This window comes from Haliotis rufescens, unplaced genomic scaffold, assembly GCF_023055435.1.
Source record: "Haliotis rufescens isolate VD_foot unplaced genomic scaffold, xgHalRufe1.0.p SCAF_6, whole genome shotgun sequence".
NCBI lineage: Eukaryota > Metazoa > Mollusca > Gastropoda > Lepetellida > Haliotidae > Haliotis > Haliotis rufescens.
Window position 1 is genome coordinate 24808181 of NW_025964334.1, and position 72089 is coordinate 24880269.

General features: G+C 41.3%; 5 protein-coding genes across 7 annotated transcripts in view; 1 reads left to right on the forward strand and 4 right to left on the reverse strand.

Moving 5' to 3' along the window:
• Positions 1–790: 790 nt before the first annotated feature.
• Positions 791–18129, reverse strand: LOC124113469 (adenosine deaminase AGSA-like). The gene is made up of 9 exons (XM_046473827.2): positions 17725–18129; positions 9921–10067; positions 8757–8823; positions 7170–7380; positions 5684–5811; positions 4610–4815; positions 3785–3942; positions 2340–2542; positions 791–1720 (listed from the first exon to the last, which is right to left on the reverse strand). Exons 1-9 carry the CDS (start codon positions 18047–18049, stop codon positions 1624–1626), a joined length of 1542 nt encoding a protein of 513 aa, XP_046329783.2. The 5' UTR covers positions 18050–18129; the 3' UTR covers positions 791–1623.
• Positions 18130–18449: 320 nt separating this feature from the next.
• LOC124111421 (transmembrane protein 263-like) lies at positions 18450–29591 on the forward strand. Its single transcript, XM_046471117.2, has 4 exons — positions 18450–18530; positions 18623–18806; positions 25018–25120; positions 26070–29591. Exons 2-4 carry the CDS (start codon positions 18765–18767, stop codon positions 26261–26263), a joined length of 339 nt encoding a protein of 112 aa, XP_046327073.1. The 5' UTR covers positions 18450–18530; positions 18623–18764; the 3' UTR covers positions 26264–29591.
• Positions 29592–41639: 12048 nt separating this feature from the next.
• On the reverse strand, positions 41640–49328 carry LOC124111422. Its single transcript, XM_046471119.2, has 3 exons — positions 49012–49328; positions 46409–46460; positions 41640–42825 (listed from the first exon to the last, which is right to left on the reverse strand). Exons 1-3 carry the CDS (start codon positions 49251–49253, stop codon positions 42439–42441), a joined length of 681 nt encoding a protein of 226 aa, XP_046327075.1. The 5' UTR covers positions 49254–49328; the 3' UTR covers positions 41640–42438.
• An 11757-nt stretch (positions 49329–61085) lies between these two features.
• Positions 61086–64959, reverse strand: LOC124111416 (uncharacterized protein DDB_G0282077-like). Its single transcript, XM_048386479.1, has 2 exons — positions 64890–64959; positions 61086–61906 (listed from the first exon to the last, which is right to left on the reverse strand). The coding sequence occupies exons 1-2, from the start codon at positions 64957–64959 to the stop codon at positions 61086–61088; spliced, it is 891 nt and encodes a 296-aa protein (XP_048242436.1).
• LOC124111423 overlaps positions 64103–72089 on the reverse strand; it is a 50359-nt gene continuing 42372 nt past the window's right edge. For all 3 annotated transcript variants that reach the window (XM_046471122.2, XM_046471121.2, XM_046471120.2), the window contains exons 9-14: positions 72036–72089; positions 71138–71364; positions 69891–70049; positions 69315–69444; positions 68822–68921; positions 64103–68575 (exon numbers count right to left, since the gene is read on the reverse strand). The exon at positions 72036–72089 is cut by the window's right edge and continues 161 nt beyond it. In XM_046471122.2, the coding sequence (XP_046327078.2) occupies positions 64989–68575; positions 68822–68921; positions 69315–69444; positions 69891–70049; positions 71138–71364; positions 72036–72089 (4257 nt within the window). In that variant the 3' untranslated portion in view covers positions 64103–64988. The remainder of the gene's footprint in view (positions 68576–68821; positions 68922–69314; positions 69445–69890; positions 70050–71137; positions 71365–72035) is intronic.

Consider the following 72089-nt stretch of genomic DNA (forward strand, 5'->3'; position numbering starts at 1 on the left):
TTTAAAATCAAAATTACGAGAATAATATTTATTATTTTTACACACACACAAAAATTGCAACAGTGTATTTTTATGTTGCAAACAACCAAATGGTCGGTCCCTAACACTGCGTTTGAACGGGTGCACTGAAGAGTAATGTTGACAGTATAAAATATACATGAACCTTACAAAGTTAATAACAATACTGTTGAAAGGCAGACACGCTCAATAATGTAATAAATTACAATCAGCACACAGGACGTTAAAAACAATAAGATTAAAAACAAATAACATTAATAACAACAAAAAAACATAAATATTTTATGAACAACGATGGTGATATCCCTAGGCATCACCACCGTGCGACATGATAAACCAATCAGAGACGCAGCACAACGGAACTGTTGTCCAATCAAAATGTGTCCGTTCATTGCACTATGCGTTTGTGACAGTAGTAGTAGTAGTAGTAGTAATATTACTTAGTAGTAACAGCAGTAGTAGCAGTAGTAGTAGTAGTAGTAGTAGTAGTAGTACTAGTCGTAGTAGTAGTAGTAGTAGTAGTAGCTCTAGTCGTTGTAGTAGTAGTAGTAGTAGTAGTAGTAGCTCTAGTAGTAGTAGTAGTAGTAGTAGTAGAAGTACAGTAAACTACGGTTATAACGGACACGCTTATAACGAACTGACGGATATAACGAACTATTTTTTTGGTCCTGTCTATTTGCTGTATATATTCCGTACATTTGCTTATAACGAACTACGGTTATAACGAATTAAAATTAGTGGTCCCTTTGAGTTCGTTATAACAGTAGTTTACTGTAGTAGAAGTTACAGTTTAGAATCAGTACACGTTTCCTCTAGCATAGTGTCTTGTAGTAGTAGTAGTAGTAGTAGTAGTAGTAGTAGTAGTAGTAGTAGTTACAGTTTAGAATCAGCACACGTTTCCTCTAGCATAGCTGTTGTATTCGTGTGGCCTGTTGTTGCCGTTGTTCATGTCGATGTCCAAGGCCTTCTTTTAAGTAGTAATACTTGGTTCATCTAAAAGGACGGTGCCATATGAGCTACATGCATCACTGGTCCCATATGAGCAATCTACAGCATCCATATCTACATAGCATGAGCGCATACATTTTTACGATCAAAAATATATTCTTATCGTAATAAGGGAAGAAATATTTGGTGACGGTTAAATGCAGTCAGTGAACATGTACTAAAATCTGTAAACCTGTGTATAAAACTATATAAATTGCAAACTGTAATATATGTATATATTGCTAAATATGAAATCAAACCCATTCTGGAGTCGCCTACCGTGGTGGTGTTGGAATATTGCTTACAGCGGCGTAAAACCATACTCACTCACAGAATAGTCTTAGGTAGCGACCAACGGTGGTGGGGTGATGGATGACTTGACAAGACTTGGAGGACTTGGGGTGTGGAGGAGTGGAGTGGGATTACATGTGGAGTGGGGAGAGAGCTGGTACAGGGGGTGGGTAGAGTGGGTGGGTAGAGTTATGACTAAAATAGTATTACAGTGTTCGGGTGGTGGAATTGATTATGACTGTTTTCACCCTCAACGCATATCCTTATAGAGAAAACCGCTAATATTGATTGGGAAGGCATGGGGTGGGATTTGGAAGAGTCCAGTCTTTATAAGATTTCAAGCATCTCCGCGATGAAATGGTTCCACTTGCTTTCCCATTTGGCAACTGCGGCCAGCTTCTCGTCTTTGGTCATTGCACTATACCTGAAATAAGATATTGCCTCATGTACTACCACCGTCCCAAGCTAAACATCAACATCATCATCATCATCATCATCATCATCATCATCATCGCGTTGACATCATCACCATCATCATCATGACGTTGACATCTTTACCGTGTCACGGTGTGAAACATTCGCCCTGTGTGGTTTTAGGAGATGACATAAGTTATTACACAGATTGCATAACCCCGAGAAATCAGTAAGGGGTCTCTGACTTCAAACTAAATAAAATAACTTCCCCCTTTTTATTTCGAATTTTTTTTTTATCTCCGTATAAATTACCACCAAAGACAATAAATAGATCTTAATTGTGCACACACACCCCCACCCCCCCCCCCCCCCCCACACCCCCACACACACACATTAGTTATAAATGGTGCCCACATGGAACCATCGTAGGTGTGGCTTGCATTGTGACGTAAAACGTATAACAGTGTGGGTTCATTTGCACAATATATATATACAGAAGGCACGAAAATCGTTAAAACCATTGTCGCCCATCCGTCACGAAAAGGGAGGTAACTCCAAATATCTTACTTGACGTTCCACTTACTGATCACTGACTATTGTATGCTACGGACCTACGGGTGGTGACTTACTGTATAGAGTTCATAGCGAGCTGTTTGAGAACCTCCAGTCCATCGTCTTCCCCAACCAACGCCATGTACGCCATGTAGAAGTCATGTGACAGAGGAAGAGCGCCCCAAGCGGCGGGATCGTCACTGCTCACTACGAGCGGGAAGTTGTCGGCGAACAGACTTACAGCTCCATGATTGCGCAAATCATCCACAAGTTTTAGTACCTGAAACATGAATTAGCCCTTGTGAGTGAGTGAGTGAGTGAGATTTTACGCCGCTTTTAGCAATATTCCCCCCGCCGGGGGCGGGGGACACCAGAAATGGGCTTCACACATTGTACCTATGTCGGGAATCGAACCCGGGTCTTCGGCGTGACGAGCGAACGCTTTAACCACTAGGCTACCCGACCGCCCCTAGCCCTTGTGACCATGGGTGAGTGAGCGGGTGAATGGGTGGGTGTGTGAGTGAGTGAGTGAGTGAGTGAGACAGGACCTAAGTGAGTGAGTGAGTGAGTGAGACACCGAGTGTGTGAGTCAGCGAGAAGTGAGTCAGTGAGTGAGTCAGTGAGCAGCTTTTAGCAATATTCCTGCAAAATCACAACTGGGAACACCAGAAACAAGCTTCACACAATATACCCACATGGGGATTCGAACCGGGTATTCTTTGTGACGAGCGTACTTCTGGGCTACCCCAACGCCCCTCTCAACCATAAGTTGCCAAAGTTGTAAAATGCCTCAATTTCGTCACAGGTAAACACTGATTTTCAATATATTACACTATTCTTTTGATAATGATAGGAGTTAGCTCAGTAGTTTCTGATGTCAGATTCCCGATGGTTAACTCTGACTCGATCGCCGAATGTTTGTCATGTTTGCTTGTAAACACTGAAAGTAGTCCCTTCTTGGCCTTTGATGTCTGCATCTCAATCCGCATATGACCCCAACGGATATTGTTTTTATCCGTTGTCTTTATCCTGCCGAGAAACCTACCCATTATATGATAAGCTGTTTTATCCGAATATCGTGATAATGGAGTTTAGTTAACGAGATTTTACTATATTTATTCACCCAGATGACTGTGGGGGTGGTAGTAACGTAACGTACTAGATTATTGCACTTTTTATAATGCTTGCTCACTTGAGATCCCATGTCACAGCTTAACATGGATACCGACTCACACACAGTATACTGACTCTGAGAAGACCCGTCCTTGTTTTAACCCCGTGATGCCGAGCACCAGCACCATGTTTTAACGTTATCTGGTATATCCCGGCCGGGGATCGAACCACCGACCTACTGTCCGGGCAGACGCTCTATCCACTAGACCACTCACTCCTGTTACAAATCCCTAATTTTCAAAGAAAACATCTTTGACATAACTTACAGACCGAACATATTTGTGCAATTGTTATACTATATGACATGTATTCATATATATGTGGTGGATTTTCTTCAGTTTGAACTCACCTGGTTCGATATCGGGTTGATCTCAATAGCTATATCTTTCTTTTTAATCATCTTCATCACTTCCGGGTGTTTGTAGATAGCAAAGCCGTGGCCGATGCGGGACGCGTTGAGCAGGACGGCGTCCACGAGATTCAGATCCACCTGGCTATCCTCCCAGTCTGGTGCATAAATGGTAGATATTTATTTAGATATGTTCTTTAAAATCAGATCCACACACACACACACACACACGCACACACGCACACACACACACGGCTTCATTTCTTTTCCACCTCGATTCAGATAGTTCGTTCTTAACGGAGGGAAACCATCACAGAACAAAAAAATTCCATCGATGGGACTCCATTTTGAGTTTTGATGACATGGCGCTCAGAAACGACAGGGTGTATAAAATATCGACCACACTGTTTTAACGCGGCCTCTATTATTTTGGAACCTTCGTATCTGTTTTGGGATACATTCATCATACATGCGGCTCTGAATCCTTCGCTCGCTCGTACTGGGAATTTAGAAGCCTCCACGCTGATAGACTGATTAGAAACGTGACCTGACGCAACCTGCCATGGATAGTTTGTCAGATCAGGCAGACAGGTATTGTATCAGAGGACCTGGTGAGACTGACACGTATTTTACCCACCCACCCCAAACCAAACACCAACTACCCCCACCCCCTACCTCCAACCCCCCGACACACACACACATACACACATACATAACACCCCCACCCCCAATCTTTAGTGCAAACTATTTAAATCACAGCACGCGCACGACTGGAGTTGAATGTTCTCATATACGAAGTATATTTGGGACAACCTCAGTTCTCACCCGTTTCTCCTGCGTGAAAGAAGTACGATATGTTGATAGGCGGCGACTGTTGGGAGGGGTAGAGGAGGTCCTCAAGGTAGTAATACAGGGTGTGACCCGGGCCCTCCTGGCCCACAAGGTCGAACCCCCGCAAAATGTCGGGGTACTTCCGGATGAAGCTGATTGCTTGATATAATGACGACATTACATCCTTCGGTGGTGAAAACCTGTGAATGAAGTCAGTCAGCTAGATTATATCATTGCGACCCGGATCTGGACAACACAATCTCTATGCTGTGGATACATATAAGAGCATAAGTGAGTGAATATGGTTTTACGCCGCTTTTAGCAATATTCCAGCAATATCACGGCGGGGGGCGCAAGAAATGGGCTTCACACATTGTACCCATGTCGGCAATCGAACCGGGTCCGACCGCCCCTATAAGAACATAAGAAGCCATGCTCGCATACTATCAACAAGTAAAATTGCAAACGAACCCTTGTTTGTCACTGTTTCGGTTTTAGGCGGCTGTGTAGAATAGGTCTATGATGGTGTGCCCAAAGTAATGTTGGTCGAAGAGTGAGTGAGTGAATGAGTGAGTATGGTTTAATGCCGCTTTTTGCAATATTCCAGCAATATAATGGCGGGGGACACCAGAAATGGGCTTTACACATTGTACCAATGTCGGCAATCGAACCCGGGTCTTCTATGAGACGAGCGAACGCTTTAACCACTAGGCTAAGACGTCAAAGACGTTTACCCCTTTGGTGAAACCCACGAGAATGGTTGTGAGTTTAACAGGCCAAGGTTCATAAACACGGCGAAACCACCATCACAGGATTCTGGACTGCTGAGGAACTGCACAGCGAATTCTAGCTACAGGGCTACCTGTGAGCTACCCCCCACCCCCACCCCTAAGTATTGTCTTGGACAACAACAAGAATTAAAAAAAACCAAACCACCACGCAGGCACGCACGCACGCACGCACGCACGCACACAGAAAATCAACGATCGTTCCCCAACCGCCGTTCCCTACAATCCAGGTCGCCAATGCAACCCTTACATATTTACATATGACTAAATGTTGAGATACCTGATGGCGCTTTGTATCAACTTGCACCCAATGAAATCTGGGTTTTCCTTTTCAAACCGCTTGATGACGTCACGGTAGACTTGGAGCGTGTGTTCCGGGTCACTTTTATTGCCGTTGAGGTCATACAGCTGCAACCAGAGGTACGCTAATATAATTAAGGGCTTGGACGGGTAACTCGGGTACTCGGGTCGGGTGGGTCCTGAGTAGGACCCGGGTACTAACATAAATACCCGGACCCGTGGTTAGTCACGTGACATACTGTTTAATGACATTAACAATAAAACTCAATGTTACGCTACAAGTATAGCTAATGTTTACATTTCTTTCTCACTATGCAGGCATTCGTTCTCATTTTTATATGTTCAAGTAAGGATAAAGCGTTTATCAACTGCAGATTATACATGATCAGATTGTTTTATACATGTATCTAAATAGTTTTTGCCAAGGCTGCGGTAAAACAATTCCAATTCCGACATTTTGTACCCAACTCTTGAGACCTATAGCGGGTATCCGGGTAGGGCCGGGTAATAGGGTGGCCGGTACCAAGCCCGGGTAGTCCCAGCCCTATATGCTATGTTATAACCCGGGGCATAGTTGGGTATAACGCCACTTCAAGCAGTAGATCAGTTACATTATTACAGGTCAGCTTTACGTATATTTTTGCCACTTTGTTTGCTTGTTTGTTGTTTTAACGCTCAGCAGTACTCCAGCCATATGACGGGGGTCTGTAAATAATCGAGTCTGAACCAGACAATCAAGTGATTGACAATTGAGCATCGATCCACTCAATTGGGATACAATGACATGCATCAACTAAGTCCCGGAGCCTGGCCACATGATCCCGTTAGTCGCCTCGACAAGCGTGGGTTGCTGAAGACCAAACCAAGGATCTTATTTGGGTTAAACTTGGCGACCATCCAGACATACTCTCCTTTGTAACAAATGTATTATTTGTGACATAACTTTCTAAGTAAAATAAAGATTGTCGATCATTCTCGTACTTTTTGGGGTTGAATCCCGTCCGGGATTCGAACCCACACTGCCAGTTGTCGGACTTTCATTTTTTGTGGAAGCCTCGGCTTGCTGAACGGGCTAGACCGCTGACTTTGTGTGCTGGCGATTAGGTGCCTCACTCTGGCAGTGTGGGTTCGAATCCGTGACGGGACTCAACCCCCAAAAATACGAGAATCTGTACTTATCTAAGAAAGTGTTATTCCAAATAGAACATTTGTTACAGTTGACCACTTTCTAAATGGCATTGTGTATTCATAGCGTTCGGCCATGGGAGCCGTGCCAATTTACACTTGTCAGAGGGGTACACAAAGTATGAGATCTAGACTAGCAGTTGTCGGACTTTCATTTTTTGTGGAAGTCTTACGTGTCTCCGGAGGAATAAACAATATGTCCTCATAATTTGTGAACTTTAAGGGCAAGAGGATCCGTAGACCAAGTTTTGCAAATCCAAAACTATCAAAAGTCTAAATACCTTTGGCAGCAATGCCCTGATTTCAAGGTACTGCACATTGTCCGCCTTGAACTGCGCGAGCGCCTCCACCAGGTAGTCCCTGAAGACAGGCTCGTACAGAAACAGACCATTCACCACAGTGAAGTAACTGCCAAACTTCTTCCACACGTCGTTCACGGTAACGTATACATCTTGTGGGTTGTCCACGATGATGCTGATATTCGATAGCAAACTGTTAATAAAGAGGGTTTCTTTTCAGTATGGTGATGATTTAACAGATGTACATACGTATATTGAAACATCAACTGATAAAAAAACATACACCACATTAATTCAGCTATTTAAGGAGTGAGTGACTGGGAGTGACACGAGTTTGACACGAGTGGGTAGAACTCTTGACCTCAGCAGTGATAACTCACGGGATGCCTATTGTGTAACTTCTAGTCTTTGACTGACATTGTTATATGGTATTACCGTTATCCAATGTGTGCAGTGAGTGCAGTGTGCAGTCTTCTTGTTGATTGTCATTTTGGAGTCTTAAATACGAAGATTAATTAATGCGAGCAAAGACCACATTTTTCACATTCAATTCACGCTCGCGTTAATTTCAAGATTTACAGTACACTGCCTCTGTTGTCAACTACAAAATTTTCGAGGTATTGTAGAAACCTTGGTAACATTTGTCCAACCAGCGGACAAATGCTCAAGACAAACTTTTGAATATTTCTCACCATGCTTCCTAAACAGTGAGTTGGGTTTAACGCTGCTTGTAACAGTATTCCAGTTATATCATGGCGTGTCAGGTAATTGTGGGAGAAAAGCCCAAATAAACCAAAGGCACGGGTGCGATGCTGACAAAGAAAGAAACATAATCGGGGCGAACCGGGATTCGAACACACAATCATAGGTTTCTGGAGCACCGAAGGGACACAACTATTTAAGTATGTATGATATAGCTGAAATATAACCAAGAATGCCGAATTACTAAAATAAGTTTAGTTTCAGTATTACACACGAGTGAGTGAGTGAGTGAGTATGGTTTTACGCCGCTTTTCCAGCAATATCACGGCGGAGGACACCAGAAATGGGCTTCACGCATTGTACCCATATCGGGATTCGAACCCGGACTTCAGCTTGACGAGCGAATGCTTTAACCACTAGGCTACCCCACGTGTGGCACGAAACACATTGCCGTTAGTACTATGTAATCTGAGCGCTCATTGGTCAGAGAACAACCGCTGGTTTCCCTCTCGACGGAACCAGGCCATGATTTGATTCGTTGGTTAAAAATAGAGATTACATAATACGTGCAAAGCGAGGGTATATATTCACGGGTGATGGAGTGACGTAGTTCCGTGTGCGAAATACGCATCAGTCGGAAAGCGCACGTTAAATCTCCAATATAAGTAAGTAAGTAAGTGACGTAGTGTAGTGACTATGTTCCGGAGCAGGTTTACTCAAGCAGCAAATACAATCTAACGATGGCAATACTGTCGTAAACAGTATAAGTCATATGCACAAACGACAACTGTACAGGTCTTTGTCCGTAACTTTGTCGTGTGCTTGAAGTCAAAACAATTGTGATCGGTGAATAAACAATATACTTACTAGGAATCAAAGAGACCGACATTCCCTGACTGAGCTCTCAGCGTCTTGACGGTTTGCCATTTGCAATCTGAAGACCATAACACGTCATCTTTACAACATGATATTTGACATTTTTCAAGACTGAAACAAAATCTACAACGAGACGACATGGACACCTCATTATAGAAGTGTTGTGATGAAGACCTCTGGAATACCCATGTCTGGGTTCCAACACCAGTATCCGGTCCCAAACATCCGACCTCCAGTATTCGGCCCCCGTCAACCGACCTCCAGCATCCGGTACCTATCATCCGGTCAACAACATCCGACCTCCAGTAATCGGCACCCGTCACCCGACCTCCAGCATCCGGTCCCTATCATTCGACCTCCGGTATTCGGCCCCCGTCACCCGACCTCCAGCATCCGGTCCCAATCATCCGGTCAACAACATCTGACCTCCAGTATTCGGCCCCCGTCACCCGACCTCCAGCATCCGGTCCCTATCATCCGGTCAACAACATCCGACCTCCAGTAATCGGCCCCCGTCACCCGACCTCCAGCATCCGGTCCCTATCATCCGGTCAACAACATCCGACTTCCAGTATTCGGCCCCCGTCACCCGACCTCCAGCATCCGGTCCCTATCTTCCGGTCAACAACATCCGACCTCCGGTATTCGGCACCCGTCACCCGACCTCCGGCATCCGGTCCCTATCATCCGGTCAACAACATCCGACCTCCAGTATTCGGCCCCAATCATCCGGTCAACAACATCTGACCTCCAGTATTCGGCCCCCGTCACCCGACCTCCAGCATCCGGTCCCTATCATCCGGTCAACAACATCCGACCTCCAGTAATCGGCCCCCGTCACCCGACCTCCAGCATCCGGTCCCTATCATCCGGTCAACAACATCCGACCTCCGGTATTCGGCACCCGTCACCCGACCTCCGGCATCCGGTCCCTATCATCCGGTCAACAACATCCGACCTCCAGTATTCGGCACCCGTCACCCGACCTCCGGCATCCGGTCCCTATCATCCGATTGATTGATATAATGAGCAATGGCCCAAGCAATAAGGGTACGACACACAATCAACCAAGTGCCTCACCACCCGAAAGGATAATAATAGTTATTTGGGGATCTATTCATAACCGGAATAACCCCAGGAATAATTCCCACGCACCTTTACTCTGTGGCGGTTTACTGTAGAAGTGCATCTGCAATTGTTTCTTCTTGTCAAAGCACATGTAACAATCAGGTCGGTAGGTGACATTCTTGATCAGCCAGTCTAGACTTGTGATGGACGAGTCGTGAGTGTGCAGAGCGCCACCTGGCGGAGGAAAAAACAAACATATGACGGGGATATTTTTCATGAATATGTTTCATTTTAATCACAGTTCATAATTCGTTCAGTGTACCAGTTGCAGTAGGCATACTTCCAGAACAGACACACTGTATATATAGGCTACAGTTCGTGTTTGTTTGTTTGTTTGTTGTTTAACGCCGCACTCAGAAATATTCCAGCTTTTTGACGGCGGTCTGTTAATAATCGAGTTTGGACCAAACAATCCAGTGATTGACATCATGAGCACTGAATGGGATACGATGACATGCATCAACCAAGTCAGCCTGACCACCCGATCCCGTTAGTCGCCTCAATCTCATTAAAATCAGATCTTAGTTCTAGCTATCGCTAAACAAATTTGCTAAGAGGTAGCGAGAACTAACACTGATTTTAATGAGATTGTTAGTCGCCTCTTACGACAAGCACAGTCGCCTTTTACGGCAAGAATGGGTTCCTGAAGACCTGTTCTACCCCGGATCTTCACGGGTCGCTACAGTTCGTGACTACAGGGGGGCACGGGTGGCCCAGTCGTCTAAGGCGTCGCAATTCGCTGTGCAGAGTTGCGTCCCTTGGGCACGCCAGAAACCTATGATTATGGGTTCGAATCCCGGTTCGCCCCGATTATGTTTCTAGGTTTGTCAGCACCATACCCGTGCTCGTGGGTTTCACCGAAGTGGTAAACGTCTGAGACCTGCATCACTTCGGGCTTTCCTCCCACATTAAGCTGACACGCCGTGATATAACTGGAATACCGTTACAAGCGGCGTTAAACCCAACTCACTCACTCGCTCGTGACTACAGAGACTAAGGGTTTCGTCACAGCATATTACATGGGGTCCGTTTATTTGTTGTTTAATGCCGCACTCATATTATTTTAGCTGTATGACGGCTTTCTGTAAAAAAAATAGCGTCTTGACCAGACAATCCAATGACCGACGTCATGAGCATCGATTTACGCAATTAGGACACGAGAACACGCATCAACCGGGTCATCGAGTCTGACCACCAGATCCCGTTAATCAATCTGTACAAATATCAACAATAAATTAGCCTTGCTATCCATACTGGGCCGTAAAACATACTTCACTCACTCATAGCAAAGCATTACTTACAAAATAGTATCCGTACCGTTTTAGCATAAACCAACAGAAACAAAAGCTTTTAAATTAGCACAAAAAATCAATCATGAAAAGAAAATAACATGTTTGAATTAACCCTAGTTGATTCATAACTTTGATTTTGGAGGAATTTCATCATAACACTACAAGTAGCCTCTGCGTGTCAAAACGAGTTCTTTTCACATTGTTTAGTATATATTTCCAGTTCTATATTAATATTAACATGTCACATTCTTGTGAAATAAACATAAGTACATAATAAATATCTTAAAAGCGATCTAAACGTAAGTATACGACTCAAAAGAGGTGAGGTGAAATGGGGAATAACGTCGCGTCCAAGATTATTTCACTTATATGGTGACGTGCATGCACGTGTGTGTGGCTGCTTGTACTAGGCCGGACTAATGCAGATTTTATAGTGCTAGCCCACTTAGATATGATACTGCAGTTTTAACATGAATCCCCCACGTAGACACAATATACTGACTCCTATCCTTAATACCGAGCGCCAGGCAGGGTAACAACAAGTACCATATATTTTGGTATGACGCGGACGGGGATCGAACCCCGGACCTTCCGCTTTCCGGGCAGACGCTTTACCACTAGACCACGGAGGCGGTCACAACTCAAAAGAAGTCAAAGATTTGGCAAGACAGATTTGCTATCGTAACATGAAAGAACCGGTATATATATAAATATTTTATGTTATGAACAACGCAATAACCAATACAGCATGACGTAATACTGTGTAGTTGAGTGTAGAAACTAATTATGGAGTTATCAATAGCCCTGAACAGCTGTTCATGCCAGCTGTAAATGTGAATCACCTTGCGGGCTCGTTATCGTCAGTGCTATACACGTAGGCATGGACATATGGTATAGTGTGACGTTGCCATGGAAACCCGAACAGGTGGAATGGGTTTGTCTTTTCTGTGACAAAAGAAATGTGTGATCTACATTAGTAATTATCTCATGACGTAACTGGTCTTATGGGTATACCATTGTTGAGTTCTTATAGAGAGAGAGAGAGAGAGAGAGAGAGAGAGAGAGAGAGAGAGAGAGAGAGAGAGAGATATCGCTGGCTTGCAGTCTGATTAAAAAACGAGATTTACAATGTGCATTTAATCTCTTGTCAATTATTATTCTTTCAGAGTAATTTGATGAATACTGGCTTGATTGTTGTTTTTTCTTTCTTTGTTTCCCCGTCTATTAACGCCGCAGCAATATCACAGCCTCAACCGGTCACTAACCTGATGCCGTTAGTCGCCTTAGGGTGGCATGGGTTGCTGAATACCCACCCGTGAAAATCCGGGTGAGAATAGATCTTCAGCAACCCACGCTTGCCGTAAGAGGCGACTAACGGGATCGGGTGGTCAGGCTCGCTGATTTGGTTGATGCATGTCACCGTATCCCAATAGCGCAGATCAATTATTTTTCAGACCCCTTGGCTGAGTGCAACAAACAAAAATTAAAAAAAAAAAAATCCTGAAGACCAAATCTAACCCGGATCTTAACGGGAGGAGGCAAAGATGGGTTTCTGAAGATCAAGTCTAACGGGTTGCTGATACTCAATAATACTTTCAGCTTTATTATTTTTCAAGGTTGATTATCACGCTTCTGTGTGACAATCATTGAGGAAATTATTAAAGTCTTTTCATATTCCCCGAGGAAACATATTCAAGGAAATAAATAACCGTTATCATTTCAACCGTCCTCCTTAATATTTATACTACACTAATATTAAACATCGAGCATATAATTCAAGGCTAAAAGAAATACAACATAGTCTTTTGTACTGTGGTGAGGTTAAATGAGTTTTTTAACGTTGCGTTCAAGATTACTGCACCTATAGCGACGTGTGTGTGTGTGTGTGTGTGTGTGTGTGTGCGTGCGTGCGTGCGTGCGTGCGTGCGTGCGTGCGCGCGCTAGTCCAGACTTATGCCGGTGTTATATTGCCAGCACACTGAAATACCATACAGCAGTTTAACACGGATATACACTCAGGCGCACTACACTGACTCCGAGCCGACCACTCCTTGAAATGCGGAGGGCCAGGCAGGGTAAAAACAAGTACCATGTTATAATAACGTATTTAGGCATGACGCGGCCAGGGGATCGAACCCCGACTTTCCGGTCTCCTGTACCGTGACCTTATCACCAGGCTGACCAAGATTATTGCACTTATATAGCGACGTGCATGTACGTGTGTGTGTTTGTGTGGCTGCTTGTACTAGTCCGGACTGATGCCGATTTATAGTGCCAGCTCACTGAGATACCATGCCGCAGTTAAACATGAATATACCACTCAGACACAGTATACTGACTCCGAGCCGACCAGTCCTTGATTTAGCCCCTAAAGCCGAACGCCAGACAGGGTAACAACAAGTACCATCTTTTAACGTCTTTTGGTATGACGCGGCCGGGGATCGAACCCCGGACCTTCTGCTCTCCGGGCGGACGCTCTACCACTAGACCACGGAGGCGGTCCCCACTATGTACATGTGGTACGTATATGTAGTAGTGATCACTCGCTAACCATCTTAGAGCGAAATGATATCCCCTGATATGCAAGGTATTTGTACAGATTAGTAAATACGTGGAACCCTGGTGCAATAAAGATGCTAAAATACTTCTTTTTTAAAATAAAAAATCAAGCAGAGAATAAGTCTGATTATACCATTGTGCGTTATGGGTTATCATTGTTCCAGCATATCACGACTTCACGTTGAGATTCGGATCGGGATTTCAGCGTGACACGAGAACGCTTTCATCATAAGGACAATAAACTGGAGTGAGTGAGTTGGGTTTAACGCCGCTTTTAACATTATTCCAGTCATATCGCGGCATGTCAGCTTAATGTTGGAGGAAAGCCCGAAGTGATGCAGGTCTCAGACATTTACCACTTCTGCGAAACCCACGAGCACGGGTATGGTGCTGACAAACCTAGAAACATAATTGGGTTGAACCGGGATTCGAACCCATAATCTTAGGTTTCTGGCGTGCCCAAGGGACGCAACTCTGCACAGCGAATCGCGGCGCCTTAGACGACTGGGCCATCCGTGTCCCCACAATAAACTGGAAGGAGGACAGATAAACAACAGCCATATTACTATTTGTTATTACCCTGTTTGTGACGTCACTGGTTACATGACGTCACAATCAAATGATATCACTATTGGCTCTGCTACTGAAGCTGTTAGCAGGGGCGCGTTGCAAAGCGCCAATCGCTTGTGAGCGATGTACAGCGATTCGCCTTACAACAGTGCGCTAACTTTCAGCCGCTTGCAAGCGAAACAATCGCTGACTGAGGTCGCTTCGTTCTCAAACCAAAATGGCGGCTTACTTTGACAGCGGAACAAGGAATTCTTGACTGGATCAACTAGAAAATGAGCAAAGGTAGCTAACACCCCATCATCCTCAGTCTGCTCCACATCTTCAAAGTAGTCATAAATTTCATCAGCTCGTCATCGAGCCTCTTCTATTACGTTCTTCATTACGCAGATGGTCAGGCTCGCTGACATGGTTGATGCATGTCATCGTATCCCAATTACGTGGATAGATGCTCATGATGTCAACCACTGGATTGTCTGGTCCATACTCGATTATTTACAAACCGCCGTCATATAGCTGGAAGATTGCTGAGTGCGGCGTTAAACAACAAACACACAAACGTCAAGGCAACCAAGCGGTATAGTTGTACCGCCATTTTGGAAGAGTGCGCATGCGCTTCGAACTGTTGCAGACCCCGGGTTGAGCGATGAATTTGCTTTCTCTAAGCGATTCGTGGCTTGCAACGCGCCCCAGTACTTTTTACACTGAAGACACTGCTAATTGCTGTCTACAATTTGAAAAAGTTGGAAGAATAATGTTGGATGATAAATAAAATCTCACCCTCGTGTCTTTTGATATCAAATATATCAACACTCGTGGATAAAAGTGGCAAAATTCCTCGGCAAGCCTCGGAATTTTTCCACTTTTATCAACTCGTGTTGATATATTTGATATCAAAAGACACTCGAGTGAGATTCTCTATATGTTTCTTGGGTACCTTTTTTGTGCAGAGGGAGGAAAGTCTTGTTTTAATGTAATTGAAAACAAAAGTGTGGTGGGGGGGCTCTTTTATACTCAGTCAGTTGTTATGACTGATTACAAGTATGCTCCTTATGACTTTGAAAACTAAGACACACGCAGGACTTCAAGTGTCGAGGGTCGACCGAGAAACATTTCCTTGTTTGTAAATCATATTCACAGAAGGCCTCGTGTCACCAGGAAGAAAGATTAACCACACAGGATATGAAATTGGGACAAAGACAATCAAACTAAGTACCCCAAAGCAGTGCCCTGTTTATAGTTACCATGGTAACAAGGAAGACATCCGCCAGACCCCGAAGAATGCTTTAAACGAGCGTAGTTCTACAACAATTGTCACACATAGACATTGCCCCGCGTCGCCGCTCGCTATCAGATATTTGTGATTCTTATTAATAATTACTCCACCGTTAGACAAACATTTAGTCTCTGAAATGAAAACATTTTAAATTTTGTTGCTTAAAATATGTCAGAAAGCTGACCAGAGGGTAACCTCTTTTCAGAAACTTGAGTAATCTAGACTTGCAAATGTATTGGAGACTTAAACGCTTGTTTGGGAGTCTTCGAATATTTTTGTTTCCGCGATCCGTATCAGAGACATCAGTTCCCCGAGTGATTATTCAGCCAGCCACTGTATCCTGTAGAAAGTGTTATAGACCTGGGTAAATATTTGAAATAGCATATGTGACTGCACAAGGTGATCTTAACGAAGTGAATGACCCCGTTGATTCGACTTCGACGCGTAATCTGAGTGAGGAGATGGCCTATTTCTTGCAGGTGACCTGATCATCTGACCTCACGGGATGGTGTTAGGAGATTTGAATCACGGCATGTCGTGCATGCGTACTGAATTCACTGTTCATGGGTATAAAACTGTATCGAATATATAGTAGGGCTGCACATCCGCACGTTGTTCATAAAAGCGTGGCGAGGTCTCTTTGGATGCAACGTTTAGCGATATTTGGGATGGGATTTCGTATGGATATTATATAAAGAAATACCTTGCAACAATCTCACTTTTGTGGCATGCAAATTCTTTTTATTCAGCAGTCTGAAGCGAATATTTTCCCAGAATTAACAAGGTTTTAAAATAATCGACCACCCTCCCTCACACACACACGCACGCACGCACACACACACACACACACACAAACCACCCGATCGCCTCTTTTGACAAACATCGGTTCGCGGGTTTGCTGAAGACCAATTCTAACCCTGACCTCACGGAGTCCAACACGAGATGTTGGTTGTGGGGTGGGATTTCTAGTGGATCGATTATACAATGGATTGGGGTTGAGGTAGGTGGGGGGAAAGAAATTGACACATCCGCTTACTAAATTATTGCAATCATTTAAATAAACGTCTGTATAGAATTCCAATAGTTTCCGCGTGTTAAGTACTAATCAACTTTGGATAGGGCTAATCAGACTGGGTGAGTGAGTATGGTTTTACGCCGCTTTTAGCAATATTCCAGCAATACCACGGCGGGGGACACCAGAAATGGGCTTCACACATTGTACCCATGTCGGGAATCGAACCAGGGTCTTCGGCGTGACGAGCGAACGCTTGAACCACTAGGCTACCCGACCGTCCAGGGATAAGCAGATGTCATTCTATTTTAATATACACTTGACATATTATGAGAATCAGTTCTGTATACCACGGACAGAGTAAACGTATCTCTATCAAACGCTGAGTAGTATATTTAGTATATGCCACTGATTCACCCCCTGTGTGTATATCATCCAGTTTCACGACACTCTCACGCTACATGACACATCCACTGTCACAGCTTAGCAATGTCATCCAAAGGCGGTTGACCCATATCATATAACAGAAGAATTAATATGGATAAATAGCCAGGACTTTAACCCGTCCACGAGGTTTCATTACTCAAATGTAATCCAATCTTATTTTCGCGGCCTAGATTTGTTATAAAAGACCGGGGAATAGTCTATGCGCCCTATAGGCACACGTAGGGCACGTACCTTCTTTTCCAAAATAAATGTACAATGTTTAAATGAGATATATAGATAATTTCGCATACATGTCGCGCTATTATATATTAAGGGCATGCGTGAGTACACGAGAGACTTAACATATGGATTGTTGCAAACCTCTAACCTGTTATATCATTTTACCTATTGATACTTAATACCCATGGTGTTAACATACTTTCAAGGTGATATAACAACAGAAATTGATTTATCCGTGTAAATGACCCGGCTAGATCAAATTGTGTCAGCATATAATTCTCATGTTGATGCTGAAATAACAGGAACGAATTACCAGCATAAAATAAACCTGTCGAACGAAAACAGAAAACGACAAGTCGTGAATCGAGCTTACATCGGCAAATACTCCCACCGAAACAACCCAGGACATGTGACGTACATCGATCAGTTCTAAGAATAAATGACAGTATGCAAATCTACCTTTGGGCATTCGTCGTATAATCTGAAACACTTGGCTCTTCTCGATGATTTTCTTTGTCTTGAAGAAGCTGACTGAAGGTGGGAAAATGGTTCCATTAACCCTCGAAGAGTTGAATTCTCTCTGCTTTGCTTCTATCAAGATCCTGCTAAGTTTCTTCTCGCCAACATTCAATACATATGAAGATCCGAACCGCCTCGAATGTTCCGCTTGTAACACGCTTTGTCTCTGTCTGTTATATTCAGCCGGGCTAAGGCACTCGCAGTGAATTATTAAACACAGAACTTGTAAACAAACTGCACCAAGTGTACGGTCAACACGCCACATAGCTTTGATTCCTAGGTGCTTTGGCTAGCTCGTCAGCTCTGTTTACATGTCTTGTTTCTAATAATAAAGCCAGTAGGGAAATAATATCGTTATAATATAAACCCCTTCATTTGCATTATTCGTTATTAGCACGTCTAGTGTTTTGATTGGTCATGAAGAGTTTTTTGACCAATCAGAAACAAGAAAATAAGGAAAATATACAAATGAGACGATGAGAGTTTTTCATCAGCAGTTGTTCCCCTTTGTTACTATACGGACGTTGAATTAATTTTGAATTTAATAATGTGTTACACGGGTTGTCCGTAATCGCCGTCTGTATCGGGTTTCATGACAAAATTAGGTCAGGTCAGTGCTGCGATGGTACAAGCATTTTCATTGGTCATTATGAAACACGCATCCAATCGTGTTCGGTCTTATAAACTCGATGGTTATATTTGACAGAACAAAACAACGTGGCAGACGATGTTGGCGGAACTATCTGGTATGTACCTGTATTATTAAGAAAAAAGCTCTTTTATTAGAAATTGACGACGACAAACTGTGATATTAATAGATTCGTCATTATGTTTGTAGAGCCTCAACAGGTTTTCAGTGTCTGATAAAATCCAGAAGACGGATATATTCGAGACGACGAAGTAACAAGTGGCCCCTTTCACTAGCTTCGCTGCTCACTTTTCTTGATCGGTCTGACACGTCGACTCAGTGGTTCCAGAAAATGTCAAACATTTACGCAACGATGAAATCGTGCCTGTACAAGGTAAGGTCTCTCAGACTAATGCGGAGTTTTAGCTATTATTTCAAGCAAATTTGCCACAATTTTAAAAGCCGTCTTTAGAAATACTCCTAGATCTAGACCAAGATTTGGCCTAGCGAGTTGAACTTGAAGAAATTGGAAATTTGGTTCCAGTTTCTGATATCTGGCACCGCATGGTTACTTGCCTTCTTGATGTCAGTAAAGAAATCTGACTTTATAGGTGTAGTATCCTGGAATGTTTTCCAAGCAGTTAAATAATATTGACGTTCACACAGATTGCAGTATTCTATTTTGATAGATCTAGATCTACATCATTTGAAAGTTTTCTCATTTTGAGTGCAAACGTGCAATGTGTCAGAAAGCCCTTTGTGAAGTAGGTGGCTATCAAATTCTTTCTAGAGCAAATTGTTTTTTAAACAAAGTACAGGTTGTTGCACACGGATGTTTATTTTAATCAAATAGTTGTCCCTTTTAGAGGCATCTTTTATGGACTGTTAAACTTCTCTGATATTCACAGATCTATCATTTTCATGAATGTAATTAAAAACATGAGTTAAATAAGAGGATCCTGATGGGGCATACTGTTTAGTTGGACTGGGATGAGTCCAAATTTACTACACCAGTACCTGCCCCCCTATTACCCTACCCTACCCGGGTATCCACTGTAGGTCTCAGGAGATGTCTCAAAATGTCTGATTGGGATCTTTTTTTTAGCATATATAGCCCTGGCAAAACGTATTTTGATACATGTATTAAACAATCTGGTCATGCATACGCCGAAGTTGACTGAAGTTATATCTTTATTCATCAATATGAAAAATCAGAAGGAATGGGTGCAAAGTTAGAAAGAAAAACAAACATGACATGACTAATGACTTGTAGTGTAACAATAGATTTCTAGATAAGTTTAGTCATTAGACAATATATCACGTAACTAACCACGGGTCTGGGTAGTCCTGTTGGTACCCAGGTCCTATTCAGTACCCACCCGACCCGGGTACCCGAGTTACCCGTCCCAGCCCTGCTGTTTAGTAAAACTTTTGTAAATATAAGAGTTAAATGTGTATAGTAAAAGATGAACATGATAACGCAATAATAAAAATCTGCTCGAGGTCTAAGCATAAATTAAGACTTTACTGTTTATCGTAATCAAAATAAAATCTCGTAAAAGTGATATATAACTAGATCTACTAAAACAACCAAACCAACCGAACATTGTTTGGTTTTTTTAAACACAAATTACAGTAATGAAAGGAAAGGAAAACAGCTGTCTCCATGTTTCCCTGCATTCACATAGAGATGATTTCTGATTTTAGATTTCAGTTTGTGAAATTTATGCTGGCTAATTAAGTTTGACGCAGAAAGCCTGTTCCCGTTTTTACTGACTAAGCCGAAAATATACATACTGCAGACCAAAAGACCAAAATTTTATTTACTTCTGACATCCAACATCATGACCCTCAGATAATAAGTAGTAGTTATAAAAGGCTATTAATGTTGTCCCCTTTCTTTCCTTTACGGTTGATACTCGTGATAATACCCTCTTCATTTTCTTACATGTCCACGTTTTATTTTCAAGTGCTGCTGTGTACAAGCATGTTCATATCTTCATTTTCATGTATTTCTCCAATTCATACAATTAAAAAATGCTCGGAGTCAGTATAATGTGTCTGGGTGGGGTATTCATGTTAAACTGCGGCATGGTATCTCAGTGAGCTAGCACTATAAATCAGCATCAGTCCGGACTAGTACAAGGAGCCACAAACACATGTGCATGTACGTCGCTATATAAGTGCAATAATCTTGGACATGAAGCTAAACCCCATTTCACCTCACCACCTTAGCTTATACAAAGTAAAAAGCGCCGGGGACACTTAGAAAATTGACAAAGGGAGACTCTTTTTAAGAGCATACACAACCAGCATGCAACTTTTGCCACTAGTCTAAAGCCCCAGGCTAGTAAAATTCTGTTTGGTTTAGTAAGCTTAGTAAGTAATGGTCCACATATATCCATAGCAATGCCAACAAATTGCCTTTGCCAAGGGCACATGTACCATGTTTGCCGCCAAGAAGACTAAGGGAAATAAATAACTCTCAGTTTCCCTCGAGCTAAGTGAAGTGCTATATTCCTAACACTTATTAAAACTGAATTTAAGTTACCTCAAATTACACACTATAATAGCACTAAAATCAACTGAAAATGATTCTAATGTTGAGGCATGTTCGGGCAAATAGTCTTGCTGATAGTTTTGGCACAGACTACACAACAATTTGGTTTTTTTTGTCAGAGATCGAGGGGTAGTGAAGAATCTTTCCAACTTCAATGAAACTGAAGTTGAATTTTATTTTGTTAATGAAATACACTACATACATAGCACTGTTCGAAATTAAGGGGGATCCTGGGGTCCTTGAGGTTTGATCCTGTACTGGCTGTGGTATTTACATGTGGTGACCCCTTCACGCTGAGTTACTGCTCTGTCTGGCGCTCGGCATTAATTGGCTAAAACAAGGACTGGTCAGCTCAGAGTCAGTATACTGTGTCTGAGTGGGGTATTCATGTTTAACTTGGCATGGTATCTCAGTGGGTTAGCACTATAAATCAGCATCAGTCCTGACTAGTTCAAGCAGACACACGCACACACGCATGCATCACATTACTGTATAAGTTGAATAATCTTGGATGCGATGTTAAACCCCATTTCACCTCACCTCACCTCACCACCATATGTAGTGGATCATTTGCTCATAATATCAACCACTGGATTGTCTGGTATGGTGCTGCTGAGTCACTAAACAACCAGCAAACAAACTGAGATTAAAGGATGGACATTTTAACGTCTGACAAAGACTAACTGTTTCTTGCATAGATCAAGGAATTGAATACAAAGTAGATTTGTCTTCTTTTTACCGTGCAAGAATGAAAGCCAACTCCTCACTATTTGTTTGGCAGCAGTCCAGCATTATTTCAGTCGGCATCTCTAGTCACAAGCCCAAAGTTTGAGTCAAGTAAATCAGTCTGTTCCCAAACCTGGCTCTTAGTATCATTTTCAGTAGGTTTGAGTGTTATTATGTGGACAAATATTAGCTGAGACTCAGAGCTCCAGATAAGCTTTTGGTGTTGTGGGTATTTTACCCATGCATTTTAAAATCATTGGGTATCAGTAATTCTATCTGCGTATTCAAATTTCTGTTACCCACTAGTTTTTACACATGTGGGTATTTAAGTTAAATATTTAAAACACTATTCATCTAGTCCCTGCAAACTGGTGTCGTGTGGGTTCGAGAGCTTTATAGGACTCAAAAATACCACGATACTTCCACAAGAAAGTGTGATGGCAAATGATCATGATCTGACTGTCATCGTGGAGTTTGGCAAGGTTGACGGAATGCCAACTTATAATTTCAAAATAAGTTGCTCATTTGCTAATCGAATACGCAGGGTTACTTCACAATATTTTGATGATACGCACAAGTTTTATTTTTGTAGCGTATCTGTAATGTTCGTTGCGTATTTGATACGCTTGGATTATATTTTACTGCGTATTTCTGCATTTCTGATGCGTATTTCACGCAGATACGCAGCTTATCTGGAGCTCTGGAGACTACACAACCAAAGAGACTTTTACCATGTTTACTAGACTCAAGCTTCAGACTAGTGGCTAAAATTGCAGTATCTTTCAGTCTGAAACATTTAATAAAGAGCCCTTATGTGCAAATAATATGAAGTGTACTGAAAAGCATCAGCAAGGACAGGTTCAGTCAAGTAGGCTCGTGATTTTGGCGGGGGCATGGGTGAACCAGTCGTCTAAGGCGCCGCGATTTGCTGTGCAGAGTTGCGTCCCTTTAGCACGCCAGAAACCTATGATTGTGGGTTCAAATCCCGGTTGCCCCGATTATGTTTCTAGGTTTGTCAGCACCATACCCGTGCTCGTGGGTTCCACCGAAGTGGTAAACGTCTGAGACCTGCATCACTTCAGGCTATTCTCCCACATTAAGCTGACACGCCGTGATATAACTGGAATAATGTTAAAAGTGGCGTTAATCCCAACTCACTCACTCACTCACTCATTATTTTGGCAGGGACTGATTAACATGATGTGCCTTATGCAGGCTTTTACTTAATAACCAAACTGCCTTCATCAGTTGTATTTGCACATAAGCCTGGGGACTATGCCACCTGACACTCTATGAAGCCTTGTCATAATTGAAATTTTCAATCAATATTTAGAAATAATTTACCTTCATTGATGTCCCCACAAACCTTTTCATACATCAACGTTATCAAAACATGTGATGCATAAGTTATTATTGATGTTTTAGGCTATCGAGCAGTCGCTCAATACATTCATGGCAAGAGGCTAAATTTTACCTAAGGCTATGTTAAATGTCAATGTAAATCTAGACTCATGCTTCGGACTAAGGCTAAAGTCACAGACCCGATACAGAGATTTATCTAGACCTGCTTGGAGGCTGATACTCGGCCTCAAGTCTGCAACAAATGTCATTAAATATCCCCAAAATGGAATTAAAAGTTTCCAAATTTATATTGGTATGTATGTATGTATGTATGTATGTATGTATGTATGTATGTATGTATGTATGTATGTATGTATGTATGTATGTATGTATGTATGTATGTATGTATGTATGTATGTAAGTTTCCAAATTTATATTGGTATGTATGTATGTATGTATGTATGTATGTATGTATGTATGTATGTATGTATGTATGTATGTATGTATGTATGTATGTATGTATGTATGTATGTATGTATGTATGTATGTATGTATGTATGTATGTATGTATGTATGTATGTATGTATGTATGTATGTATGTATGCATGCATGCTTCGGACTAAGGCTAAAGTCACAGACCCGATACAGAGATTTATCTAGACCTGCTTGGAGGCTGATACTCGGCCTCAAGTCTGCAACAAATGTCATTAAATATCCCCAAAATGGAATTAAAAGTTTCCAAATTTATATTGGTATGTATGTATGTATGTATGTATGTATGTATGTATGTATGTATGTATGTATGTATGTATGTATGTATGTATGTATGTATGTATGTATGTATGTATGTATGTATGTATGTATGTAAACAAAGATCTAATTTTGTGTAAACCTGTATTTCACTGATAACAGGACCAATAAATAGGAAGAGTTTGTAACACTTAGTTATTATGCTCACTTCTTTCTTGTATATTATTGCATTGAATGCAATCTCAAAAGACAGTGTTAAGATAGGCCTACCTCTGAATTTATGAAAATGAGAATTTTTAAAGAGCTAATTTTTTAAACAAATAACCATTTTTCCCAATTTGCCTGCAGGGGCACTTCATATAGAATCCTGGATAAATCCCGGGGATGTGTAGAAGTCTGTCCAATCCATAGTTATTGTGATTCCCATTTTGACTCAAGTACAGTACTGTCGAACTGTTATTCACGCAATTAAAATATTGAACATTGCTATCAATATCTGTATTTGTTGTTAGTCAAGAGCCTCAAGTAATATGTTGTTAGAGGCACCTGGTCGAAAAATCAGGGGATGCTTAATTAATTTCCAGGTGTATATTATGTTATATAACCTGGACCCAATCACCACCGTAGAAGGATTGACACCACAAATAGATGTCCAATCAAATTATGCTGTTCTTAAATGATTTGAACAAAGAGCAATATCGCCACTACTTGTCTTGACTTTTGCTTGCTGTCACAGATACAACCAGAATGTCTCGTAGCATAAGAACCTCCTTCCTTGTCTTTGTACTGATTTTTGTTCTGACACACCAGAAAAATACCTTCAGTTGTCACAGTCTCTCCCTAAGAAACAAACTCTGAAGCACTGTAAGGTTAATTAATCATACATTTGAAAGGAAGCCTTGTGAATATCAGACAATTATGTAATGATTCACGACTGAGAATGAATTCTTTGGGTACAATTGTTCGGCCATTACATTCATCTGCGTTGTCTAGCTACATCTATGAGGAACAACTCTATAGAGACTTCCCTCTCAAATATAACATCGTCTTATTTAAGACGTCATCAAGTTGAGAGCGCATGTTCAAATCTCCAGAAATGACGTCATGATAGAACCAATGTTTAAACGTGAAATAAACCATGCTTTGTTCTTCATTGTTCTTTGCGATTTATCGCGTAGCTATCTCACATTCAGTGATAATGCATTTTCTATTTGTTTGCTTGTACCAGGGCCCAGGTTCAGAACAAGTTGAAGTGATAACCAATGCAGATGACATCAAGGAAAGCGATGCTCCTGAATACTCCTCAAATAAGAAAACAGATGAAGTGTCAGGTACATAAAATCATTACTGTAACCAGGGGTCAATTTTAACAATGTCTAACAGCTTGTTAGTTATATCCCAGCGATTACAGATAAGCTAATTTATAATAATAGTCCAGGATTTAAAATTGACATTGTCTACCACCAGTGTACAGAAGTATTTACAGGTCAGACAAGTGCATGTCATACACGCCAAAATACACGGCTCTCTGTCTTGGTTTAATTGATCCCAAGGGTTAGAAATTAAGCATGAAAGTCAAGGGGTCCCTGTCATTACCCTCATGCTGAAATTTAAAGTTTGAGGGTTCCTAGATAACAAAAAACTGTAGCAGTGTTTCTGGTCAGTTATAGATTTACCAGTTCACTGGATTGGCAGCACTTAATAATACCAGTACATTCAATATTTTGGACCGATGGCAATTACTTGTAAACAAATACAATGTACATTAGCAAACCTTTGTGACTCTAGGATCCCCCTTAATTTCAAACACTGGATTCCCACAACTTCTACGTTGAGGCTAAAAAAAATAATAGTCTTGGTTCTCAGGCACTGCCGGCATCACCAAACAGTCTGCCGCACATTTCGGTTTGTAATTTTCATTTTCCAAAAATACAAAAATCCTAATACTTAACACTATGCGATCCAATAGAACACACAGTTACTTCCCTTTACATGCGCACTGCATTACTGCGCATCACGTGTGATGGTCATGGTAGCAATGAGTTTGTATGTTTGTTTGTGTAGGGAGACCCTTTTCCAGGTTGATGTTACACAACTGTTTATTTGGTTACATGATAGTTTGAACAAGCACACACAAAAAATACCACCGTCTGCCCAAACTATATTTTCAAAGGTCATTGCCTGAGAACCAATTCTTTTATTTTTTTAAGCCTAACAATTATTCTGTGCATGAAACTATGATAGTAAAATAATCTCTACAACCTTGTCACCATATTTCAGAGCCCGGGAAGCAGCCGAGTTTGCTGTGGCGCATGTCCAGCGGTGTATACAGCACAGCATCTGGTGCCGTGGGCTATGGCTACGGAGGGGTGAAGTGGGTTGCAGGCAAGACATACGACGTGGGATCCACAGTCGTCAGTAAAGTGCCCAGGCCACCCATCCCATTTGTAAAGAAGAAGGACAAGAATGAGTGATGTACTGATGGAAGGAGAAGCTTAGTACTGATAGTACTTTTTGATTGTACACATGTTATACATTGATTGTTTTTATGCATTTAAGCAGGCTTTGAATTTCACGCATATTAATTCAATCCCCAGCCTTGCGTATATATCCATCCATTTATTATGAAAGATTCATTGTGTATTGACACGTAAATCATCTGATTTGTCTTCCCTCAAGAGTTCGGTGTCTCATCATGTCCGGTTTCCAGTTCTCAAGTCTCTACATATCAATGCAGGACAGTTGAGGCTCATTTCAATCTGAATGATATCAGGTTTGTTGTTTGTGATACAATTACAGCAATCAAACTGTTTTGGTAAATCAGCTGATCAGTGGTCGTCACTAAAGTGCTTGATGACCTCTCTAAGAGAAAAAACATGTGGCCTTGCTAATGATTGTTTTGATGACATGCCTTATTCAAAGGTCTGGGCCTACATCCCATATCTACAGAATAGTTACAAGAAAAAGTGGCCTGTTAGAACACATCACCACTCATAGTATTAAGCATGTCTTTCACATGAGGAAGTATTTGCATTAACCAGTATGTATGTTAATTCAACTGAGAATATTACATTATAAGATTTTAATGAGAGATATTGTGGGATGGTGCTTAATACTTGCAAATAATGAGACGGTGTGAAAAGTATGCACACAGCATGCTTAATTTGATCCAGGCGAATATCAACTGTGTGTGTCAAAATTGGAGAATCTACTTATCCAAGAATTTCTTTTGTCATACTTTTCAGGAGATTTTAGTGTTAGTAAATAAACAATTGTTAGCTGAGCTTCCTTGGCAGAAAGACCAATTACCTAACTAAGTTTTGGACTAGTGTCTAAAGTGGCAGACTCTGTTGGATTAGAGTCACCTAGGGTTAAAAACTTACCCTAAAACATTTAAGGTAAGATTCTCTGATTCTTTGTAAGATGTGTGTGCACTACTTTTCATAAGTCCTCATATTTGTTATATTTGCTTACAAACGGACCTGAATACCTTTGCTGGTACTGCAAAGCCAATGTTGGGGTACTTCAGGTCATCTTTGATATTTTGGAACCCCAATATCTTTAACATCTAACATTACGGTTATGACAAGGACCGACTGACTTTCATGCTGAATTTTGAAGACTGCAAGTACACAGAGCTTCTTGAGCATAAACAGACATTTGCAGATAATTTTGAAAATTTGCATTTGGGTATAGCATTAACCAGCTCTGGTACAACAGCAATGCAGTCAAGAATGATTTCCTAGGGAGAGATTTTTAATTTTTTTTGCAAGCAACACAGAAAATGTTTATGCCTATGATATTCAAACTTTACTAAGGAAAAGATTAGTTTTCTTAATGAACAGGGAATTGTTTCTGTCTTAGTTAACAGAGATGTGTATTTCATGTTCGCTTTGGATGCAAAGTTAAATTTTGTTTAGGGAGTGGGCACCTGTGGGCCAGTCATCTAAGCCAGGTGCTGCAGTTTGCTGTGCAGAGTTGCGTCCCTTTGGCAGCCAGAAACCTTTGATTGTGGGTTCGATTGTGTCTGAGACCTGCATCGCTTCGGGCTTTCCTCCCATATTAAGCTGCCACACCATGATATAACTGGAATACTGTTAGAAGCAGCGTTAAACCCAACTCACTTACTCACTGTTTAGGAAGCATGGTGAGAAATTTTGAAAGTTTGTCTTGAGCATTTGTCTGCCGGTTGGACAAATGTTATCAAGGTTTCTACAATACATCGAAAGTTTTGTAGTAGAATAGTTCTTATACAGTTTGCAATGTTCCCGCCAGACAGTGGTAGAATTTAGCTGTAGTCCTAGAGTTTATGCAAACTATTGGTCCCAGTAGCGTAATGTGGTCCCCTTATGTCTGTTATAGTACTGAAGTTAGCAATAAGACGTTATCAGGGCAGGGGACAGGGCGACTTGATTCAGCAGTATTAATTTAGATTATATCTACCCAGTATTTGATAGGAATACCGAGATATTTCAAACTGTGATGCAACGCAACGACAACTTGTTGAACTGTGTATTTATGTTTAATCAACTTCAACTAATGCTGCACATGCTTCAGTTCCATGGCAATATCAGATACTATTTACATGGCAACATATCCGAGCAATCAGTCACTTTCAGACCCCACCGGGATACTCCCTTTCCCTACCCAATTTTGAGTACCAATTCTCTTTCACTGATCATGCCCCTTTTTAATAGTTGAATATACAGCAGTCTTATTTTTAAGTTGCTTGTAGACTTTCAGTAGGTTTATTCTTTTTTCATCACACTGGATTTTGGTTTAAAAGTTACCCAAATCTCTAACACTCTGCAAGACCTTTTATTGCTTTTCAAAGTCACTATATTTTGCTGTTGAGAGACTTTGTAAGCAGCAAATGGTCTTCACAAGCCCAGTCACATGGCTAAACCTGGAGTACAGTATGGCTGGTTAATCATAGAATATATTCACAATTAGTGCAATATTTGACTTATACTTCTGAAAAGAAGTTAAGGACCACCTAATTCTTTCATATTATCCTTTTTATTCTGTCATACCGCGACAGATTAACTGTAATGACATGAAAGAATCAGGTGGTCTTTAACTTCTTTTGAGTATTATATGATGAGACAGTTCATGTACTCATGATAGTAAGTCAAGTGAAGTAGCAATCTCCGTAAAATCAGACCTTTTACTCTGATACGATACCTCTCTGCAAGAACCTCTCTATAATAGGCTGCATCAGATGAACTTATTAACCAATTAATGTTGAAGTTTGAAATTCTTGAAACAAGTGAAAAAACAAAATTTCCATATCAGGGTGGTAAAGAAATAAAGAGTAATCATTTTAGAAAGCTGACATTGATTGGCTCAAGAGTCCACACATCCTTCACTTATAGGGGGTGGTCAAAGTTTGTTCCGGGTTCACCTGACACAACCTCCCATAGAGGTGTTCTGTGATGGTCAGGCAAATTAACCAAGAAAGTCTCCTCATCCTGAGGGGGCACGGGGGGCCCAGTCGTCTAAGGCGCCGCGATTCGCTGTGCAGAGTTGCGTCCAAAGGGCATGCCAGAAACTTATGATTGTGGGTTCAAATCCTGGTTCGCCCCGATTATGTTTCTAGGTTTGTCAGCACCATACCCGTGCTCATGGGTTTCACTGAAATGGTAAACGTCTGAGACCTGCATCGATTCGGGCTTTCCTCCCACATTAAGCTGACACGCCGTGATATAACTGGAATACTGTTAAAAGCGGCGTTAAACCCAACTCACTCACTCCTCATCCTGAATATTGGTAACAAATCGCAATAAACCCCCACCCCCACCCCCACCCCCACCCCCACCCCCACCCCAAAAAAGTTTGAAATTCTACTAGCCTGTAGTATACATTTAACGTTAGTGTAGTGAAGCTGGTCCTGGCTAGCAGTCTGGTGCTAATTACTATCCCTGAATAGATAGTATCGTATCAGCCATTCTAGTCCAGTGCTATAAAATCAAGTTAATTTCTTCTGAAATACAATTTTGAGGAAGTGGTTTTGTTTTCTTCACTTTTTGCTCATAGAAAGTCGGAGTATTACTAAATATGTTGAAGTTTGATCATTTGCAATTTCTTTGTTTGTTCTGTTACTGTATTCTGATCATGCCTGCATGCCACTTTCTTGTGCCTTTTGTATACATGCTTGAAGGCTTTCAATTTGCCTATGTAGAAATCACTACATAGACATCATTCATGTACCTTACATTTTTCTGGTTGGTCAAAGGTTTTTTATTTAGGACCGGTTCAAAAGTTTGATGTCGGATAATAACCTTAATTTCTTAAGTTTTGAGACATACCAACCGCCAAAAAAATTTAATTCTAAAAAATGTTGAAGAGTGGCCTCTTTTGATATGCATTATTTTGTTTTGCTATGCTTTTTTAGAATGTTTGTCGACTGAAGTTTATTTAAAAGGTGTTGAAAAACATTAGTAGGGTTTTTAAGGATCAAGTTTGCGATTCTGTATTATGCTCTGCACTAGATGGACTTACCACTATTGCTGGCGATGAAAAAAAATACCTTGAGGAAAGACCGATTTTATTTTATGACGACTCCTAACAGCATATAAATGAAAAAAGTTTGGTTTAGTTCAACATTTGTTCACGCTACTATTCAATATATTGAGAAAAAGTAAGTTATATTTTTTTGTATGGATAACTTGCAGGGCCATTAACCCTTCCCAAACTTAACGAATTAAGATTTTTATCCAACTTAAACTTTTGAACTGGTCCCTACTCTTGCCCACCAAATTTCAACTCTCTAAGAATCAAATCAAATACAATGAAATAGGTGATCTTTGCAAAATGTCAAATGTTGATTATGGAAACTGTTCATTTGGAGAAGGTTTTAAGTTATGAAGAGATTATTTAAGTAAACAATTAAGGAATGTTTCTCTGTCAGTCATTTTCTTCCTTTTATCTTGGAACATTTTAACAGTTCGAAAATGCTTCATTCCTGGTCTGTTTGTTATAAGGGGAAGATAACTCTTAGTTGACGATCGGTAGGAAAAGTGATCAATTGAATTAAGCATCTGTAAAAGTGGGACATTACTTAAGCATATTCTCCTTACTGCCTCCATTAGATATTATTTGGGATACCAAATCATTATGAGTTTTAGGAAGATCAATTCTGTTGGAGATGTTCATACTTCCAAGGGTTGAATTTCTCCCGACAAGCATATGTTACTCAATAGTCGATCATTTTGTCACAGCTGTTATAAAACAAGGTTTTGTCTCCCTCCTTTCAGGTCCTGTTTAAGTCTCAGTCATAAAGTATCATATATGTCTTCCTGTGTTATGAATGTAGTGATATAAGCTGGAATACTGGGCTACTAGGCATTAAACCCAACTCACTCACACTTAGGATATGTATTATACAATACGGCATATGATCCCCAAAAAGGAGAAGTAAAAAATGGTAACTTTTTTTCAGATGTTTACCTGCCCTGCTTCTACCATGTCTATAGGAGACTCTTTGAAGACTACGAAGTTTCTATGTGTTTTATTAGGTTGTGAGATGTGCTGTCATACCATGCTAGGGAAAAATGGCAACAGGACTTATCCATGATTTCTTCTGTACTTGATAGGTATTTTTTTTATCATCACAATGAATTTTCAGGACATATTTGTATAACATTATGTCTGTGTCCCAGTATTGAACCTATCTGAAACCCCATCTACTTTCAGATATATTATAGAATTGTCATTAGTTACGGCACATAACAAGAATTCAGTTACTTATATTTGATTACTTGTCACTAACATCATCAACATTTACACTTCACTCAAATATGTATCTTACATAGTTACAAGGATTTATCAATTATTCTAAACTTAGTGCCCCTGGCAGTAAGTTTTAGGGGAAATTGTTATTTTGTTCAAAAGTTTGATTTTTGAAACTTCTATTTGAAACTTAAGAGGTATTTTGACATTGCAATAACATATAACTAAGCATTTGTGAAATACAGGCTACTCTACAAAGCCATAAAATTAGTTATTACATGAATTTGGACCTGGGGCCGAATTTCGGCCTCTGAACAGGTCCAGATAAATCCCAGAATTAGGCATGTGATGTCTTCTTATGGACATATTGACACAATGGTGCTGGATATACTGTAGAAATCTTTGTTTTGTTAAAGACAGTAGTTGTGTTTACTTGGAAGGGATGACAATAGTCATGTGTATAGTGTGTATGCTTTGTTTGACTGAAGACAGAAGTGGTGGTAGTCTAGTGGAAGTAATCAATAATATTCTATTCTTTTGTATCTCACCAAGCTAATACCGGTAGTCCATATTCCGGTCTGTCATATCTCTGAGTCACACTGTTGCTATCATGTGACACAGGACCTTCCTCACAAGGTTGCCATCTTTCTGCAGTCGATGAGGAAAGACACAGGCTGAAACATCGCAACCCATCTACATACTGCTTGACTCCCATTGTCTGTCAGCAACCAGCTGGTAATCGGGGAATGTTGACTTTGTATCCTTTTCAAGATGTCACCCAATCTCATTCAAAGACCTCAGTTCTCGCTACCGCTAAACAAAGATCTGAGGACATCCCATTACGGGTCATGTCAGAACAACCTTTCATCCGACCAATCAGAGCTTCGCTTACCAGATTATGAAAGTGACAGTCGGAATGTGATTTCTGATCATGCAGCCTCGAAAACTTTAACTCCGAATGATAGTTACGGGTTTAACGACTGTATCCATACAATCTAGACCATCTATTAGCCATTCCAGAATGTTCTTTTGTTCAGGTTTCAAATTTGTAATCGAGAATTTGTCAAAATATGTTTCGAAGGGTAGTCGCCAATTTGAAATTAGTGCCGTAAAGCGCGAGGAAGCTGCCTTCTGATTGGTCATTCCATTGATCGGTCAAAGTTCGTGCAAGGTAGGTCTGACATGACCCGTAATGGGATGTCCTCAGATCTTTGTTTAGCGGTAGCGAGAACTAATATCTGATTTTAATGAGATTGAGATGTCACCATGATATACTTGACTTGAGTATGACAGTAGCCATTTTTTCTTTGTCACTTGATCACTGAATGGTGCAGAACATCCAGTATTGAGACACAACGTAATGCTTGTATTGAGGAACAACCATTTCATTTCTGATGTAGTACCCTGGGATATTTTTTTGTACCTGAGCTCATTGTTACAATTTGTACAAAATGTGAAGCTCATTTGTAGTGTCCCTCGCTGTGATATTGCTGGAATATTGCTAAAAGGGGCGTCAAACCATACTCACCGTCAGGTTGCCACGCAGTGAATCCCAGCTTTCACATGGTAATTTATTAATTTTGTCTCTTAGTGGAGATAATTTTACTCTTTACTCGGCCATGTTATGTTTTAACCCCCCCCCCCCCCCCCCAGACATTTAGATTGAGAATGGTTGTCACTTATTGCCTTTGATATTACTTGTTTGTTGATGTACAGTGTAACAATAGACCAGTCTTCCATGTTGAATTCAGCTACAGTCAAGACCCGTTGACATCGATGGTTGCATATGATTATTTCGGATTAACGAGTATGTCAGATAAACGAAATTAAGTAGTATCAACATTTGTGATCGAAAATCAGACAACTGCACGATAGATAATGATTCAAACACCAGAGACCATATGGTCTCTGCAAACACATGATAAAATAATATAAAATAAATATTCATATTGTTATGTTACATTGTTAACGATTAACGAGACTTGACTGTTTGTTGGCAATGTTTTATCACCTAGATTACTTTGTAAATATCAAATCGTAATGAAGGATTACCAGTTTGTGAAGAGCTCCTTGCTTAGAGCCTATCAAGACAATGCCATGCATTTTGACAATGTAATTTGACATTATGTAAGGAGCTTTGGTAATATTGTTGGATTGTAAGGTTTAGACATATTTTTTATAAATCCATAACCTGTTTTTCTTTAGTCACTGTACTTCTTCATTTCTCATGTCACTCTTGAGATGTGAAACAAATCTCATTTTGTGAATCTTTTCTAGATCTGGGTATCTGTCTCCCAACTTGCAATGCAACTCAAGCCGTACAGGTGCCAAAAACATTATATATTTAATGCTGTATATATTGTGCAGCTTCATGTTGTTTGTTGTGCTTATTGGAGAAATCATTTACCACTTTGCTTTGGCTTGTTGGAACATGATATTATTCAACATTAATTATTAAGGCTGGAACGATTCACTAATGCTGCGCTATGTTAAACTCAACAAAAACATACATGGAAACTCCATTCCGTAGTGTGAGAAACATGCAGTAGAAGTCACCAGGGTTTTTATGATAGATAGTCGAACTTCGTTGTGTTGAACTCATGGGGACCTGGAAAAAAGTTTGAATTATCAGGAATTTAAGACATGAGGGGAATTTTAGGCTTAATTTGGATACTTGGGTCGCCATAATTAGTTTGATACAACCGGGAATTTGACATATCAAAGTTTCGACACATTGAGGTTTGACTGTATACTGTCATGGCTTCAACCATCTTCCAGGGTCAAGAGCGTTAACTGACTTTAAAAGGCCAGTTTCCACCCTTTCCGAACTAGGCTGGTGTTATGGAGTTACATTTTGGCTGCGCTAACGAGTCTATACATAGTCCAATCAAAATCGCGCACCGAAATCGAAATCTGGTTCGTAAACTATCATGCAGATTTCAGTCGATTGCAGGATTTGCAAAGCATGTGCACCGCCAACTCGTTGTCAGCAGATATTTTCCAAATCTTTTCAGGTTTTTAATCAAGGTGCTCACATGATTTGATGCTTTTCGCGATGTAAGACCCATTTTATCAAAATATAGATCTTTATTATCGATCAGATCATCCTGACTGGGCGCCACCATTTTGTGTGAAGCAAACACAAGTGATGCGAGAAGTGGAATCTGATTGGTCCATAGGAGAGGCTTAGAAGGGACATAACTGGTAATAGCCACTGGTGGCACTACGATCTAGCCCAGTAATTCCAGCCAAGTTCGGCAAGGGTGGAAACTTGACTTTTAAAGTCAGTTAACTCTCTTGCCTCAGGAAGATGGGCTTCAACTAAAGTAATATAAAAGAATCGGGTGTTCTTTTACTTCTTTTGAGTAGTATATATCATCATAAGGACCAGTGACTTAAACATGCATTAATGTTATGTTCCGACACTGTTATGAATTGTTTAGTTAGTCTGCACATCAGATGGTCAGCAAGTATGTACTCATTACCATTTTGTCCTTTTCAGTTGAAGTTGATTATTCAGTGTGAATATATAGAAGTTAAAGTAACATCAATACTTGTGACCCTCCAGGAGAAAAGGGACCTGATTGGTACTAGGATAAAATTGTACTATAACATCATAAAGACATTTCACGTCAACTTACTTCAGTGAATATAGACATGTGGGATGTCATGTATCTCTGTAATAAATATGAATTGAAGCTTGTGAATTGTATTTTTGTGTTCCAAAGATGCTGTAGTTTTAAAATATAATGAAAAGTCAAAATGTGATTTTTCACCCATAAGGTCCCTTATCTCATGGTTGGTCACATTTTACCTTTGTTTTCCCATTGCATTATGATAATAATACATTTTTGCTATTTGTTTCAAAATAGTGTATTGTGATATGCATCATATCATGATACTGCAATACGTATCATATTGTGACATCTGTGTATCGTTTCAGCCTTGGATGTCTCAAATGTGTGTTTTCCAATATTACTTTAATGTGTAAACAATACTGTGTAATCATTCACATTATGTATGTCAAACTATTGTTTTTTTATGTAACAATGTACTTTCACTTTGAGAGAGAGAGTCTTTCAATTTTTGGATATTTGAACTCTAATGTTGACTATTCAATAATTATTATTTGCAACAGTTGCCCTGTTTGATGAAAGGATAATATTCTTTCCAATTTTCACAAATCAGTCTTCCTGTATGAAACTGAGTCACTGCCAAGAAGTTCTTCATACAGCCAGTCAATGACAGCAAAAACAATAATATAGTTATGGACCAGTCATTTATTTCATGGGAGGGGGAAATTACCCTACCCTGATGGCTTGTCTTATTTTTGGATGACCCTCCCCATGTCCCTTCCACAAATGTGTGTATTAATTTTTATGACCCTCTCCTGGAGACAGTCATATTTTCTTATGAAAAACACACACACACACACACACACACACACACACACGAACACATTCTCACTCACACACACCACACGAACACACCACATACACATATTCTCACTCTCACTCTCACACACACACACACACACACACACACACACACACACACACACACACACACACACACACAGTCCATCACTTCAACTGCATGTTATGTCATGTGGTTTTTGTACATCAGCCCTTCTATATTCATGGTGGCTGGGAGATGTTGGATAAAACAACTAAACTAACCAAGACACAGTGTTATGTTTGACTGTTAAAGTGTTTTGTATGTGAAAGAAAGGAGATAACTGCAATACTTCATTTGTATAACATCCCTTTGCCTTATGTCAAGTTGAATGATGAAAAAATATAACATATGGATCCATGTTGTAATAACATTGATGAGAGAAATAAAACTATATTTTGAAAGCATTGTTGGTTTTGTTTAATTTTTGGCTACAGATTCCCTTATTCACCAACTCACATACACAGCTTCCCTTAGTCATCCACTCACATTCACACTCCCTTATTCACCCACTCACATTCACACTCCTTATTCACCCACTCACATATTGACTCCTTTATTCATCACTCACATATTGACTCCTTTATTCACCCACTCACATTCACACTCCTTATTCACCCACTCACATACAACTTCCCTTATTCATCCACTCACATATTGACTCCTTTATTCACCCACTCACATATTGACTCCTTTATTCACCCACTCACATTCACACTCCTTATTCACCCACTCACATACAGCTTCCCTTAGTCACCCACACACACACAGATTCCCTTATTCACACACACACACACACCGATTCCCCTATTCACCCACTCACATACAGACTCCTTTATTCACCCACTCACATGAAGACTCTTTTATTCACCCACTCACATACAGATCCCCTTAGTCACACACACACACAGATTCCCTTATTCACCCACTCACATATTGACTCCTTTATTCACCCACTCACATATTGACTCCTTTATTCACCCACTCACATACAGATACCCTTAGTCACACACACACACACACACACACACACACAGATTCCCTTATTCACCCACTCACATATTGACTCCCTTATTCACCCACTCACATATGGATTTCCTTATTCATCCACTCACATACAGATTCACCCCCACACACACACACACAGATTCCCTTAGTCACCTACTCACATACAGACTCCTTTATTCACCCACTCACAGATTCCCTTATTCACCCACACACATACACACACAGATTCCTTTATTCACCCACTCACATATTGACTCCTTTATTCACCCACTCCCATACAGATTCCCTTATTCACCCACTCATATTCACACTCCTTATTCACCCACACACATACAGATTCCCTTATTCAACCACTCACATACAGACTCCTTTATTCACCCACTCATATTCACTCTCCTTATTCACCCACACACATACAGACTCTTTTATTCACCTATTCACATTCACACTCCTTATTCACCCACCTACATACAGCTTCCCTTAGTCACCCACACACACAGACTCCCTTAGTCACACACACACACACACACAGATTCCCTTATTCACCCACTCACATACAGACTCCTTTATTCACCCACTCACATACAGACTCCCTTATTCACACACACACACACAGACTCCCTTATTCACCCACTCACATACAGACTCCTTTATTCACCCACTGACATACAGACTCCTTTATTCACCTACTCACATACAGACTCCTTTATTCACCCACTCACATACAGACTCCCTTATTCACCCACTCACATACAGACTCCCTTATTCACCCACTCACATACAGACTCCTTTATTCACCCACTCACATACAGACTCCTTTATTCACCCACTCACATACAGACTCCTTTATTCACCCACTCACATACAGACTCCTTCATTCACCCACTCACATACAGACTCCCTTATTCACCCACTCACATACAGACTCCTTTATTCACCCACTCACATACAGACTCCTTTATTCACCCACTCACATACAGACTCCCTTATTCACCCACTCACATATTGACTCCCTTATTCACCCACTCACATTCACACTCCCTTATTCACCTATTCACATACAGACTCCCTTATTCACCCACTCACAAATTGACTCCCTTATTCACCCACTCACATTCACACTCCTTATTCACCCACTCACATATTGACTACTTTATTCACCTACTCACATACGGACTCCCTTATTCACCCACTCACATATAGATTTCCTTATTCATCCACTCACATACAGATTCACCCCCCCCACACACACACACACAGATTCCCTTAGTCACCTACTCACATACAGACTCCTTTATTCACCCACTCACAGATTCCCTTATTCACCCATACACACAGATTCCTTTATTCACCCACTCACATATTGACTGCTTTATTCACCCACTCACATATTGACTCCTTTATTCCCACTCACATATTGACTCCTGTATTCACTCACATACAGACTCCCTTATTCACCCACTCGAATTCACACTCCTTATTCACCCACTCACATATTAACCTCTTTATTTACCCCCACACATAGATTCCCTTATTCAACCACTCACATACAGACTCCTTTATTCACCCACTCATATTCACACTCCTTATTCACCCACACACATACAGACTCTTTTATTCACCTATTCACATTCACACTCCTTATTCACCCACCTACATACAGCTTCCCTTAGTCACCCACACACACAGACTCCCTTATTCACCCACTCACATATTGACTCCCTTATTCACCCACTCACATATGGATTTCCTTATTCATCCACTCACATACAGATTCACCCCCCCACACACACAGATTCCCTTAGTCACCTACTCACATACAGACTCCTTTATTCACCCACTCACAGATTCCCTTATTCACCCACACACATACACACACAGATTCCTTTATTCACCCACTCACATATTGACTCCTTTATTCACCCACTCCCATACAGATTCCCTTATTCACCCACTCATATTCACACTCCTTATTCACCCACACACATACAGATTCCCTTATTCAACCACTCACATACAGACTCCTTTATTCACCCACTCATATTCACACTCCTTATTCTCCCACACACATACAGACTCTTTTATTCACCTATTCACATTCACACTCCTTATTCACCCACCTACATACAGCTTCCCTTAGTCACCCACACACACAGACTCCCTTATTCACACACACACACACACAGATTCCCTTATTCACCCACTCACATACAGACTCCTTTATTCACCCACTCACATACAGACTCCCTTATTCACACACACACACACACACACACACAGACTCCCTTATTCACCCACTCACATACAGACTCCTTTATTCACCCACTGACATACAGACTCCTTTATTCACCTACTCACATACAGACTCCTTTATTCACCCACTCACATACAGACTCCCTTATTCACCCACTCACATACAGACTCCCTTATTCACCCACTCACATACAGACTCCTTTATTCACCCACTCACATACAGACTCCATTATTCACCCACTCACATACAGACTCCTTTATTCACCCACTCACATACAGACTCCTTTATTCACCCACTCACATACAGACTCCCTTATTCACCCACTCACATACAGACTCCTTTATTCACCCACTCACATACAGACTCCTTTATTCACCCACTCACATACAGACTCCCTTATTCACCCACTCACATATTGACTCCCTTATTCACCCACTCACATTCACACTCCCTTATTCACCTATTCACATACAGACTCCCTTATTCACCCACTCACATATTGACTCCCTTATTCACCCACTCACATTCACACTCCTTATTCACCCACTCACATATTGACTACTTTATTCACCTACTCACATACAGACTCCCTTATTCACCCACTCACATATAGATTTCCTTATTCATCCACTCACATACAGATTCACCCCCCCCCCCCCCCCCCCCCCCCACACACACACACAGATTCCCTTAGTCACCTACTCACATACAGACTCCTTTATTCACCCACTCACATACAGACTCCTTTATTCACCCACTCACATACAGACTCCCTTATTCACCCACTCACATACAGACTCCTTTATTCACCCACTCACATACAGACTCCTTTATTCACCCACTCACATACAGACTCCTTTATTCACCCACTCACATATTGACTCCCTTATTCACCCACTCACATTCACACTCCCTTATTCACCTATTCACATACAGACTCCCTTATTCACCCACTCACATATTGACTCCCTTATTCACCCACTCACATTCACACTCCTTATTCACCCACTCACATATTGACTACTTTATTCACCTACTCACATACAGACTCCCTTATTCACCCACTCACATATAGATTTCCTTATTCATCCACTCACATACAGATTCACCCCCCCCCCCCCCCCCCCACACACACACACACACACACACAGATTCCCTTAGTCACCTACTCACATACAGACTCCTTTATTCACCCACTCACAGATTCCCTTATTCACCCATACACACAGATTCCTTTATTCACCCACTCACATATTGACTCCTTTATTCACCCACTCACATATTGACTCCTTTATTCCCACTCACATATTGACTCCTGTATTCACTCACATACAGACTCCCTTATTCACCCACTCGAATTCACACTCCTTATTCACCCACTCACATATTAACCTCTTTATTTACCCCCACACACAGATTCCCTTATTCAACCACTCACATACAGACTCCTTTATTCACCCACTCATATTCACACTCCTTATTCACCCACACACATACAGACTCTTTTATTCACCTACTCACATTCACACTCCTTATTCACCCACCTACATACAGCTTAGTCACCCACACACACACAGACTCCCTTATTCACACACACACACACACCGATTCCCTTATTCACCCACTCACATACAGACTCCCTTATTCACCCACTCACATATTGACTCCTTTATTCACCCACTCACATACAGACTCCTTTATTCACCCACTCACATACATACATACTCCCTTATTCACCCACTCACATACAGACTCCCTTTTTCACCCACTCACACATTGACTCCCTTATTCACCTACTCACATTCACACTCCTTAGTCACCCTCTCACATATTGACTCCTTTATTCACCCACTCACATACAGACTTCTTTATTCACCTACTCACATACAGACTCCTTTATTCACCCACTCACATATTGACCCCCTTATTCACCCACTCACATTCACACTCCTTATTCACCCACTCACATACAGACTCCCTTATTCACCCACTCACATATTGACTCCTTTATTCACCTACTCACATAGAGATTCCCATATTCACCCACTCTCATATTGACTCCTTTATTCACCCACTCACATACAGACACTTATATACAGACTTCCTTATTCACACACACTTATATACAGACTTCCTTATTCACACACACTCACATACAGACTCCCTTATTCACATACAGACTCCCTTGTTCACATACATACTCCCTTATTCACACACAGAAAATAGAAAAGAAGAGACTAGCATTTTTCGATTCAGCTAAAGAGGCGACTATTGGCAGACAAGGAAGAATCGCCGAGACTGCCCTTATCTAGTGCTGTATCATTTCCCTGATAAAGGTCACCGATTAGCTGTGGTCACCATGGACACAACACGACAACATAAAGCAAACGAAACAAACTGGAAACTGTTGAGAGTATTTTATTGAATGATATTTATCCAATACTGCAAGGTAATAAATAATATGGATTGCTTATATGTACAACAAGGCAAATCTTATTTGCAGACATTCGAAGTCGATAATTGAAAATCGATAAGCCCTTCAGTGTACACACGATGAAAGTTCGTATTCCGGAAGATAGTGTTTTGATCGGCCATAAATGACAACAGATATGTGTATCACAAGTTTGAGCCCTTGCTGTATCTAAGTGTTACGTCACAACACAGTAAAACAGTGATCCACACAACGAGGTGAAAATTACGTCTACAAGAAGCCCGTGCTATAAGAACCCCTATACCTACCGGACAGGAAAATAGATGTACACATTGTATTTACCAGGCCCCGATAAATGGATTGTTTTTGCTCCGCATTTTCTCCAAAATCATATTACCTGTTTGGGGAAATGACAATTATGGCTTCCAACGGCTTCAATTATCCAGTGTCGCTGCCTTCTATATGTATCAAAATGGTAGGAGATATAACACACTGGATAATCGAGGTTGTGTTTTCAAAGAGTGAAGTATACATTTCATGATTGCCTACTCGTTTTACCTTTAATATTTAGGCAATGTGGTATTTAAGGAACATTATAAAGTACCTCTTCATGATCAGAAAATAGAAAATAAACACACCACATTAATCTTTAGAAAATATAGCTACTTTTTTCTAACGATTTTTTTTATTGTTATCGGTGAAATTCCGAAGAACAGTTAATAATCTGTGATGGCCCGACAATAATATTGTAATACTGGAGTAGTTTAGTCTCAATAATGCAGATGCCATTGTAGTCGCGCCCTTTCCTCCATCGTGGTCTGATGCTGGTACGGCAAGGTGGACGTCTCTTCCCCGTTTGTCCTGAAGCACTCGGGCTTGGCGTTTTCCAGTTCAGTCAACTGAGGATATGACTGTAGCGTCTCCACCCCCATGTCCTGCACCCCGTAGCCGTCAGCGACCCGGGGCTGGTACTGCGCGTTAGACCCCTCGTTATACACCGGGGTCTCATACGTCGTGGGGTATTGTACATTCTGCCTGTAGCGGGGTTGTTCCCACGCCCATGGAGCTCGATCTAGGGGCTTCGAAGCTGGAGGGTTCACTCCCTCCGAGTTCCATTCGGGGTGTACAATGAAGTGGGATTTAGCCGAAAATGAGTTCTGAAAGCAAATGATTATTTGAGTATGTTATTTGTACGGAGAGAGAGGTTTTACGACACGTTTAGTGAGAGTGAGTATGGTTTTACGCCGCTTTTAGCAATATTCCAGCAATATCACGGCGGGGGACACCAGAAATGGGCTTAACACATTGTACCCATGTCGGGAATAGAACCCGGGTCTTCGGCGTGACGAGCGAACGCTTTAACCACTAGGCTACCCGACCGCCCCACGACGCGTTTAGCAATGTACCAGTTGAAATAAGGCGGCAACACCAGAAAAAAGCACTTCACATATTGTTTGTTTGTTGTTTAACGCCGCAGACAGCAATATTCCAGATAAATGACAGCGGCCCGTAAAACAAATCGAGTCTGGACCAAGCAATCCAGTGATTGACATGAGAATCGATCCACGCAATTGGGATGCGATGCATCAACCAAGTCAACGAGCTCGACAATCCGACATATTGATGATGTCAAGTATGCGTCAAAACAAGGTGGCACGTTTGGTCTCCCCCGCCGTGATATTGCTGGAAAAGCTAAAAGCGGCGTTAAACCCATTCAACCACACATTCAAAACAGAGTTGGGGGCACCAGTCCATTCTCCCTCCTCTCTATCAACCTATCATTTGTTTGTTTGTTGTTTAACGCCGCACTCAGTAATATTCCAGCTATATAAGGGTGGTCTGTTAATAGACTTGAACAGACAATCCAGTGATTGACGAAATGAGCATCGATCCACGCCGCACTCAGCAATATTCCAGATATTTGACGGCGGTCTGTCGCTTTTGGGTTGCCGAAGACCTATTCTAACCCGGATCTTCAAGGTATCACGCATTGCACCCATGTAGGGATTCGATCCCGGTCTTCAGCGTGACGAGCGAACGCTTCAACAACAACCGACCTATTTAAAATTTCCAAAGAAGAAGGCGGTGAAGGTCGATGCGGTATGAGTGAGAAGATACTATGAGTGAGTGAGTGAGTATGATTTTACGCCGCTTTTAGCATTATTTCAGCAATATTACGGCGGGTTACACCAGAAATGGGCTTCACACATTGTACCCATGTCGGGAATCGAACCCGTGTCTTCAGCGTGACGAGCGAACGCTTTAACCACAACCGCCCCATTTAACATTTCCAAAGAAGAAGGCGGTGAAGGTCGACGCGGTGTTAGAGGAGATACTGTAAGGGTAGGTACACAAAGAAATCGGTATATAATTGGTTGCAAAAATATCTTAACGTTTAATCAATTACCAAGTCAGTAACACTGACAGAAGGTCGAACATATCAATACGTTTGATGTCACATTGATACCGGAGATTAGTTTATAGACTGATACAATTGAACACTGTGGTGTTTGACAAACATAACTGACTTTATCAGATATCATTGCGTTAAAAGACGAATTGTCACTGAACAACAATAGTCGTTTTAAATCGATCATGAAACGTTGCACCCCTTACAGTACTGATCTGCATATGATAAGCCATATATACTCAAACACAAACGTCATTGTGGCCATATAAATTGCTATTATACTCTGCAAAAAAACCACCGCAAAATTAATTTTTAAATGAATATTTTATATATCATATAAATAATCAACAGATGGTAATCGATTGTTCAAAATTGGCACCCATCATTGTCACTGACCCAGTAGATTTTCAAGGTGAATGTCATCTGTTCTCAATATCTTGTATGGCCACGGACTGGCATCGTGGTCCCATGTAAGCAATCAGATCCCGAATTGTGGCCTGGGGAATGTTCACCCACTCTGTCTGCAGTGCTTGTGCCAGCTGTCGGAGGTTCTGTGGTTCCCATAAATGTTTCATTGGGTTTACACCTGGAGGGCCATGGCAGGACCTTGATGTTGTGATTCCTGAAAAGAGCTGTTGTCAGTCTTGCGGTGTGAGGTCGGGCGTTGTCTTGTTGGAAAATAACGTTCGCTTGTTGCATAATGGGAAGGACGTGTGGCCGAAGAATCTCATCCATGTAACGTTGTGACGTTAAACTCTCCAGAACTTGCACCAAGCCTGTTGTACCAGTGTAGGAGATGACCGCCCACATTATCACACTGCCACCACCAAATCCGTCCCCTTCCTGTATGCAGTTTCATGCATAACGTTTCACCTGAAAACACGACGTCTACCACCCCCACCGCGAAGCATAACACGTGGCTAAGCCAAACTTGAATCCATCGCAGTCGGCCATACTCTGTGACCTTGAAACAGTGCTGCCCAGGCCGACGATGCAGATCCGTCAAAATGACACCTCGAACTGATCGTCCAGCGCGAATACCTTCAGTGCGTAAACGGTTCCTCACTGTCTGGGCTGATGTCCCACGCGTAGTAAACCTTGCTACAGCTGAAGATGTTTCTCCTGTTTTCAGTCGGCCAATGGCGTTTTTGAGTTTGGCTTTCATCAATCGTGGCATGTTTTCGCTTTTCCCTTGCTGTAAGATTGTGATGGCATGCAAATGAAACCCAACGTGTTCATAACGTGCATGTCATGTTGGTGTGTTTCGGCGCCAGATTCTCATGTGGTTGTGTTTTTGCGATTGTTCCAACTTTTCACAAAATCTCTGCAGTACCTCATTCCTTTCACTCAAATCAATCCCAAGCCATGCAGAAGTGACAATTTATGTTTGGTACTAATTTTGTATGGCTGTCAGATATTTACTATTTTACTAATTTTTCTTTTATTTTTATTTTTGTTTGCAGAGTATATTATGTTATTGTTGGTGCAGTAGTAGAACTAGTAGTAGTCGTAGTACTAGTAGTAGAACTCCAATGAACTAAGTGAAAGAATTAGTCAATTCCTAATTATATCTCCTGAAACCATAAGATATACTCGCCGTGAAATAACCATGCGTGATATATGTATTACCGCAACCAAGGAATGTTTAAATACTAGTACACCATAATCGTATAAAATCCAAGAACACGTGCAAATACGGGTTAGAATTGGTCTTCAGCAACCCATGCTAGTCGTAAAATCGGGAGGTCATGCACTCACACTGACTTGGTTGATGCAAGTCATCGTATACCTATTGCGAAGATCGATGCTCATGTCAATCACTTGATTGTCTGGTCCAGACTCGATTATTTACAGAACGCCGTCATTTTGCTGGTATAGTGCTGAGTGTGGCGTTAAACAGCAAACAAACGAATCAAGAGGGACATTATCGCGTTGTCGCCCAAACAAAACCAAGTAAGTTTCTATTTTGACCAAAGGTCGCGTTGTCGCATTGCCGCCTTTTGAATAATACTAGTATATTTGCGTTTCGCCTTTTAATGGCGACAGGGTTAAAGCGTTCGCTCGTCACGCCGAAGACCCGGGTTCGATTCCCGACATGGGCACAATGTGTGAGCCCTTTTCTGGTGTCCCCCGACGTGATATTGCTGGAATATTGCTAAAAGCGGCGTAAAACCATACTCACTCACTCATTTAATGGCGACAATGCGTCAACGCGTCAATACACAGTCGCCTCTTGTAAAATGAGTAAAAGGCGTTACAGTTTACGACAACGCGACTGTGGCCCTTCTGGGACTCCATATAAATGGGAAATTAATAGACCGTGAACTCACAGCAAATAGACTGTCTTGGTGATTGAAGTCATGTATGACAGGTCGGACTGACCTGCAACAGAGAAAGTAACAAGACATGTCATCACTTCAATGTACAATGACACACAAAGAACAAGGCCATATTTGTAGGCCTGCTCTTGGATCTCCACACCATTGTCATTAAGGGACTGACCATTTAGTAAGGGGTAGTGGGGAGGGTTTGGGGTTTGGGATAGGGGTGAGAATAGTCTTAGGAGTGCCGCTATTTTATGTTACATTTTTTCTTAACACACACACACACACACACACACACACACACACACACACACACACACACACACACACACACACACACACACACACACACACACACACACACACACACACACACACACACACCAATACATGAAGCATTATTTTCCATGCCCCTCCCTCCCACCACCCGCTTAATAAATTACCGGTCCCTATATAATGTTCAAATTTACAGTCGGTTTCTAAGAAGTACCATTTCCTGATTCTATAGGCGTGGAGAAGGAAGCAAGAGCCTCGTCATGGAAACGGCAAGGAGCAGCCATGGGTATAGAACACAGTCTAATCGATATATAGATTGCTGAAGTCTTCACATACAAATACCCCGTGAATAATGCACTGTTGCTACCACCTCCTACACATTATACAGTAAACTACGGTTATAACGAACTCAAAGGGACCACTAACTTTAGTTTGTTATAACCGTAGTTCGTTATAAGCATATATACAGTATAACAATAGCAAATAGACGTCAGTTCGTTATAAGCGTGTTCGTTATAAACGAACTTTACTGTAGGCCAGTTATGGGGACGGTGGGGTAGCCTAGTGGTTAAAGCGTTCGCTCGGGTTCTATTGCCAACATGGGTAAAATGTGCGAAGAGCATTTCTAGGGCCCCCCGCCGTGATATTGCTGGAATGCGGCGTAAAAGCGGCGTAAAAGCGGCGTAAAACCATACTGAATCACTCTAAATGTTATGAATTTTAATCTTAACATCCAGATGTGTGTACTACCTCATCCACATATATCAGCTGTCGTTGTAACTCTCACACCCAGTATATCAGCTGTCGTTGTAACTCTCATACACACAGTATATCAGCTGTCGTTGTAACTCTCACACCCAGTATATCAGCTGTCGTTGTAACTCTCACACACAGTATATCACCTGTCGTTATAACTCTCACACACAGTATATCACCTGTCGTTATAACTCTCACACCCAGTATATCACCTGTCGTTGTAACTCTCACACCCAGTATATCACCTGTCGTTATAACTCTCACACCCAGTATATCACCTGTCGTTATAACTCTCACACACAGTATATCACCTGTCGTTATAACTCTCACACACAGTATATCACCTGTCGTTATAACTCTCACACACAGTATATCACCTGTCGTTATAACTCTCACACACAGTATATCAGCTGACGTTATAACCCTAACACAAGTATATATCACCTGTCGTTATAACTCTCATACACACAGTATATCAGCTGTCGTTGTAACTCTCACACCCAGTATATCACCTGTCGTTATAACTCTCACACACAGTATATCACCTGTCGTTATAACTCTCACACACAGTATATCAGCTGACGTTATAACCCTAACACAAGTATATATCACCTGTCGTTATAACTCTCATACACACAGTATATCAGCTGTCGTTGTAACTCTCACACCCAGTATATCACCTGTAGTTATAACTCTCACACACAGTATATCACCTGTCGTTATAACTCTCATACACACAGTATATAAACTGTAGTTAAAACTCTCACACACAGTATATAAGCTGACGTTATAACTCTAACACACACTATCAGCTGTCCTCATAACTATCACATCCATAGTATATCAGCTGTCGTTGGAAATCTCACATCCATAGTATATCAGCTGTCGTTATATTTCTCACACACACAGTACATCAGCTGTCGTTATAACTTTGACACACAGTACATCAGCTGTCGTCATAACTCCTTCACACACACAGTATATCAGCTGTCGTCATAACTCCCTCACACACACAGTATATTAGCTGTCGTTATAACTCCCTCACACACAGAGTATATCAGCTGTCGTTATAACTCACACACACAGTATATCACCTGTCGTTATAACTCTCTCACACACACACACACACACACACACACACACACACACACACACACACACACACACACACACACACACACACACAGTATATCAGCTGTCGTTATAACTCCCTCACACACACAGTATATCAGCTGTCGTTATAACTCTCTCACACACAGTATATCACCTGTCGTTATAACTCCCTCACACACACAGTATATCACCTGTCGTTATAACTCACACACACACACACACACACACACACACACCAAACGTATATAATCATGAAGCCCAAAATACGTCAGTTCCATCCCAATATTGATCACCTTGACAACACATACAGGCAACCAGTAAAATTCACTCCACACCTGAACACAGAATATTCCTATCCAAATTTGAGTCACTTAAATACTGTCCACTTTAGCAGTAAGCGCCAATGAACCACGAGGCGACAAAACCTGCCAACAGTGCGTTATGAGATATGATCATAGACTTACTCAACTATCTTCTCCTTCTGTGTGGGGTCCGCGTTCTGCACTAACGTCTCCATCTCTGACATCCACCTCAATCCTCCCACTGCAGCCCTGGGGTCTCTCCGTCTGTCAGTGTGTCTGGGAAGGCTGCTTTCACGTGTATCCAAGGCTGAGTTTAAATCCGCTTTGCTACCCTCGCGGAGGTAATGACTCCTGCGGTAATCCTTCGTCCTAATCGGCACGGTGGTACCCTCGTCACGTGACATTGACCCGGCTAATCTCCCGGCAGGATTATCAGTTTACAGCGAGCTGATAAAGCTGCCCACTTGGCATGAAATATTAAACATGTTCCCGACTACAGGCCGCTTGGTTCGTTACAATCAATGGATACGTTTTTAATTGGATTGCCTATGATAAAAGCGACTAGCGTACAACACGCGATATTGTGTCTGAGTATTGTATGACCGAGGTTAGCTATAAGACGTAACCAGTAAGTTTCATTATGTAGTTAAGTGTACTGCTGTAATTTGAACGGTCGTACACAAACTTTGATTCCCTGCCTACGTTCACATATTCCTTAATACAGACAGACAGACAGACATGTTTATTCAGTAAAAGGCCAATGGCCCAAAATACAGACATGTGAGCATGACATTTACAGGGCACAGAATTTATCATTAATTATTTTGTGAGCATAATATAAGAATTTACAAACTAGAAATAATGTTTGCTCATTATAATTACTAAGAATATTTATTACATGAGAATTACTGTAATGAGTAGGCATAGGAAGATTAACAAGGTATTTTTGTCTTAGGGCAGAATATAAATTACAATTAAAGAGTATATGGAATTCATCCTCAATGACATCAACTCCCTTACTACTACAATAGTTACAGAATCTGAGTGAACGGTCTGTTTTACTATATCTGCCAGTTTCTAAAGCTATTTTAAAATTTGAACATCCGAATTTAGTAAAAGCAATTCTTAAATGGGTAGGGAGTGGACATGACAAGTACCTTTCAACATTTAACATTGATTTAAAATGCTTATAAAGATCACATTTTGGAGTACAAATACAACGGGTACTGAAGGGGTTCGGGAAGATTACTACACCGCCAATCCAATTTTGCAAATATAGCGTGTTATCTCGACGTTCACATCACTTCGGGATAACGGTTGTTCGAGGTTGTGAAATTATGATGCTACTCGAAGTGAACTTGGTAATTTGAAATATTTCGACATAACCTGATTTCGAGAGAAATTACAATGGTTATCGTTTAGTTCATGTACGTAATGTAACCGCTATGAAACAGAAAATGAATACCATTTTTTGGTAATTTGTCCTTTTTATAAAAGTAGTAGGGAAAATTTAATTCCAAAATGTAACCATGTGCAACCATCTGTTCCAAAATTTATCAGTCTCCTATCTACCAGAAATGATTCTGTTATTAAAAACCTGTCCATATATTTAAAAAGACATTTACTCTTGTAAATACAAATGTAAAAAATATGAACGTTTGTTGTACGAAAATTTGTGCATGTGCATAGCATATATTATTCCTGTAAATGAACTCAGGAATAAACTTACAGTAAACTACGGTTATAACGAACACGCTTATAACGAATTGACGGATATAACGAACAAACTTTTTTAGTCCCGACTATTTGCTGTAGTTATGCTGTATATACGTTTATAACGAATTACGGTTATAACGAACTAAAATTAGTAGTCCCTTTGAGTTCGTTATAACCGTAGTTTACTGTATAGTTGTTGATTTACACCGCAGTCAACAATATTCAAACTCAGTCACGACACTTTGTAATTTAACTTTAAAATGCATATTAGGACATCCTTTACATCACCTAAGTTTCCCGTGAAGATCTGGGTTAGAAAAGGTCTTTTTTCAGCAACCCATGCTTGCCGTAAAAGGCGACTATGCTTGTCGTAAGAGGCGACTAACGGGATCGTAGGGTCAATATCACGACGGGGGACACCAGAAATGGGCTTCACACATTGTGCCCATGTCGGGAATCGAACCCGGGTCTTCAGCGTGACGATCGAAAGCTTTAACCACTAAGCTGCCCGACCCACTAATTCCACTAATATAGTGACGTGTCGCATGTGTACAGGTGTGTGTGGCTGTAATAGAACCAGCCCACCCAGATACCAAGCCGCAGTTTTAACATTGATATCACACTAAGAAACAGTATACTGACTCCGAGCCGGCCATTCCTTGTTTTGTCTCTTTAATGCCGAGCTCCTGGCATAATTCAAATTTATTTCCTTATACATGTATATAGTATTTACAATACGGGAACACACTCAGCTAATACCCAGTGCTCTGCTTAATCATATGATATTTTATGACCCTTGAAACATGAAACCCAACTTCCTCAGTATGAGGACCGGTGATACTGTGAAACTAACACTCCTTTACACATCCCTCACACAGCAATTTGTTGCATCAACCTTGATTAAATATTTCCCCGGGAACATGAGGACAACTGCTGACTATGCACATTATTTAACATCGCAATGTTTAGGAACGCACGAAGTGCTCTACACTACAGCGCATGGGGCTGCATTGGGTTCTCCTGGCCATACCATCGCGTACAAGATGTATCTATGAAAGGCATTAACGTATTTTATGAACGCTTCATTATCAGGGGAAACCCGCTTCAGCCCAACATGTAGGACGACACGTGGCAGTGATGGTCAGCTCATGTTGTACCTGTTCCAGAGGCAAGAGAGTTAACTGACTATAAAAGTCCAGTTTCCACCCTTGCCGAACTAGGCTGGTGTTATGGAGTTACATTTTGACTGGACTAACGAGTCTATGCATAGTCCAATCAACCTCGCGCAACGAAATCGAAATCCGGTTCGTAAACTGTCGTGCAGATTTCGGTCGATTGCAGCATTTGCAAAGCATGTGCACAACCAACACGTTGTCAACAGATATTTTCCTAACCTTTTCATGTGTTTAACCAAGGTGCTCACGTGATTTGATGCACTTCGTGATGTAAGACCCGTTTTATCACAATATAGATCTTGATTATCGATCAGATCGTCTTGACTTGGCGCTGCCATTTTGATTGAAGTAAATGCAAGTAACATGAGAGGTGAAATCTGATTGGTCCATAGGAGAGGCAAAGAAGGGACATAACTCGTAATAGCCACTGGTGGCGCTACGATCGAGCCCAGGAATTCTAGCCTAGTTCGGCAAGGGTGGTAACTGGACTTTTGTAGTCAGTTAACTCTCTTGCCTGGGGAGACACTGGAATCGCACAGGCGGACCATCCTACACGCCAATGACATACATCAATAAGGATCCTGCATGACATTCCATGACATACCATGACATTCCAATAACACAGAAATACTGAAAATGTAAGTGGGTGTGTTTTGTGCGTATATTTGTGGACCTGCCAAAACCAATATTGTCTTACAATATCATAACAATTTCCTTTTTTTAAACATTTCCGAAAGAGATAATCATGAAGTGTTATGAACAATCGCCTCCTAACAGTAAATAATAGCAATGCCCATGACAATAAAATGAATAGAAACATACCAACTGGAACCGTCATGTGGCTCGGCTACCAAGTGCTCCCATTTCTAATGAAGTCCGGTCTTAGGTTTAAGGCCGCTTTAATGGTTTAATTAGAAGATAAATACTATGTGTGTGTCTATTTCCGGGATTTTATTGAGTATTTGCATCTTGGAAAATCATCTCGAGACCCGAAAGCGTTAAGTCAACGAAAGTCCCCTCGTAAAATCCCGCGCACTGTTGACAGTCAACACGCCATTTTGTAAAACTCGGTCACCGGTAGTGATGTCAAACTTCAACATATTTGTTGTACATATTTGGTAATTTCTCTGAGGTGAAGGTCCTTGAATGAAAGTACACACGATCATTGTTAACTGCTTTTTACTGTTTCGTGATGTGGATCTTGCATATCTTTTGTACATTTTTTTCACACAATTAATTTCACTTTGGATATTAATTTTAATTAAAAATTTAAAATCCCAATAATTCCCATGAGTAGAGAAAATCAAAATATTTGTTATGAATGTTAATACTGTATTTCAATTTGCGTCCATTGTTAATTAGTATGCAAAAAATGCTGAGTAATTATGTATTCCTACACAGTGATTCGGTCGCTTGCTTCAGGGAATGCAAATCATATTTTCACCCTTTGACATTTGGTCATGTGACCCAAATTAGCCAATCACAACACAGAACACACTTGCTGTAGGTTTACAATGATGAATTTATACCACTAGAAGTGTCACCACTACCAATGTTGCTGACATTTACAAACAATAGCTCTTTGAATTCAACTGATTTGTGTGTCAAAAGTTTCTTTTGTGCAGTGATATGACACACGTTGCACAAAATGAAATAAAACAGTTAGTTTTTTCTTTCAAATTATCCAATATTACATAACAAATATATGTCAAACGATGCATACTTTATCCTAAAGATTACATACTACGTAGGTAAGAAATATTTACAACATATGTAATACGTGTATAAAACATAAGAGCTGTACAGAATATACCCCCTGATCTTTGTTCTGACATATACTTGTATACTTGACAAATCTACATATACTTGTATACTTGACAAATCTACATATACTTGTGTACTTGACAAATCTACATATACTTGTATACTTGACAAATCTACATATACTTGTATACTTGACAAATCTACATATACTTGTGTACTTGACAAATCTACATATACTCGTGTACTTGACAAATCTACATATACTTGTATACTTGACAAATCTACATATACTTGTGTACTTGACAAATCTACATATACTTGTATACTTGACAAATCTACATATACTTGACAAATCTACATATACTTGCATACTTGACAAATCTACATATACTTGTACACTTGACAAATTTACATATACTTGTATACTTGACAAATCTACATATACTTGACAAATCTACATATACTTGACAAATCTACATATACTTGTATACTTGACAAATCTACATATACTTGACAAATCTACATATACTTGACAAATCTACATATACTTGTACACTTGACAAATTTACATATACTTGTATACTTGACAAATCTACATAGATAGATAGATTGTCTTTATTTCCTCCAGTACTGAAGATACATTATATAATATACATCGTAGATACTTGAATTAGATTAAAACTAAACAAAGAAGTTACATGTCATGGTGAAGGAGCTATGAACAAGTGTTGCCACTTGTTAACGTAATGAGAGACTAGTATCATAGTTTCGCCCCATATCTCAAGCTCAAGGTCTTTCATGCAATCAGGCAGCCCACCTAAGAGGAAAGACATGATAACATCATCATCATCTGACCAAAGGTCAACAAAGGAATTCGCATCTGTGATATCAAAGATATTTTCGAACATTTCATTTCTTTCTTGCATATTTATAGTACATGACATAAAAATGTGTTTGACTATGTCATGGGCTACAGTTCCGCAGTGACATTCTCGCGATTCTATCTTGGAGCATCCTATTTTGACCATATTAGACAGAACATAGAACTTTGAAGGAAATCGTAATGAAAGTTGCCAAATCCTGTGTTGACCTTCTGATCTGATACCAGTATATCTTAACAGGTCCTGTCGGTCACACATTTGTTTCAATAGCCTAACAGAGTCTACATTTCTTATCTTTTCATTCACAAGACTAGTCCATTTACATTTACTGGGAACATTACAATTAGCTATGTAATCATTCAAGACATGGAAAAGATCGTATTTATGTACAAGGCGCAGCATGTTAAAACAGGGAGATTTATAACATCTTTTGTCAAAGTCTGGTTGACATTTGTATTGCCCAAGTCTGCCAATAAACAGTTGTTTGAAATAGAAGTCGCAGCTAGATCGACACAGTTTACCAAAAAAGAGCAGAGCTTGTTTATCAATGTATGCCTGAATGGTAATAAGATCTAGACTATCCAATACAACTTCGCTTGATGTAAGTCTTGGTAGACCCTGTACTTTTTTACTGAAGTAGCGCTGTGGTATTTCCAGCAATTCATACTCTCTACCAGTAAGTTGCCCCCATACATTGCATCCATATAAGGCACATGGCAAGATAACTCTCTGTAGTATTCGCACAGCTGCAATTGGGTTCAACCCACCGAAATACAAGCCATTGTTATGATTTACATTAATAAGTCTTTTCAGTTTTTCACATGCAATACGCGAGCGTTCGAGTGTTGAGATACTGTCACTTAGGCATACACCAGCATACGTAACAAAATGTTTGTGTGGCAATTCTATCCTTCCACAGGAAACATGAGGGTCGGGTACATTATATTTACAATGCGAAAATACTACGACTGCACTTTTATTCACATTATAAACCAGACGCCATCTACACGCATAGTTGTGAGCAATATCTAGCAGGTTTTGCAGTGCTGATGGAGAGCTACTGACAATGGTTGTATCGTCTGCTAGCAGTTGACCCGGATAGTGACCCCAAGGTAAGCGGAGGCCGTAGCCAGAGCAATCAAGCTTGCAAATGAGATCATTGATATACACTGTGAAGAGCCAGGCGGATAATACACGTCCTTCACCAACACCTTGATAGATAGAAAATACATCTGAGTTGTAGCCTGCGTATGTAACATATGATTGCATGGACGAGTAGGCATTACGCAAAAGACGCCATGTTTTACCAGTTATACCCATGTCATATAACTTAACGAATAAGCCATCAAGCCATACTCTATCAAATGCCTTTGCGTTATCAAGAAATGCACAATAAACAACTGATTTTCTTTCCGTATAGTATGCAATGTTTTCGAGGAGGCTGAAGCAGGCTGTTTCAGCCCCTGCATTTTTGCGAAATCCGAATTGTAACGGATGCGGAAAAACACACTTTCTGTTTACCCACTTTTCAATTCTGAAGAGCAGGAGGCGTTCAAAAAGCTTACTGAGGACAGATGTTAGGGTAATCCCTCTGTAATTGTTTGGGTCAGCCTTGCTCTTACCATGACCTTTGTGAATTGGTAAGATCTTGCCTACGTGATAAGAAGATGGTATATGTTCATATTTAATTATAGCATTGAACATTGTAGTTAAATGGCCAAATAATGATCTACCTGCACGTTTAAGGTGTTCATTAGTTAGGCAGTCTGGACCTGGGGATTTTCCCATTTTCAAGGACTTGACAGTACACCAAACCTCTTGGGAGGTAAAAGGATCGGATAGCGGTGAATTAAGCTTTTCCACATCAGGATTTTTATAGATCTTTTCGATTAATTCTACTCTTTCCGTTACATGAGAAGCAAAAGATTCATCAAAACAATCAGATATTACAGGTGTAGCTAAATCAGCAAAATACATGCCAAACGCTGAGCATATGTCCTCTGGCGTCGTTGAAGAAATCCCATTAACAGTTAATTTTGACATTTGTCCATTCTGTCTCGATAAGCGTTTAGTCACTTTCACATATTCGTTAATGTCCACTTCAGCAGCTTTCGATATTTCGCAGAGTTTATCGTCAAGACTGCGTTGTTTTGATCTGCGATGGCGTTTTCGAAATTCACGTTTAGCGTCTTTGTACTTTCTATAGTGTTCATCGTCTATATTATGAGATTTTCCCGAGTCACGCCAGAGTCCGCGACATCGTCTCATTTCATTATGGAGAGGTTTCAAACAATCTCTTTTCCAATATGGTTTCAGGTACGAGCGATATCTGGAGCATGGTATACTGTTGTTTGATGAATCTTTGAGTGCCTGTACGATAAAGTCGTTGTAGGAGTTGATATATTCTGCAGGAGTTGAGTAGCATGACACATCAACGCACGTCTCTCGGAGATGGTTCTCAGTCTCATACCGGTAGAGCATCAAGTCAACTTCACTTGCTTTTTTCCAGTCAATCTTGTCACCACCATAGTGTTTACTGGAACCGGCGACATTTAGATACACAATTATAGGCAAGTGATCAGACACACTGTAGGGCACACTAGTGTCAATCATATGTCCAGTTACACAAGGGAGGTATTCTTTATGTACAAAAACATAGTCAATGAGAGTTCTCGAAGAATTATTCTTTGTTGAAAATGTATATTGAGACTGATCATCCAGAGGAACAATAGAAATAAGATTTCTTTCAGTGAGTGCTCTCTGCAAATATGACGCACGTTTTCTTGTGGGTTGAAGATGTTTGCGCAGATCTACATTAAAATCCCCCAGGAGAATAGTGTCACCTTCGTGTGAATATTGATCATACATCGCCATGATAAAGTCAAGAGCGTCTATATATACACTATCCAAAACATTGGAAGATGGCAGATGTGTTCCAATGACATAGATCAGTTCTTCATTCGTTTTAAGTTTTATACCTAACATACGGTCCTGGCTATTGGTATCCAGAAGTGTGACCTTGCACTGTTTTGATTTTCTGACGAATATCGCCACTCCCCCAAAGCCTCTGTGACCCTGGGGATAACCCACAGAACATTTAGTAAATACTGCAAATTGGTCGTTAATGTGATACAGGGTGTCTTCATTCTGTCTATCAAGCCATGTTTCACACACAAACATTAGATCACAGTGGTCTAATCTGGAAGACAGTTCATGCTCGCTTTTAACGATGCCTCGTATATTCCATGTTGCAAGTCTGCTTATGAGCATTATTAGAAGTAATGGTAGCATCACTTGAAGTTTAATACATTTCCCCATAATTATTTATTGCTATGGAATGTGCGTGAACTATCCTCGTCCTGACAAATTTACATATACTTGTATACTTGACAAATCTACATATACTTGACAAATCTACATATACTTGACAAATCTACATATACTTGTATACTTGACAAATCTACATATACTTGACAAATCTACATATACTTGTATACTTGACAAATCTACATATACTTGTATACTTGACAAATCTACATATACTTGACAAATCTACATATACTTGACAAATCTACATGTACTTGTATACTTGACAAATCTACATATACTTGACAAATCTACATATACTTGACAAATCTACATATACTTGACAAATCTACATATACTTGTGTACTTGACAAATCTACATATACTTGTGTACTTGACAAATCTACATATACTTGTGTACTTGACAAATCTACATATACTTGTGTACTTGACAAATCTACATATACTTGTGTACTTGACAAATCTACATATACTTGTGTACTTGACAAATCTACATATACTTGTATACTTGACAAATCTACATATACTTGTGTACTTGACAAATCTACATTTACTTGTATACTTGACAAATCTACATATACTTGTATACTTGGCAAATCTAAATATACTTGTATACTTGACAAATCTACATATACATATATGTAAATCTATATATACATATATCCTTGTTCCTGTGGATGACCAAAGTGGTAAATGTCCACGCCTTCTCCACGGGGGCTCTCCCCATCTAAATATTGATACGCCATGTTTAACTGAAATGCTGTTCAAACCAGTCTTTAACTCCTACCCACTTCCAGTGTCAAAGAAGGAACAGATGACAAACGGTTCAAAGAAGGAGAAGTATCAAATGAGCTCTTTAACAACACCTTAACTCTACACCTGTGTCTGGTGTTCCATGAACCAACACAGAACAACCAGACCGTCAATTAGTGCCATGTGATCTTCGAGTAGCTTTGCAGCAAAGCAGTCTCTGTATCCGAATCTTCAAGAGGTTTTTGAAATTTTGGCTACAGATGGCGTAAATTATGGGGTTCAAAGCACTGTTTAGGAAGTGTGATGGCAAATACTGAACCCCACAGCCTCACTAGCTTCCTCAATGGGCCTTTATACATTGCCGTTTACGTCCGCGATACTCCAGGTTCCTGTTATAGGAGGAAAGGGACGACTTGAAACTGTCTCCCTCTGACGTAAGTGTCTGGCCCCAACACAGACTGTTGATTTCCTTTTAACATCAGTTTCACATTAACAAGGCAAAATAATGACAGATGGTCATTTATGGAGTGGATGCCGATGCTTGACGTTTGTTATTCTCTTCAAAATGTGTCGTTATAAGCTGTAAATTTCTTAAATAACTCGTCAATCGAGATTGTTCGTTACGCAAAGCGCCATGTTTGTTCCCTGAACAGCGTGTATTCCTTGGCTTCAAACAGTTGATTCTGTATTTAATCATATCCAAATGTATGATAATGTATTTTAGTGACCTCAAATATTTTTATTGCTTTTGTTCATATTTTTTTAAGATTTGGCAAACTCGGAACTATTTCGTAAGTCACAATTACAAGGGGTGGTGAAACGTCCCTGCGTGTTTCAAGGTTTTATATTTGTAATGAATATTTTAATATTCAAGTAGACAACTACACAAAAAGTAAATCATAAATAGGATTTTCCATGTGTCTTGTGTCATGTTTTCCTCATCGAGCGACTAGGAAAGGAGACATTTTCAATACCAGTATCTGACCGTGACTTGTGAAGAGTGCTTATTTTTCTTTTGATTAATATTGTTTGGTCGCTGCTTCAAAATATACAAATTTCTTCCCTGAAGGGGAAAGTGGGTGAACAGGAAACGGGGACGATTGTGGTGCTGACAAACCTAGAAACATAATCAGGGCGTACAGGGATTCGAACCCGCAAACATAGGTTTCTGGCAAGCCCAAGGAAAGCAACTATGCACAACGAATTGCTCCCTTAGAGGAGCTGGCCATCTCAGTCGCATATTACATATTCAACGAGCACGTATGTGGGAGAGTAGGGCAAGACAGGCGTTGCTCAAAGTGGTATGCAGACAGTCGCGTATGACACATTCAACGACGACGTATGTGGGAGAGTAGGGCAAGACAGGCGTTGCTCAAAGTGGTATGCACACAGTCGCGTATGACACATTCAACGACGACGTATGTGGGAGAGTAGGGCAAGACACGCGTTGCTCAAAGTGGTATGCAGACAGTCGCGTATGACACATTCAACGACGACGTATGTGGGAGAGTAGGGCAAGACACGCGTTGCTCAAAGTGGTATGCAGACAGTCGCGTATGACACATTCAACGACGACGTATTTGGGAGAGTCGGACAAGACAGGCGTTGCTCAAAGTGGTATTCAGACAGTCGCGTATGACATATTCATCGACGACGTATGTGGGAGAGTCGGACAAGACACGCGTTGCTCAAAGTGGTATGCACACAGTCGCGTATAACACATTCAACGACGACGTATGTGGGAGAGTAGGGCAAAACACGTGTTGCTCAAAGTGGTATGCAGACAGTCGCGTATGACACATTCAACGACGACGTATGTGGGAGAGTCGGGCAAGACAGGCGTTGCTCAAAGTGGTATGCAGACAGTCGCGTATAACACATTCAACGACGACGTATGTGGGAGAGTCGGGCAAGACAGGCGTTGCTCAAAGTGGTATGCAGACAGTCGCGTATGACACATTCAACGACGACATATGGGGGAGAGTAGGGCAAGACACGCGTTGCTCAAAGTGGTGTGCAGACAGTCGCGTATAACATATTCAACGACGACGTATGTGGGACATCTTCCCGAGGCAAGGGAGTTAACTGACTATAAAAGTCCAGTTTCCACCCTTAGTCTTAGCCCCAATCTTAGCCCCAGTCTCAGTTCCAGACATAGTCTTAGCCGCAGTCTTAGCCCCAGTCTCAGTTCCAGACGTAGTCTTAGCCGCAATCTTAGCCCCAGTCCCAGTTCCAGACACAGTCTTAGCCCCAGTCTTAGCCCCAGTCTCAGTTCCAGACGTAGTCTTAGCCTCAATCTTAGCCCCAGTCTCAGTTCCAGACACAGTCTTAGCCCCAATCTTAGCCCCAGTCAGTTCCAGACACAGTCTTAGCCCCAGTCTTAGCCCCAGTCTCAGTTCCAGACACAGTCTTAGCCCCAGTCTTAGCCCCAGTCTCAGTTCCAGACACAGTCTTAGCCCCAATCTTAGCCCCAGTCTCAGTTCCAGACACAGTCTTAGCCCCAGTCTCAGTTCCAGACGTAATCTTAGCCCCAATCTTAGCCCCAGTCTCAGTTCCAGACACAGTCTTAGCCCCAATCTTAGCCCCAGTCTCAGTTCCAGACACAGTCTTAGCCCCAATCTTAGCCCCAGTCAGTTCCAGACACAGTCTTAGCCCCAGTCTTAGCCCCAGTCTCAGTTCCAGACACAGTCTTAGCCCCAGTCTTAGCCCAAGTCTCAGTTCCAGACACAGTCTTAGCCCCAATCTTAGCCCCAGTCTCAGTTCCAGACACAGTCTTAGCCCCAGTCTTAGCCCCAGTCTCAGTTCCAGACACAGTCTTAGCCCAAATCTTAGCCCCAGTCTCAGTTCCAGACACAGTCTTAGCCCCAATCTTAGCCCCAGTCTCAGTTCCAGACGTAGTCTTAGCCCCAATCTTAGCCCAAGTCTCAGTTCCAGACACAGTCTTAGCCCCAGTCTTAGCCCCAGTCTCAGTTCCAGACACAGTCTTAGCCCCAGTCTTAGCCCCAGTCTCAGTTCCAGACACAGTCTTAGCCCCAGTCTTAGCCCCAGTCTCAGTTCCAGACGCAGTCTTAGCCCCAGTCTTAGCCCCAGTCTCAGTTCCAGACGTAGTCTTAGCCCCAATCTTAGCCCCAGTCTTAGCCCCAGTCTCAGTTCCAGACACAGTCTTAGCCCCAGTCTTAGCCCCAGTCTCAGTTCCAGACACAGTCTTAGCCCCAGTCTTAGCCCCAGTCTCAGTTCCAGACACAGTCTTAGCCCCAGTCTTAGCCCCAGTCTCAGTTCCAGACACAGTCTTAGCCCCAGTCTTAGCCCCAGTCTCAGTTCCAGACGTAGTCTTAGCCCCAGTCTTAGCCCTAGTCTCAGTTCCAGACACAGTCTTAGCCCCAGTCTTAGCCCCAGTCTCAGTTCCAGACGTAGTCTTAGCCCCAGTCTTAGCCCTAGTCTCTAGGAACGTTTGGAACCCGGTCGAGGTGCGCCGATGTAATCACTCCCCTTTTCATTTAACCAATGCATAAAAAGTCAAAAATTCTCGACAATCCGACATACTGATGATGTCAAGTACGCGTCAAAACAAGGTGGCACTTTTGGTCTCCCCCGCCGTGATATTGCTGGAAAAGCCAGTCCATTCTCCCTCCTCTGTATCATTGTTTGTTTGTTTGTTGTTTAACGCCGAACTCAGTAATATTCCAGCTAAATAAGGGTGGTCTGTAAAAAGACTTGAACAGACAAGCCAGGGATGGACGTAATGAGCATCGATCCACGCCACACACAGCAATTTTCCAGATATTTGACGGCGGTCTGTAAATAATCGGATCTGGACAATCCAGTGACTGACATCATGAGCATCAATCTACGAAAGTGGAATACGATGACATGCATCAACCAAGTCAGCGAGCCCGACCACCCGATCCCGTTAGTCGCCTCTTACGACAATCATGGGTTGCTGTAGACCAAATCTAGCCCCGATTGTAGCCACGTATGGTGATCAGAAGCAGTCAACAGTGTGAACTTTATTACAAATATACAGGAGATGAAATAAAACGCACATACATCGTCTAAGGCGCGCAATTAGCTGTGCAGAGTTGCGTCCCTTGGGCACGCCAGAAACCTATGATTGTGGGTTCGAATCTCGAGATGTGAGATGGCGGTAATTTACAATTGAAATTTGAAGTTGCGATGCCCCATGACACTACAGGAAGTCAGATGATGTGGTTGTCTGTGTTGGTGATAAATCACTCACGATACCAGTGGGCGAGTCCATCCGTAGATTATGAAAAACATCCTGGTTCATGGAAACGAACGATGATTCATTTCCCGCCCAGTCGTCTAAGGCGTAGCGATTCTAACCCGGATTGTATCCATGTATGGTGATCAGAAGCAGTCAACCGTGTGAACTTTATTACAAATATACAGGAGATGAAATAAAACGCACATACATTCTAATATACTACTACAAAATGTCACACAGCTTCAGACATAAATACTTAAAGAAAGGTATATGTCGACAGTGAAAGGGTCTTGTATTTGGAGTTATCAATTACCCTCTCGACTGAAAGTATTTTCTCTACGAGGACGGAAAATGTTGAGACACAATCTATCGTTTCATTTCACAGCTGTTCACAAAAACCGGATAACGTCACGGATACAGGATGGTCTCGCGATGAAGGCAGTGTCAGATGTAACAACTAAATGTGTTTCCACCATATCGGAGTGGGTGGATGAGTTGTTTTCCGCCGCTTAGAACAGCATCCTGCTATATCGCGGTGTGTCCGGCTAGAGCGTGAGAAGGGCCATAAGTTATGCATTGTTTGATAGTTTGGTATTTCGTAGACGTTGACGGATAACAACATATACGTTATATCGTTCTCAAGCAAAGTAGACACAATTTATGGATAACAGTTGAATTAATTGAGGTTTCGGTGTACCTAAAACTTCGATTTTACATTAAAATAAAATAGTTGGTATACATAAATTGTGTCTACTTTGCATGCCAGCGGTAAAAGGACCAATACCGAAACGTCCCTCTTTAATACAGTAAATTAAAAAGTTGTTATCCATAAATTGTGTCTACTTTGTCAGGTCACAGACGTGCAACAGTAAACCCAACGAGCACGAGCACAGTGTTGACAAACCTAGAAACGGGGCGAACCGGGATTCGAACCCACCATCATACGTTTCCGGGATGCCCAAGGGACGCAACTCTGCACAGCGAATCGCGGCGCCTCAGACGAATGGACCAGTCCTAACTTCCAGCCATATGAGAACGATATTTATATCCTTATCGTTATTAATTCATGTTCAATCATTGTCGTGGATATTTGTAATGCTGGGTAGCTATTTCACACATGTCTTGGTCTGTGTACAACACTTAGAGGATCGTGTATACGTTGTTTCTGTGCTATTGAAACAAGTAATCCAGCCTCAACGGTGTTGACACTGCTTTGATGCATTGATCTCACCACTGGTTCGTGATATGCTCAGTAGGGGTATGGGTGGCCCAGTCGTCTAAGGCGCCGCAATTCGCTGTGCAGAGTTGCGTCCCTTGGGCACGCCAGAAACCTATGGTTCGAATCCCGGTTCGCCCCGATTAGGATTCTAGGATTGTCAGCACCATTCCCGTGCTCGTGGGTTTCACCGAAGTGGTAAACGTCTAAGACCTGCATCACTTCCGGATTTCCCCCCACATTTAGCTGACACGCCGTGAAATAACTGGAATACTGTTAAAAGCGGCGTTAAACACAACTCACTCGCTCACTCACTGATATGCTGAATATGACAAATCTAATGGTTCCATAGAATATCATCAAAACATATCTTCCCGGAAGAAAGGTAATCCCTTCTACTTATGTTGTAGGCGAGTTATGTGGTCACAAACATGTGTACATTCTGTGAAGACTTACTGTTGATTATTGTTAAGCTTTTCATACAACTGCACAGTACGCCTGGCAAAACCCCTTGTCGGGAAAAGAAATTGTGTCCGTTTTGATACACTTTCAGTTGAAGGTGTTGGTATGCATGTATTCTTGAGTCTTATGCACCCTATAGTATAGGCAGATACATATATACCCTCGTTTTGGAACGTTGGAGCGTTTGAAGATCAAGAAGGAATTATTTACTAAATCGTTGTCCACATAATTTGTGTTTTCTATTTTTGTTGTGTATGCTTTGAAGGACCACTGCTACACCTCCCTATTTCACGCACATTACTCTTACATCACAGTTATGTTTTCTAAATATTTTATAGGGACGGTCGGGTAGCTTTGTGATTAAAGCGTTCGCTCGTCACGCCGAAGACCCGGCTTCGATTCCCGATATGGGTACAATGTGTGAAGCCCATTTCTGGTGTCCCCCGCCGTGATATTACTTGAATATTGCTAAAAGCGACGTAAAACCGTATCCACTCACTCACTCACTAAACATATCATACTTTTGAAACAGTCTCTATCACAGTTCTTATCAAAGTCATGTCTATGTTCACAGTTCACCGTGTGAAACATCTTTTGAGAATATCACTGCATAGTTCCACTCAATCCTCTTCGTCTTCATCATCTGACGAGTCTGGTTTCTCCCCAAACATATCCTCCCCTTCCACTTCATCAATCTGAGGCTGGTGGTCCCGCGACATGAGTTTCAGGATTATGACATCACTTTTCTCATAAAGACCAAAGGCAATCAGCTCTCCACCCAGAGCCACATTGCAACACATGATACGGGTATCTGGTGTGAAGACTGCCATGACCGTGGCCTTCTCGATATCCCACACTGAGATGTCTCCTGCAAACACGATAGCCCTCTTCCCATCCCCGCAGGTGAAGATCTTGCTTCCAACACCAAATCTCAAACCAGAGTAGCCTTTTATTTTACGGAGGGAATTAGACTTCATAGGATCCCAAACATGGAGCTCATCTGGGCCTTTACCTATCACCACTCTTTCAGCATCGTCTGTGATACCAAGTGCACATACGTTAGTCTCACGTTTCAGTCTCCGCTTCACCTGTCCGCTTGCACAGTCCCATAGAGTCACATAACTGATCTTGTTCTCCTCATCGTAATTTGCATGGACAAGATGACTGCCGTCAAAAGTCAACGACGAAACATGAAGAAACATCATCGAGTTCTCATTCTCAAGAGTCTGTGTGTGCGCCTGTTTCGGAATATCAAAGACACACAAGTGGTGAGCAAAGAATGAAGCAACGATGATCTTCTCGTCTCCACTTACAATGAACTGTTCGATGGCATTTTCTTTCTCCTTCTTCAGATCATCTTGTCTCTGGCGTTCTTCCTCCAACTCAGCATCATGACGTCTCTGTTTTGCCGAGTCGGTCTCTGCACGCCTGTCCCATGGACTCATCTTGGCCGTTGTTCCTCTTTTCACTTTTGTGACATCTACCATTGGGATTCCATCCATCAACTTTAACCTTTCTAGCTCTCTAAAGTTGGTTTTGATCCTGTACAGGACATGACCCGTCTTTAGGCTCCAGACCATAAAGTGAGTTCTGCTGTCTGATGGACCCATAAGATGATTTTCATCCAGCAGCATGTATTCATGCGTGGGGGCAGGGACAATGTAGCAACCGGTTAGCTTCTTGTCGTAGCGTTTTGTTTTGAGATTGTACCTCAGCACTGTTTGGAAGACTGGTTTAGCATCATCACTGACATTAGAAAAACCCCTGTCTGTGAGAATAACCAAGAAAGAGTTTCTCACAATCACAACATCCGATGTTTCTGAAAGGCCTCTCTCTATCCTAACAGCCGTTTGCAGACACTTCGCCTTGGCAATATTCCAGACACTGATGGGCCCATTGTTGATAGTCCTAGCGACGACATATCTAGGGTTGTCCTGCATTGGAACAATCTCTGCCACACCTAGACTCTTCTTCAGCTTTGGAGCAGGCTGATTAATCTTGCTGGTTAGGTTCCAGATTCTCAGTGTTTTATCACCCTTTGCTGCTGTAAGGCAAAACCTGAAGTCCAAACATGCTCCAAATGCAGACACACCAGCATGTCGTGCCAGATGTTTGTGGTCCTCAGTCTCCAGATTCCAAAGGGCAATGTCAGACATGTTGTTGTTCTCAGAGGCACAGATGGCAATAGCATGGCTGCCCATCATATTGATGTACATATCTCTGACATTGTCATGAACGCATCCACGAACACTGCGCAGGTAGTTGCCTTTCTTCAAATCAAAAATCTCAAGTTGGTGAATCTCATGAAGCTCCATATACTGTTGCCTACATGCCAATATGTAATAGTCCCTGGCAAAACCAAGTGAAACCACGGAAGACGATTTCTCAAAGCATTTCAAGTTGTGGTAAATCTTGCCTGTCTTTGCATTTTGTACAGTGGCTCTGTTGGATGATCTGAACGCATGTAGCACTTGATCCCCAACACATGTCTCAGCTACAACCAGAGATCTGTCTTTGTGAATCCCATCGTCAGGGATTTGCTTTTCACATATCTGTGTGAACGATTGTAGGTCAAAGGATCTGAACATGTTAGACCCATCGAAGAGAGCAACAAGTACACGCCCATCACTTGCCACAGTGATGTTTGCAGGGTCCACAAATTCATCGAGGACATGGACACAGATTCCAGAATTAAGACTCCAGATTTTGATTACCGTCCCTTCTGTTGTAATGGCAAGGGCATTGTTCATTCCTGTCTTAATTGTTGATACATTTGGACTCATTCCTTCTAATGTTTTAGCAACTCTCCCAGTACGAATGTCCCATAGCTTCATCGTGCAGTCCTCAGAGGTTGTCAAAGCTCGCATACCATCTGATGTTAAAGCTAATGCAGTGATAGGATCAGTATGGCCTGACAGAAGATCGAACAGGATGCCACCAGGCTCCGTTAAGCAATCAACGGATGGAATGAGACTCGGCAGAGTGGAAGACTGAGCTTGAGCAACAAATGTATGAAGGTATGGATATCGCTTACGATCTGCTGCTGTTTTTGGCAAATCTCGAGCAATGATGCCGTTTAAACGACCAATCATCTGTGAGGCCAACTGACGTGGTTCTTTCTGCAGAGCAACACCCGAAAGGTGCAATGTGTCTGAGAGAATCTTAAGTTCAGTATCATTTGGTTCTTGAAGCAAAACACTGGAGTATTCTTCGAGCACGGCACGGAGAGAGGTTCCACATAGTTTTGCTAACACCCATTCAAAATTGCACAAGGTTTCATTTTTGAGCAATTCCATCTGTTGAGATCTGACAAGGTGGTGTGGGAGTTCATTTATTTTCCGCAGGTTGTACACTCTATCGGACCCATCATGTAATGATTCCTCTGGTTCATAAAACAAAGGCTGATCTGATACAAATCTGAGCACTCCTCGATCACTACCAGAATAAGGTTTGGGTTTACCGACCCATATTCCCATGAAGTACTCAGCAAATGCTTTGTGGTAGGATGGTGCTTTGTCCTTTTGTTGTAGGTACCTGTCATCGGCTGCATCAGCGAACTGGACATGGGACCAACATAGTGTTTTCATGTTGTCTCCTAGGCACTCCATTACATATTCTGACAAGTCCATCTTTAATCTCGCCCAAACCAGAGGAGGCAATCTTCTTCTTGACAAATTGAACTGTCCAGCAACCTCGTCCATGACTGCATCATCCAAAGACAGAACATCCTCCATCTCGTTACCGGTAATTCCATTTCTGGCAGCCGTGATGTAGCCCAGAGCCCTTTTCACCAAAGCCTCTCCGTGGTCTCTCTCAAGTCTCCCAAACTTGATTGTTGCAATCTTCTTTACAGTTTCCGGTATTTTAACCATCTCGGAAATCATATATGAAGTCCATGTCTGTGATTCTCTGTAAGCCATTTTAAGAAATAGTGGTGTTGGGGCTTTAGCAAAGGCATCCAAGACGACATCCATCTGATGCTGTGTGAGATTCCTGTTGCCTTCATTCAGCCAGTATTCCAGGATGGCGATGGCATCGCCTGTCGGTAGATCACCGATTTCAAGCAAACAGTCCTCTTTGCCATTCAGAGATTTCTTGAGAGACTGGAAACATTCGAACTTGTCATCGGGAAGAGTTGAGATGATCACATGGACGTTACTAGGCAACTCCTTCGGCAGCCAGGACATCTTCCTCCCATCATGCTCATCTAAAGGGTAAATGAGGACTTTAAGTACAAGATGATATATAGCAATATTATGGTGAACATTTTGGCATCATTGCCGGGAACATTGCCAAGCCATATTAACTCAAGGTGCAGAAAAAAACTAAATAGATTGTAGTTTATAGTCAATAAATGCCAAACAATATGTTCAGCTTGACTAGTAAAACACTTGGGAGAGTATATTCGTCTTCTTTACATTGATTTGTTATAGTTGAGAAACAATTACTCCACCTAAAAGTCTGTCCACAGCATCTAGGAAGATTACAAGCGGTTTCTCTGTTGTGATTTGGCTGATTTTGTAAGCAAAGTCGTTCACAAGACCCTTGTACTCCTGAAACAGACCACAATTGATCAATAGATGTTATGCCTGTCCAAAGTCCAATAGTGAAACTATGTGACAGACGTGCATATAGTAGCATAATTATAGTAGTGCATATTAAGAAGGGACGTCATAGTCAATTCTATTATCTTCGAATCTTTGAAGTAGGAACTCCCATCCAACCTCATCATGAAGGTGGCTACCTTTGAGACACATGACATCTGAACAAGCTGTATCAGTACCCCTTGTTCCCAAGCCGACATAGATGTGTTAGTATGTGGTCTCAATGGCTTTCAATCATTGGTTGAGATCTGCCTAATTTCTAGGCTGTTGACAGTCGATGGCTGCGTTTCACAGATATATTTCTTTCTATATGTATGAATCGAAATGAACTTATTTCTCTACCGTTGGCACATCCTTATAGTTGGCCCCTGTGATGTGACACAGCTGTAGACAGATGTCTCTGAGTAGCGTTCGGACATTGGTTGACCTTCGTGTTGCTCCCACCGATCTCACCAATACCCGGGTGTCGAACCTTTAACAAAATATATACGATCAAAATTTCTATTTACCCAGCTAATCACATTACATACTGTAGCTAGCGTTACATTGTATTCCATCTCTTGAAATAAATATTTCATTAAGAAAGTACAATTACAACACGATACTACATCACCACAGAGAGGCCTAGACGCTCCTGAAGATATGTTTATCCATACAACTGTATTTATTTCTAAACAGGGGACATGGGTGGCCCGGTTGTCTTAGGTTCCACAATTCACTTTGTAGAGTTGCGTCCCTTGTCCAAACCAGGAACCTATGACTTTGGGTTCGAAAGCCACCTTGCCCAAATTGTTTCTAGGTTTGTCAGCACCATACCGTGCTCGTGCGTTTCATCAAAGTTAACCAAATCAGCGTTAACTCAACTCTAACTCACAAAAGCAACCTTATCCTGATGTTATTTTAAATAAAGACTCTTACTCCTTCATCCACTTATGAACATCTTTGGCTGCTTTGGCCAAAATAGCTGACTTGCCAGATCCGGTTTTCCCGAAAATCACCAGGGGCGTATTGGTTTCTGACCGTACGTAGGATTTTATCAACTGGAGTATGTCTTTCCGGCCATGGAATTTTCGAACTCTGCAACATCACAATAATAGATGAGAATGAAAATGAGCTCATAATACTACACAATGACATTCTTCGTTCTCCGGGGGCAGCTGCAAGATAAAATCTCTGTTGATGTGGCGTAAAAAGATAATCACTAACTCTATCACCGTGGAACCTAAATAGAAAGCATCATCGAGTGTGCTCTTTCTAATAAGAGCGTTATACGATTCTTGCTCAAACGTTGATTGAGCAAGGGTACAACATTCCAGAGCTCAATAAAACATTGAATATGGAGGACATATGGGGACATTTCCACATTTGACACATCCGTGACCAAAATGAGGTCTGATATAAATCCCTATTTTGCCTTGTACCACATGTTCCCGTGGCTTTCCGGGTGAACAAATAACGTTCCATGTGTTTGTGACCGGCCCCAAGGGTGTCATCACTATCTGACAGTGATCCATAAACACATGCACACTGGTATCATCATATTTCATTCCTAAACAAATCTTTAGTGTTTGTGACCGGCCCCAAGAGTGTCATCCCTATCTGACAGTGATCCATAAACACATGCACACTGGTATCATCATATTTCATTCCTAAACAAATCTTTAGTGTTTGTGACCGGCCCCAAGAGTGTCATCCCTATCTGACAGTGATCCATAAACACATGCACACTGGTATCATCATATTTGATTCCTAAACAAATCTTTAGTGTTTGTGACCGGCCCCAAGAGTGTCATCCCTATCTGACAGTGATCCATAAACACATGCACACTGGTATCATCATATTTCATTCCTAAACAAATCTTAAGTGTTTGTGACCGGCCCCAAGGGTGTCATCACTTTTTGACAGTGATCCATAAACACATGCACACTGGTATCATCATATTTCATTCCTAAACAAATCTTTAGGATATGGTCGGAATTATACAACGAACTCTGCTTTAAGCTGAGATTTCTGATGAGAATACAAATGGTTCTGTCGCATTTATTTAACTAAAAAATAGGTGATACTTTAGAGAATGGAATATATTGTGGTATACGACGGGTGTAAATGGCTTATAATCAAGACATCCAAAGTGTAATATCGGATGGATGTTTAGATTCCTTGCCTCTTGTGACAGGTCATCACGTGCTGAGAGACTTCTTCAAACAGGTTCCTCAGAGCCTGGTCCGAATGGTCCTCTTCTTCAAATAAGGTGGTCAGTTGGCGCTTCACCATGTCATAAGTCACCTTACAAACGCGCTCCAGATAATTCAAATGGTCTCTGTTATGGGTGGTGGCAATTCCTCCTGCTATCCAGTTCAACTCGAAAGAATAAATGCTGCCTTCGTTCACCTGTGCCCAAAAGAATTGATCATTCATTTATTAGGATTTCAAAGCTATTTTCCATTTCTGGTTGAATGATTGTATCATCTTAGGAAAGTAAAAATATCCAGCATTGTCTTTGTTTGTTTGTTTGTTTGTTTGTTTGTTGTTTAACGCCGCACTATGACGGCAGTTTGTAAATAATCGCAACGGACCAGGCAATCAAGTGATCAATATTATGATCATCAATCCACGCAATTGGAATACGTTGACCCGGATGTTCATGAATCTCCAGCATTGTTAGAGGTGGCGGGTGTAATACAGGATTGATCACAGGATGCTATCATTTACGTACGACTAAAGAAACAGCCAAACATTTGTTAATCGAACGATTTCAATAGGAACATCACTGTCCACAAACGAGATTTTACTCTATTGGCTTCGTATAACCTGTCCGTATCTATATTCACCCTTAACATTTAGACGTCATTAAATTTTAATCCCAGATTCGCCTTGATACTGTTTCCAGTTTGTCAGCACCATACCGCACTCATGGGTTTCGCCTATACGGTAAACGCCTCCAATCTGCATTACCTCGGCTTTCCTCCCACATTAAGCGGACACGTCACGAAGTGAAACCCTGTCCAAAGCTGCCTTAAACCATCACACCTCACTCACATGACGTTCTGCCCTGAACCTACCCTCTTGCCCACAAAATCCTCTCTAATGTCCAGCATCTTGCTTCTGGCTTTGGT

Coding starts and splice junctions, on each gene's coding strand:
- LOC124111416 (XM_048386479.1), bottom strand. CDS start 64,959: ATGTTTCACACGGTGAACTGTGAACATAGACATGACTTTGATAAGAAC. Junction 61,907..64,889: donor TGATAGAGACTGTTTCAAAA/GTATGATATGTT, acceptor AAACGTTCCTAG/AGACTAGGGCTAAGACTGGG.
- LOC124111422 (XM_046471119.2), bottom strand. CDS start 49,253: ATGTCACGTGACGAGGGTACCACCGTGCCGATTAGGACGAAGGATTAC. Junction 46,461..49,011: donor CAGAAGGAGAAGATAGTTGA/GTAAGTCTATGA, acceptor TCTCTGTTGCAG/GTCAGTCCGACCTGTCATAC. Junction 42,826..46,408: donor ACCAAGACAGTCTATTTGCT/GTGAGTTCACGG, acceptor ATTTGCTTTCAG/AACTCATTTTCGGCTAAATC.
- LOC124113469 (XM_046473827.2), bottom strand. CDS start 18,049: ATGTGGCGTGTTGACCGTACACTTGGTGCAGTTTGTTTACAAGTTCTG. Junction 10,068..17,724: donor TATACGACGAATGCCCAAAG/GTAGATTTGCAT, acceptor TTCCTCCGCCAG/GTGGCGCTCTGCACACTCAC. Junction 7,381..8,756: donor GTCGGTCTCTTTGATTCCTA/GTAAGTATATTG, acceptor CTTTATTAACAG/TTTGCTATCGAATATCAGCA.
- LOC124111421 (XM_046471117.2), top strand. CDS start 18,765: ATGTCAAACATTTACGCAACGATGAAATCGTGCCTGTACAAG. Junction 18,807..25,017: donor TGAAATCGTGCCTGTACAAG/GTAAGGTCTCTC, acceptor TGCTTGTACCAG/GGCCCAGGTTCAGAACAAGT. Junction 25,121..26,069: donor GAAAACAGATGAAGTGTCAG/GTACATAAAATC, acceptor ACCATATTTCAG/AGCCCGGGAAGCAGCCGAGT.